This window comes from Pristiophorus japonicus, chromosome 4 (assembly GCF_044704955.1).
Source record: "Pristiophorus japonicus isolate sPriJap1 chromosome 4, sPriJap1.hap1, whole genome shotgun sequence".
NCBI classification, from domain to species: domain Eukaryota; kingdom Metazoa; phylum Chordata; class Chondrichthyes; family Pristiophoridae; genus Pristiophorus; species Pristiophorus japonicus.
In genome coordinates, this window is record NC_091980.1 from 29635728 (window position 1) to 29707816 (window position 72089).

Genomic DNA, 72089 nt, shown 5'->3' on the forward strand with positions numbered 1-72089 from the left:
CCCTCAAAGCCTCCCTGATAAAGTGCGACATCAGCACTGACACCTGGGAGACCCTGACCGAAGACTGCCCTAGGTGGAGAAAGTGCATCGGGGAGGGCATTGAGCTCATCGAATCTCAACGCCGCGAGCGTGAAGAGGTCAGGCGCAGGCAAATCAGCCCCACCTCCCCTTCCCCCGACGAATGTCTGTCCCATCTGTGACAGGGTCTGTGGCTCTTGCATTGGACTGTTCAGCCACCAAAGGACTCACTTTAGGAGTGGAAGCAAGTCTTCCTCGATTCCAAGAGACTGCCTCTGATGATGATGAGGAGGATTACATAGGATATATGACACAGAAACAGGCCATTCGGCCTAACCAGTCCATGCCGGCGTTTACGCTCCACTCGAGCCTACTCCCATCTTTCCTCATCTAACTATCAGCATTCCTCATCTAACCCCAGTCGTCCTGGTTCAACCCTTGCCACTGGATAAAGGCCTAGCTCCGGCGAGCCAGTGTAGTGGCTGATATGCAACAGTCACCACATGTTAAAAAAAATTCACACACAGGAATCTTCCACCCCCTCAATTGGAGTTCAGGACTGGAACATCGGGTCCTTCATTGAAACGTGTGAACTCTTGTGGAAGCAAGTCATCCCCGTTAGAGGGACCGCCTATGATGATCAGCATAACCTTCCCCCTCACATGCTTGTCTAGCCTCCCCTTAAATGCATCTAGTCGCTTCAACCACTCCCTGTGGCAGCGAGTTCCACATTCTCATCACTCTTTGGGTAAAGAAGTTTCTTCTGAATTCCCTATTGGATTCCTTGGTGACTATTCTATACTGATAGCCTCTAGTTATGCTCTTCCCCACAAGTAAAAATGTTCTGTATCCACTCTAGCAAAACCTTTCATAATTTTAAAGACCTCTATTAGGTCACCCCTCAAGTCGTCTTTTTTCAAGAGAAAAGAGACCCAGCCTGTTCATCCTTTCCATTTTATGTAGACCCTCGCATTTCTGGTACCATCTTTGTAAATCGTCTCTGCATCCTCTCCAGTGCCTCTATATTCTTTTTATAATATGGCGAGCAGAACTGTGCGCAGTACTCCATGTGTGGTCTAAACAAGGTTCGATACAGGTTTAGCATAACTTCCCTACTTTTCAATTCTATCCCTCTAGAAGTAAACCCTAGTGCTTGGGTTTGCCTTTTTTTATAGCCTTGCTGTGTCGTTGTATGTGTATTTGTACTCCGAGATCCCTTTGTTCCTCCACCCCACCTAGACTCGTACCCTTCCAGCAATAAGTGACCTTCCTATTCTTCCTACCAAAATATAATATCTCACATTTATCTGTGTTGAACTTCATTTGCTAATCATATGCCCATTTTGCAAGTTTATTAATGTCCTTCTGTAATTTGTTGCAGTCCTCCTCAGTATTGTCTATCCCACCCAAGGGCAAAGTGTCTGAGAGATTATCTTAGAGAGGTGTATGAGAATGCTAAGGGTAGAGAAAAAGTTAACCTGGAATATTAATTTAAATAAAGCTGCAGGTTCAAACTAGCGATGGTCCTTTTAGGACAACACCTTGCATTTATATAGCCTCTTTAAAATGTCCCACCGTGCTTCACAGGAGTGTAATCAGACAAAATTTGCCAACGAACCAAAGAAGGAGGCATTAGACCAGGGTGACCATATTTTCTTGTATTCTGGGAACAGTTCCTGGATGAGGTTTGTCTCCCCGGGTAAACAAGGAAGTGTCCCGGTTCACAAAACTTGTCCCTGAAATGTACCCGTAGGTAGTGAGTGTACCCTCTGAGCTGTGAGTTTGCGGCGTAAGGCTAAATTTATGAACAACTTGTACAATGGCCATGTGTGACTATCGGGTCTTTCTGTACATGTGCCGATTGTTGTTTAGAAACATAGAAAATAGGTGCAGGAGTAGGCCATTCGGCCCTTCTAGCCTGCACCGCCATTCAATGAGTTCATGGCTGAACATGCAACTTCAGTACCCCATTCCTGCTTTCTCGCCATACCCCTTGATCCCCCTAGTAGTAAGGACTTCATCTAACTCCTTTTTGAATATATTTAGTGAATTGGCCTCAACAACTTTCTGTGGTAGAGAATTCCACAGGTTCACCACTCTCTGGGTGAAGAAATTCCTCCTCATCTCGGTCCTAAATGGCTTACCCCATATCCTTAGACTGTATCCCCTGGTTCTGGACTTCCCCAACATTGGGAACATTCTTCCTGCATCTAACCCCGTCAGAATTTTAAACGTTTCTATGAGGTCCCCTCTCATTCTTCTGAACTCCAGTGAATACAAGCCCAGTTGATCCAGTCTTTCTTGATAAGTCCCGCCATCCCGGGAATCAGTCTGGTGAACCTTCGCTGCACTCCCTCAATAGCAAGAATGTCCTTCCTCAGGTTAGGAGACCAAAACTGTACACAATACTCCAGGTGTGGCCTCACCAAGGCCCTGTACAGCTGTGGCAACACCTCCCTGCCCCTGTACTCAAATCCCCTTGCTATGAAGGCCAACATGCCATTTGCTTTATTAACCGCCTGCAGTACCTGCATGCCAACCTTCAATGACTGATGTAACATGACACCCAGGTCTCGTTGTACCTCCCCTTTTCCTAATCTGTCACCATTCAGATAATAGTCTGTCTCTCTTTTTACCACCAAAGTGGATAACCTCACATTTATCCACATTATACTTCATCTGCCATGCATTTGCCCACTCACCTAACCTATCCAAGTCGCTCTGCAGCCTCATAGCATCCTCCTTGCAGCTCACACTGCCACCCAACTTAGTGTCATCCGCAAATTTGGAGATACTACATTTAATCCCCTCGTCTAAATCATTAATGTACAGTGTAAACATCTGAGTTTCTGGCTGGGCTCGAGGTGCTGGACTGTCAGTGGCGGAAGTGCCTGGGAGCACGGCAACCAGAGTGGGTGTGGGAGGGGCCTCGGGGGAGGACTCGGTCACAGTTACCATGGGGAAGGGGACGGGCTAATCCTAGACACTGGGGGGGTGTTCAGGTGTGCCCACTGTCACTGGTTGGGAGGGGTGGGTGGGCAGGTGTAACCGTAGTCACTGGGCAGTTATGACCTCAACTTTGGGGGGGGTTAGGTGTGACCTCAGTCACCAGGGGGGGGGGGGCGAGGGAGGAGGGATTCAGGTGTGATCTCCCATCCACGGTAATTATATGCACATTTGTTTTGCATTTGAAGTGTACATGTGCAACTGTTGTGATATAGGCTGCTAAAAAATGTTGCCTCATTGTACAATCTGCATTTTCCATCCTGATTACTTTGTTGAGCTCTCAAGCTGTGGGTCCCCAGATTCGGTTTAGAAAATATGGTAATCCTACCCAAATGCTTGGGCCAAAGCGTTAGTTTTTAAGGAGCATCTTAAAGGAGAAGAGAAAGCTGTAAATGTACATGTGATGGGTTCATGAATCAATAGGGGGCCTAACATTTTTGCTTTTCGATGACTAAGGTGTAACCCAAATGTAAATATTGAAATTAAAGCCTTGCTTGCTGTTAAAGCATTACATAAACGCAATATTTTCTTTATCACATCTCTTTCAGCAATGTTTCAAAGTGTGCATTTACAGTAGGTTAGTTTGAAGTCTAATAACTGTTATTTAGTCAATTACATTAGCCATTTTGCTTATAGCATGACCCTACAAGGAGCAGTTTGATGAATAGAAAGACTTGGATTTATATTGCACTTTTCATGACCACCAGACGTCTCAAGGTGCTTTACAGCCAATGAAGTACTTTTTGAAGTGTAGTCACTGTTGTAATGGAGGAAACGTGGCAACCAATTTGTGCACAGCAAGCTCTCAAAAACAGCAATGTGATTAAAACTGATGATCGGTTCATGATGATGTTGATTGAGGAATAAATATTGGCCGGCTCTTAAATGATCAGTTAATCTGTTTTTGGTGCTGTTGGTTAACATAGGAATATTGGCCAGGGCCCTGGGAGAACTTTTTGCCCCTCTTTCAACAGTACCACGAGATACTTACTGTCCACCTGAACCAGTACACAAGAACTGAATTTAATGTCTCATCTGAAGGATGGCACATCTGACAATGCAGCTCTGTCCGAGTGCTGCACTCGTGTCGGCCCAGGTTACCTGCTTGAGTGGAGCTTGAACACACGACCTTCTAACTCACAGCGGACGGATTTGTGCCATGCAAGCCTGACTCTGCTCGGTATGTTTCTGAAAGCAGAGAATGATTACAGTTTGCTTTTTATTACAACACAATTGCCTTAGTATGAAGAAAGGCCCATAATTAGGAACAGGAGAAGACCATTCAGCCCCTCGAGCCTATTCTGCCATTCAATTAGATCATGTCTGATCTGTATCTTAATTCCATCTACCTGTCTTAGGAACATAGGAGCTGCTGGACGAAAAAAAACCACGGTCCATCTAGTTCGCCTTCCACCATCCTGGTATTCGGACGATACAATGATAATGGATTGTTGACTAAATCATAGCAATCAATCTCTAACAATTACTCTACAACAGACCCAGAGAATTAAAAAAAAAAGCTGGGTCTATGAAATGGTTAAAGGTGCACCATTGTAAAAATAGAAGCATGTCAGTTTGTACTGACACGACTGACTTTTTCTTTGTATGGTCCGTGTTTATTACACAATTGCTGACCAAGAATTTAAAAAAAAATCACCTTTCATTTTAAAGTGCCCGAGACAATGAAACACATCAACTTTTTGAAAAAAGAAATATTTTTATTTGTTTGTTGTTACCAAAAATCAGATCAATTAATATTCTCACCTGCTGTCAATGTTCCCAGTCAGCTGCGCTTTGTGCTGCACAGCCTGTTTTAGTGCGTGGTCCCTTTAAATTTCTGCAATGCGCGGTGTTTACAATGTAAAAGCCAGTGAGCGGCCTGCACGGGACCCTTCAGATTATTGCGCGGCTGCACGCGTGGGCACATTAGCTGCCGTAAATGCCCAGTATATTCCCATAGCATGATGCTGATTGTACCACGATTCCTGTGGTGGGGACGGGCAGGGGCTTCCATACAAAACATGCTGAATGTACTTCCCTCTTTCTGCTAATCTGCCAAGTAAACTGATCCATGGTCAGTTGCAACATCCCTGAACTTCTTTGGTTTGGGTGGCATTGCCCATATCTAGAAATATTGGGGTTCAAGGGCAGTCAGGCATATTTAAATACTACACAAACCTAAAAGAAATACAGCCACACCAACCAATTCTACTTTATGAATCAATGAACTTTATCATTGATTCTTTTGGCATTCATTTATTTTAAATACATATCAGTGGTAATCAAAATCCAACACAATATTCTCTACAAGGCAATAAAGTGCTATTATTTTACTCATATGTCTGCATCACATAATACTTATTAATTCCAACTCAGCATTTTTCTGATTGCCTGTCATGTTTTTTTTAAAAAACATTCTACGGTTCATTTATTTTACTGAACGGCTGTGTTTATCACAACTCGAGGGTTACATGATCCATATTAAAGTCCTGTTTGAGTATTGTGCATTTCATTTACAGACCCATTTGTACTACCCTGAGTTAGTTTATCGTAAACCTCTTTTGAATGTTTTTGTACGATAGCCAACAGAAATATGCACTTCATAGTTTGCATGGAGATTACATGCTGTCAGTAGTTTCTATGGGGATTGGGAGCCGCCCTCTGTAGTTCCCATGGAGATTGCAAGGATGTCTGTAACTTCCATAGATATCACAGGCCGTCTTCTATAGTTCCCAAGGATACTGCAGGCGGTCTAACTTGTGTGGGATTGTGGGCTGTCCCCTGTAATACCCACGCACAGAGCAGGCGGTCTATAATTACTGTGGACCCTACAAGCTCCAACAGTTTAATTGAAGACACAAGCCATTCTTCATGGAAGCTATGAAAACGACAGGTGACATTTTGCAGTAGCAATTCTCTTTGAACTTCTGAAATTCTGAACTAACTGATCAAAGTGTTAATTGCAGATACAGTTGTAATGTTATGATGTGCATGGACTTATGTTCTGAGGAGATGCAAGAAGAAGTTATCATTTGTAGCTAATGCATCAGGCTTTGGTACAACAGCATATTCTTTGAATTGGATTTTATAAGCCATGACTTGCTTGCAAATAAAATCTTGAGATTAATTCTTATTTTGTATTTATGCATGATGCTAGTTTCCACTTTGTAATGTTTAAGAATTTCACAGTTATTGTACTTCTTGACTATGTAGATAATAAGATAAGCCTTCTATTTTAGCTGACTAGAGGCTTCCTACTGATCATCATTGCTTTCAGACTACTTGGATGAATTGCATGACTGTGTCATGGTCGACATGACTACTGTTGATTGCAAGGATTAACTGGTCTTGGTAACAAACATAAAAAGAATGGCAGTTTGTGTCAAGGAAGACAAATCTCACAAAGTGATGCCATTTTGATAAAACCAAGAATACTTTCAGGTATCGGAAATTGCGAGGAAACAAAACAGCAAATGACCTTTAATAAGATGTCTGAGCTAAGCTCTGCACCACTTTCTTTTGATAAACAGAGTTTCCTAAATGTACAGGATGTGGACCATATATAAACAAGTTCAATTGTCCTCTCATCAAAGTCTGTTGTTGGTTCTACTAATGTTTCATCGAAGAATGGCAACGCTGCGCAATGCACTCTTTCAAGATGCAATGCAGCTTAATTTTAAAGATCAGCTGATGTCCCTAATCAGCTCAGTGCCCAATTCCCCGGAGACAACCAACACCATACATGCTGAGGTAGATGCTTCCAACTTGTCTCAGAGGAGGACAATATCAAGGTTGCCCGTGTTCTACTCACACCAAGTCCCGTTCACCCCTGCGCTCGCTGACCTACAATGGCTCCTGGTTAAGCAACGCCTCAATTTCAAAATTCTCACCCTTGTTTTCAAATCCCTCCATATCTCTGTAATCTCGTCCAGCCTCACAAACCCCCCTCGAGATATCTGCACTCCTCATATCTTCCCTCTTGAGCATCCTTGATTATAATCGCTTAACCATTGGGCCATGTCTTCTGTTGCCGAGGCCCCAAGCTTTGGAATTCCCTGCCTAAACCTCTCCACCTCTCTATCTTCCTATAAGACGCTCCTTAAAACCTACCTCTTTGATCAAGCTTTTGGTCACCTGCCCTAATTTCTCCTTATGTGGCTCGGTGTCAAATTGTTTGTCTCATAATACTCCTATGAAGCGCTTTGGGACGTTTCACTACGTTAAAGGCGCTAAATAAATACAAGTAGTTGTTGTTCCGTTGAGGAGTTCCTGTTCTTCCAATGCTTACTGTCACGTTAATGATATTTCTAATGACTCTGAGTGAAGTGGTCTCCATGAAGTCTCCACGGTAGGTGACACATCTCCATTTTGCAGTTTCCAGACCAGTTCCTCTTTCTCCTGACAAAGTCTTTCCTTCACCATAGCTTCTTTCTCCAAAGTCTGTTGCAGGACCTCGTGCTCAATGGATAATTGCCTGAAGCAAAATGAGATACAATAAGATTAGCACTGAGGCATATTTTATTTAATATGTATTCCACATATTTAGTATGAACTTCATGCACCTGTATTTTTTCCATCCACACAGCTGCATTGACATGAAACACCTTTTTTATTCCTTTTCTTAGTTTCTCCTCTTCTCTCCTCCTCTCCTGGATACGGTTCCACTGGTTCCAGCAGCTCTTTTGTACCTCAACTAACCATTCTACATATCTGATCCTGGACACGGAGTATTGACAGGCCATCAATCGGGAAACATAGAAACATAGAAAATAGGTGCAGGAGTCGACCATTCAGCCCTTCTAGCCTGCACCGCCATTCAATGAGTTCATGGCTGAACATGCAACTTCAGTACCCCATTCCTGCTTTCTCGCCATACCCCTTGATCCCTCGAGTAGTAAGGACTACATCTAACTCCTTTTTGAATATATTTAGTGAATTGGCCTCAACAACTTTCTGTGGTAGAGAATTCCACAGGTTCACCAGTCTCTGGGTGAAGAGGTTTCTCCTCATCTCAGTCCTAAATGGCTTACCCCTTATCCTTAGACTGTGACCCCTGGTTCTGGACTTCCCCAACATTGGGAACATTCTTCCTGCATCTAACCTGTCTAAACCCGTCAGAATTTTAAACGTTTCTATATACAAGCCCAGTTGATCCAGTCTTTCTTGATATGTCAGTCCCGCCATCCCGGGAATCAGTCTGGTGAACCTTCGCTGCACTCCCTTAATAGCAAGAATGTCCTTCCTCAAGTTAGGAGACCAAAACTGTACACAATACTCCAGATGTGGCCTCACCAAGGCCCTGTACAACTGTAGTAACACCTCCCAGCCCCTGTACTCAAATCCCCTCGCTATGAAGGTCAACATGCCATTGCTTTCTTAATCGCCTGCTGTACCTGCATGCCAACCTTCAATGTACCATGACACCCAGGTCTCGTTGCACCTCCCCTTTTCCTAATCTGTCACCATTCAGATAATAGTCTGTCTCTCTGTTTTTACCACCAAAGTGGATAACCTCACATTTATCCACATTATACTTCATCTGCCATGCATTTGCCCACTCAGGAGAAGGGAATGAAACCACAAGAAAGTCTCCTGCTATCCTCATCTGATGCCTGCACACATTCACTTTGCAACAGGAGTCACTGGGTAGTAATCAGGAGTAGGAACTCTTTTCCTATGGGAATCCTAAGGCTGATAATAGTGCCCATCCTGTAACACCATCCGTGATCAGTTAATTCAGTACAGACAACAAGACTGCAATTGCTGCCCACTCCTCCATTACCACCAGAACCTCAACCCAGTTTCCTAGGCCCAGGTTCTTCCTGTATCTATGGTGGGCTCCTGGCAGGATTCCCACCAGCAAGAGTGAGCCTACTAGAGTCTGGCCATGAATTCCTGGATGCTGCAGCACCACAAGGAGTGGTCAGGCAGCAATGGCCAAAGACAATTCATAGAATTACATAGAGCTTTATAGCACTGAAGCAGGCCATTCGGCCCATCAGGTCTATGCCAGGGTTTATGCTCCACACGAACCTCCTACCTTATTTTGTCTCACCTTATCAACATACCCTTCCGTTCCTTTCTCCCTCATGAACTTATCGAGCTTCTTGTTAAATGCATCTACGCTAATTGCCTTGACGTGGTAGCGAGTTCCACATTTCACCACTCAATAAGTAAAGAGGTTTCTCCTGAATTTCTTATTTAATTTATTAGTGACTATCTTATATTTATGGCCTGAATTTTGGACTCCCCACAAGTGGAATCATCTTCTCGATAGCTACCCTGTCGAAATCCCTTCATAATTTTAAAGACCTCTCTCAGGTCACCTCTCAGTCTTCTCTTTTCTAGAGAAAGGAGCCCCAGCCTGTTCAATTATTCCTGATAGCTGTACCCTCTCAGGTCTGGTATCCTGGCAAGTATTTTTTGTACTTTTTTTGCACAATTCTAGCGACATATTACTGGAGCAGCTTCCTAGTCTCCACACAGAAGCAATTAACAACCTAAGTTCATTCATTGCCATTGCAAATTTATCAATGTCCTGGGTACTATCAACTGCATCAAGGCACCCATTCCTGTACTATCTGAGAATTCACATGCTCACTGCAACAGGTACATTATGAAACCATTGGAGCTATGGAAATACCTTGCAAAGGCCTGTTGATTTGTCAGACGAACTTTCAAGTCCTCATTTTCTTGCTGAAGGGTTTTAACCTTTTCCTCAAGTAAGATATTTATTTCAACCTAATGAATAATCAAGGGTTTAAAAAAAGTCTTAGTGTTAGTCACAAAATCAAACATTGCTAAAACAAAAATCAGTTCTGATGTCAAACCGTAGTTCTGTCTGTACTGACAAACAAATGAATGTACCAGATTCTTCATCTGTAACACTTTCTTATCCAGCTGATGGATTCGTTCATTCTTCATCTCCACCACAAAATGTAAACTCTCCAGTTCCTGTTCCCAGAATAGGTTTGGTGGGCGTGAGTCCTGCAGTTTAAAGTACAGAGTTCTAAAGGGTTAGGTGATTATTTTGAGAGCAAAACGAAACAACACATTTTTAGTTATTCAGAGAAAATTGGGTGCACTTATTTTTAGTGAGGACTAAAAGGCCTTAACTGCTCCAGTCTGCCTGTGTCTCCCTATAGCAGTGCTCTGACCATTTGTCTGTCTATGACTATAATAGAAAACACACCAATCCCTCGCTTAAAGACTATTACAGACTTATCAACCAGGGAGCAGGCTACCTTACATCAGGTACTGTGTAATGAGACAGGATTAATAAATGATCTCCTTGTAAAGGATCCTCTAGGAATGAATGACCATAGCATGGTTGAATTTCAAATTCAGTTGGAGGGTGAGAAAGTTGGATCTCAAACTAGTGTCCTAAGCTTAAAGGAGACTACAAAGGTATGAAGGCAGAGTTGGCTAAAGTGGACTGAGAAAATAGATTAAAGGATGGAGGCGGTTGATGAGCAGTGGCAGACATTTAAGGAGCTATTTCATAACTCTCAACAAAACTATATTCCAATGAGAAGGGATAACCATCCGTAGCTAACTAAGGAAATAAGGGATGATATCAAATTGAAAACAAGGGCATGCAAAGTGGCCAAGACGAGTGGGAGGCCAGAGGATTGGGAAACTTTTAAAAGCCAGCAAAGAACGACTAAAAAAATAATAGAGAGAGGGATGATATATCATGAAAGCAAACTAGCACAAAATATAAAAACAGATAAGAGTTTCTACAGGTGTATAAAAAGGAAAAAAAAAAAAGTGGCTAAAGTAAATGTTGGGGTTCCCTAGAGGATGAGACTGGGGAATTAATAATGGGGAACAGGGAAATGGCAGAGAAATTGAACAAATATTTTGTATCGGTCTTCACGGTAGAAGACACTAAAAACATCCCTTTAGTGGATAATTAAGGGGCTATAGGGAGGGAGGACCTTAATACAATCACCATCACTAAAGAAGTAGTACTCGGTAAAATAATGGGACTAAAGGCATACAAGTCCCCTGGACCTGATGGCTTGCATCCTAGGATCGAAAAAGTGGCGGCTGCAGAGATAGCGAATGCATTGGTTGTAATCTACCAAAATTCCCTGGATTCTGGGGCGGTCCCAGCGGATTGGAGAACCGCAAATGTAACGCCCCTATTTAAAAAAGGAGGGAGACAGAAAGCAGGAAACTATAGACCAGTTAGCCTAACATCTGTCATTGGGAAAATGCTGGAGTTCATTATTAAGGAAGCATAATTCAATCAAGCAGAGTCAGCATGGTTTTATTAAAGGGAAATCATGTTTGACAAATTTGCTGGAGCTCTTTGAGTATGTAACGAGCAGGATGGATAAGGGGCAAACAGTGAATGTGGTGTATTTGGATTACCAGAAGGCATTCGATAAAGTTACTGCACACGATAAAAGTTCACGGGATTGAGGGTAATGTATTAGCATGGATAGAGGATTGGCTAACTAACAGAAAACAGAGAGTCGGGATAAATGGGTAATTTTCCGGTTGGCAAAGAGTAACTAGGGATCGGTGCTGGGGCCTCAACTATTTACAATCTATATTGATGATTTGGATGAAATGACCAAGTGTAATGTAGCTAAATTTGCTGATGATACAAAGATGGATGGGAAAGCAAATTGTGAGGAGGACACAAAGAATCTGCAAAGGGATATAGACAAGCTAAGTGAGTGTGCAAACATTTGGCAGATGGAGTATAATGTGGGAAAATGTGAGGTTATCCATTTTGGCAGAAATAATAAAGAAGCAAATTATAATTTAAATGGAGAAAAATTGCAAAGTGCTGCAGTACAGAGGGACCCGAGGGTCCTTGTGCATGAAACACAAAACGTTAATATGCAGGTACAGCAAATAATCAGGAAGGCAAATGGCCTTTATTGCAATGGGGATGGAGTATAAAAGCAGAGAAGTCCTGCTACAACTGTACAGGGTATTGGTGAGGCCACATCTAGAGTACTGCGTACAGTTTTGGTCCCAATATTTAAGGCAGAATATATTTGCATTGGATGCTGTTCAGAGAAAGTTCACTAGGTTGATTCCAGCGATGAGGGGTTGCGTTATGAAGATAGGTTGAGTAGGTTGGGCTTATATTCATTGGAGTTCAGAAGAATGAAATGGTGATCTTATAGAAACATTTAAGATAATGAGAGGGATTGACAAGGTGGATGCAGAGAGGATATTTCCACTCATAGGGAAAACTAAAAAGAGGGGGCATAGTCTCAGAATAAGGGGTACCCATTTAAAACTGAGATGAGGAGCAATTTCATCTCTGAGGGTTGTAAATCTGTGGAATTCTCTGCCCCAGAGAACTGTGGAAGCTGGGTCATTAAATATATTTAAGGCAGAGATAGACAGATTTTTGAGCGATAAAAGAATAACAGGTTACGGGGAGTGGAGCTGAGTCCATGATCAGATCAGCCATGATCTTATTAAATGGTGGAGCAGGCTCGAGGGGTCAAATGGCCTACTCCTGCTCCTATTTCTTATGTTCCTATGTTCTTATGTTATCGCCAAACCGGTGCTTCCTTTGAGCAGGACTCCCCACGGACATCATGGAATTAGTGAATTTACGTATGTATTTGCAACAGTGATAGCAACATAGAGATGCAGGATTAGCTAGACAAACAGAGACCAAGGTCCATCTCGTTCACCTTCGACCATCCTGGGGGTATTCACATGATACAATTATTACGGAGTTGTTTACTAATCATGCCAATCAATCCCCATCAATTAGTCTGCAACAGATCCAGGCACGAGGCAAAGAAAACCCTGAGAGATGGAAGTATTTGTGGACTATAGGTCCAAGCTCACCTGATCCTCCCAAACATGCTACATTTACTACATGTAAATTATATTACTCATATGCTGTGTTTGAAAGAAAATTTATCAAATTTTCAATTGAATGAATCCATACCAAAAAGACCTGCATTTATATAGCGCCTTTCACGACCAACAAGTCTCAAAGCACTTTACAGCCAATGAAGTACTTTTGGAGTGTAGTTACTCTTATGACTGCTAACTGCTTTCTGCTAATACTAACTGCTTTCACTGTCTCCTTAGGAAACCTGTTCTATAGATTGACCACTCGCTCACTGAAATAATGGCCTTTATTTTGCCGTGGTAATGACGGCAAAACTGTCAGCATGCGTCGTCATTACCCCTCTGAAACAGACTGATTAAGGTAGAAGTTCTACTTTTTATATTTGTGGAATGTCAAATCTTCCATTCATATGATTAAGAATTACAAGTTTTTAAATATAATTAAAAAATGTCTATGATATTTCATCTTCTATCTTAATCTTACATGTATGTCCCAATCTTTATTCACTCTCTGTAAAAAATGTATTAAAAGTCAATTATAAGCTGTGCATTTTTGCTGTCTGAGAATTCTTCAATGTGATTGACTGCATAGTCAGCTTGTCATCAACACTGTTGTTGGACACAGCTGATTTGGCCCCAGATTCAAACTAATGTCGGGCGAGCTGAAATTGACACCATAGAGATGGCTAGATCTTTGAGAGCAGCTTTCTTCCAAGTCAGCAGCGATCGCCACTAATTCTGGGCTATTATTGTTTTGGTAGATTAGTTTTGAATTTACCCCCTTTCAACCATGCCCTCTGGTTCTACTGTTCTGGACAAAGTGATATGGTCGACATTATCTACTCCCTTTAAAATTCTGAAAACAGTGATCATATCACCTCTCAACGTTCTCTTTTCCAGTGAGACCATGCTGAAGGAGCATTCTCAATGTACGGCAGCCATACAGTTAAAATAAGATTACTGTCTGACAATATGGTTTGCTGATCAGAGACTTTACCCTGTGATGTACGTCAGATTTGTTGAATTCACATGCTTAATTACCTGATTGTCTCTTCTGCGATCTCTTAATATTGCATCCTCAATTTTCTTTGTTTTCGTTTGAAATGAGTTGACTTGAGTGGTAAGCTCTTCTATTCTTTCCTTTATTGGAACATTAATAGTGAACCGCATCAGAATTATGTCATTATTGAGACCAAAGAACTAGAGTCAGACTATTTAAGCTGTTCGGACTCGAATGAACGGAATACTTCGTATACATCTTTTTTCAGATTTTAAAGAAATCCTGCTCAGATGTATCTCCCTGATCTGACTGCTTGCTTGTTCTCACCCAATAGGAACCCAACTCGAGATCACCCACTTACGGTCCAGCCAACTTATCCAGTGCATAGCTGAACCATTCAAACCAGGAAGAGTCCCGGTTTGATCCCCAGTCTGTGCTGAGTTAGCGGATTTCAGCTGACCAGTGGTCAGGGTGTTACAATTGCCCTTAAAGCCCTTGTATTGAGGTGGCAAATATCTCTACTCCTGATCGCTACCAGTGATTCCTTGTGTGCTTACGTGCATGGATGGTGAGTGAGGACAGGATCTGCCTTACTTTTGATCCCTCCATGAACACAGGGAGGGGGCAGGGGAGAAAAATGATGAGAGGATAGATACACAAAAAAAATAAACTTACCTGAAGGCACAAGTTAGTTTTCCCGAAAGATTCGGTCAATGATTTCTGCTCTTGTTTGTGTAGTTTTATGAGCCCTAGTAAAATCAAGAATAAGCCCTTAGATTATAGAACAGCAGCAGTGCAAATATAATTCTGAACTTTAAACATAATTGAATCAAACATGATTGATTCCTATAAATGTAACTTTTTTGATCAACATCTAAATCACCAACAATTTCTGGACTGGAGCACAGTGAGTTATAATGCTGGATTTTTGGCTCAAATCCAGAACACATCAAGGGGATGCCAACTAGATCTCCATCACCTCCGTGTCGTTTCAAATTGAACCCATGTCCCAGATCTTGCCGGTCAGTGTAGAGTATGCTCCATCCTCCAATCTCCCATAGAGGGTGAAGAACTTCATTTTATTTAAGTACAAAAGTAATAGCCCATGGGATCCAGGGCAAAGTGGCAAGTTGGATCCAAAATTGGCTCAGAGGCAGGAAGCAAAAGGTAATGGTTGATGGGTGTTTTTGCGACTGGAAGGCTATATCCAGCAGGGTTCCGCAGGGCTCAGTGCTGGGTCCCTTGATTTTTGTGATATATATTAATGACCTGGACTGGAATGTTGGGGCTGATTAAGAAATTTGCAGATGACACTAAAATAGACTGTGTGGTTGATAATGAAGAAGAAAGCTGCAGACTGCAGGAAGCTATCGATGTACTGGTTCGGTGGGCAGAGCAGTGGCAAATGGCATTCAATCCGGATAAGTGTGAGGTAATGCATTTGGGGAGATCGAACAAGGTAATGGAATACACATTAAATGGTACGACACTGTACAACGGTGTAGAGGAACAAAGGAACCTTGGCGTGCAGGTCCACAGATCCCTGAAGGTAGCAGGCCAGGTAGATAAGGTGGTTAAGGCAGTATACGGAATACTTGCCTTTATTAGTCGAGACATGGAATACAAGAGCAAGGAGGTTATGCTTGAATTGTATAAAACACTGGTTAGGCTGCAGCTGGAGTATTGTGTGCAGTTCTGGTCACCACATTACAGGAAAGATGTGATTGCACTGGAAGGGGTGCAGAGTAGGTTTACAAGAATGTTGCCTGGTCTGGAAATTTTGGCTATGAGAAAAGATTGGAGCTGCTGGGTCTGTTTTCTTTGGAACAGAGGAGGCTGAGGAGAGACATGATTGAGGTGTTTAAAATTATGAGGGGCCTGGATAAAGTGGATAGGAAGGACCTGTTTCCCTTGGCAGAGGGTCAACAACCAGGGGCATAGATTTAAAGTAATTGGGGAGAGGTTTAGAGGAGATATGAGGGGAATTTTCTTCACCCAGAGGATGGTGGGGGTCTGGAACTCACTGTCTGAAATGGTGGTAGAGGCAGAAACCCTCACTACATTTAAAAAATATTTAGATGTGCACTTAAAGTACCGTAGCCTACAGGGCTATGGACCAAGAGCTGGAAAGTGGGATTAGGCTGGATCATCATCACCATAGGCAATCGCTTGGAGTCGAGGATGACTTGCTTCCACTCTAAAAGTGAGTTCTTAGGTGACTGAAGAGTCCAATGCAGGATCTACAGTCTCTGTCACAGGTGGGACAGACAGTAGTTGAAGGAACGGATGAGTGGAGAGCCTGAGTTGACGCATGCTCCTTCCGCTGTCTACACTTTGTTTCTGCTTGTTCTCGGCGATGGGACTCGAGGTGCCTCTTTCCATACTGTAAATTTCTATGATTTAGGTGGGATAGGTTCAGATTCAGAACAGAGCACAATGTACCACCTAAGTTCCAGTACAGGGGAGTGATCTTCATGCCTTCCATTGGAGATAAATTGACATCCAGGTTCAAGAGGTGACAGAGGGTGTGCTTCGGTAGTTTACTGAAAATAAAGTACTGAGTGGAGTCAGCTACTTAATAGGTGCACTGCAGGGCAGCCTCATCATGGGGTGTTGGAGCAGGAGGGGTGGTGGAGGGAGGCAGTTATGGTTTAAGTGATTCCGATTGATGATTTAATCATCGGAATTGGTAGCCAAAAAGTGTACAGCACCTAATTCAGCACACCAGGGTCCTGCCTCCTCTGAATGTCCCTGGAGAACGCTCGCGGCCTTCTGCGAGAGGTGGGCACAGGAGGGACTGGAGTGCATCATCACCCCCGGCAATCAAATTTTAATTTGAATCATTATTGTTAAAAAAGTTAATTTGTTTTAGTGCCCCTTTAATAAGGGGGCATTTGATTTACAGGTACAACCAAAATAGTTGTCCCTGGAGAATGCTCGTGGCCTTCCGCAAGAGGTGGGTGCTGGAGGGTCTGGAGTGCATCATTTCAACTGGGAACAGAATTTTAATTGTACTGCTTCTTTAATAATGGACTCCAACATTTTCCCAGCCACAGATGTTAGGCTAACTGGTCTATAGTTTCCTGCTTTTTGTCTGCCTCCTTTTTTAAATAGGGGCGTTACATTTGCAGTTTTCCAATGTGCATCCACAATCCCTGCCGCCACTTCTCTTAAGACCCTAGGATGCAAGCCATCAGGTCCAGGGGATTTATCTGCCTTTAGTCCCATTATGTTACTGAGTACCACCTCCTTAGTGATTGTGAGTTGAGCTGTAGCTCGCCAGGCAGCTAATGGGCCTCTGAGCCTCTGGGGAAACTCCTTTCAATTATCATTTTGATTGCAGTGAGTGTTGCTTTTAAGCTACAGGTTGAACGTCCCTTATTCAGAACCCTCGGGACCTGGCCTATTCTGGATAAGGGATTTTTCCGGACAAGGGGTGTTCACGTTAAATTGGATGGTACAGGTACTGAGCAAGGGGATATCGGGGCTGGCTGGCTTGGGGCTGGGAGGGCGGCAGAGGCATCATGAGGAGGGGCGGTGGATCGCGGGGTCAGGCCAGCGATTGCGGGAGTCGGCAGCGAGGAAGGACTTCAATTTGTTCATGTCAGAGTTCTGCACATTTGCCACCCAGTGGCCGGGAATGGCTCTGGACGAGGGGTGGTTCCAGATAAGGGAGTTCTGGATAAGGGAGGTTCAACCTGTATTATTATTTGTGATGGACTAAGGCAATCAAGAAAACAGGTGTCAACCTTTGCTCAGAAGTAGCACTGCTGCCTCGGAGTCAGAAGGTCATGGGCTCAAACCCCAATCTGGAGATTTGTACAAATGCTTCATGCTGACACTGCAGTGCAGTATGGAGGGAGTGCTGCACTGTCAGAGGTGCCGCCTTTCAGATGAGGCAATGGCCCGGAATTTGCGGTCAGCTGAGAAGCAAAGGTGATCTCTGCTGGCCACGAGGTGTCGAGAGGCTCGGGTTTTCCAACGCATAATTCAAATGAACGTAATATAATGGGAATCCCATAGTGCGAGTTGCTGTGACGTCAACAGGCTGTGCAAGCAGCCAATCAAAATGCAGAATTCTCAGACAGCGAACCAGGACGTGGGCACGCTCTTAAAATTCTAACATTTTAAACATGTTACAGAGAGCAAAAGAAAGATGGAGGCTCTCACATGGGGAGAAGGCAAACCTGAAATAAAGATGAACAAACTTATTAAAAAAATTTTTTTTTTAATTTCTTAATTATTATTAAAATTGGTAATTTGACCTCGCATAAATTTTTTCAGGGCCATAACCATTGTTTAGCAGTCAGGACAAAGTTTTTGCCAGTTTCCATGATTGAGAGATTTGCCAGCTCTGTGGGGTGAGCGGGGGGTCGGGGGGGACACAATGCAACCCGTGGGGGAGCAGTGAATGACAGACCGCAACTTCAGGATTTCCACATTAGGCTGCGCACACGCGAAATCCTGAAGTTACAGTCAGTTGCAAAGGTGAAACAATGCCAGTTCGCCATCATCAGGACCGCAAATTCTGGTCCATTAAACCGTAGCTCTGATTGCCCTCTCAGGTGTCCATATAAATCTAAGCTGAGACTTCCGTGCAGTGCTGAGGGAATGCTGCACTGTTGGAGGTGCCATCCTTCGGATGAGATGTTAAACCGAGGCCCCATCTGCTCTTTTAGGTGGATGTAAAAGATCCCATGCCACTATTTTGAAGAAGAGCAGAGAAGTTATCCTTGGTGTCCTGGCCAATATTTATCCCTCAAACAACAGAACAAAAAAACAGTTTATCTGGTCATTATCACATTGCTGTTTGAGAGAGTTCGCTGTGTGCAAATTGGCTGCCGCGTTTCTCACATCACAGTACACCAGTGACTACATTCCAAAAGTACTTCATTAGCTGTGAAGCGCTGTGAGACATGCAGTGGTCTTTCTTTCTTCATAAAATATCACTTGGCATATTTGAAGAAGAGCAGGAGAGTTGTCCTGGGCAATGTTTATCCCTCAACCAATATAATTAAAACAGATTTTCTGGTCATTTTTTTCATTGCTGTTTGTGGAATTTTGCTGTGTGCAAATTGTCGGTCATGTTTTCTACATACATCAGCGATTACAATTCAAAAGTACTTCACTGGCTGTAAAGCATTTTGGGACATCCTCAGGCTGTGAAAGGTGATATACAAATGTAAGTTCCTTTGTTATAAATTGTCTTTTGCTGAATGTAACTTGTTCTAGTGTCTGAAGTTACATTCTATAGATCTTTGTGCTCACTCATTTATACAATTTACTTTGAGATTTCACTTTCATTTAGTACTAAGTTCTTGCAGACTGAGAAGTTTTTATCTTTTGATTGAACGGATTTCATTTTTTTTGTATTATTGCGACAAGATCTTTAGCATCTACCAAAGCAGGTAGACAGGGCCTCAGTTTAACAGCTCATCCGAAGGATTGGACCTCTATCAATGCTGCACTCCATCCATAGTGCACTGGAATGTTACCCTAAATTAGGTGTTGAAGTCTTGGAGTGAGGATATAACATAGCGCATTGTGACCCAGAGGAAAGATTGAAAGAACTTGCATTTATATAGGGCCTTTCGTGACCTCAGGACATCCCAAAGCGCGTTATAGCCAATTAAGTACTTTTGAGAACTGTAGTCGCTGTTGTAGCGTAGGAAAATCAGCAGCAAATTTGCATACAGAAAAGTCCCACAAACAGCAGTTACCAGATTATCTTTTTCAGGTGATGGTCGAGGGTTAAATGTTGGTCAGGATACAGAGATAATTCACTTGCTCTTCAAATAGTACCATGGGATTCACGTTCACCCGAGAGGGTCTTGATTTAACACCTCATTCGAGAAACAGCAGCACTCCCTCAGTACTGCTCTGATGCGACAGCCTAGATTATGCTCTCAACTTTTTGGAGTGGGCTTGAACCCACAACCTTCTGACTCAGAGATTGATAACCATTGAGACCAGCTGGACACATAATTTGCCACCAACTGATGCAAAATTACCCCTAGGGAGTCACCTTGCAAGGATGTCCTTCCCAGCACAGAGCGGCAAGTACGAGTCGGAAAACCAGGGCTGCAATGTCGTAGCCCCATCACCGCTGCTATGCATGATGCTAGTGAGGTTCCATTGCGGAGCAAAGTCTCTCAAAATTAACCCCAACCAGGGCTTACTGTCTGTGTTTAGGAGTTTGGATATTTATAATAAAAATAGAAAGTAATTTCTGGCACAGACATGATGGGTCGATTGGCCTCCTTCTGTGCCATACATTTCTATGATTCTAATACTGTGTGATTCATAGTTGTGTTTATTACATATGCTGTTACTGGCTCTCCAGATTTCTGTTCTGTTGCAAAAGCTCTTTTGATTATACAAGTATCTGTTGGCTTTGTGCCTGTTCTTGTTTTGGTGTGTCTATTTCAAGCGCTTGTGTCCATTTTCATCTCTATTTAAAGGGTGGGCCATACCTCGCATTCCAAGATCTAATTTAGCCACATTGTGTGAGTGACGCTTGTGGATTATGGTGTCCCAGTTGTTCTGTTTTGTACAATTTGTCTGTGATTCCCTCTGAACATTTTTGACAGTGTTCGCTTGTGTCAATTTACCATCGGTTTTAGTTGTCCTTGTTTCCATTCGATTCTGCCAGTTTTGTAAAGGGGATCTGTACCCAGTGGAGTCATTTTCACCTTTACCGTTTGGGTGGCGGAGTGGATCGCTTGCTCATTATAGAACGCATCCAATTTTTCATTGGAAAATTAGCCCCAGTGGTAGTTATAAAGTGGTAGATGTCATTGATGCTTTGCATATTTGACCATACTGCACGAGTTCAAATTAAGCTCTATCTCACTCTTTTACTGACTGAAAAATCTTTGTTATAATTATGTTCAACTCACTGGGGTACAGGGGGGATGGGTATTCCTTCTTAGTGCTTGGGTGTAAAGCATTGTCTGGGTGGAGAACGTATAGGAAATTAGAGTATGGAGAATGGCACTTCCTCAATGCAGCCCACCCAATTTTTCTATCTATTTAAATTAATGGATGGGAAAATCGATGGACTGAATTACAGGGTTGCAATTATCCCAGACTAATTTTCCTCTATACACTCCACCCCGCAATGATTTATTCCAAATGTTGAAGAGGAAAATCAACCCTATAATGTGTACTGGATTAATGCCTTCGTTAGTTGTGCAGTGGTCAATGAGGAGTTATTTGGGCCTTCCTTTTGGTATTTTAGGGTTAGGGTTAGGGATAGGCTCTTATTAAGAAAATTGCCTGCAAATTGATGTTCTAATGTGGAAATGAGCCATAGACCAGAAAGTTCCCAGGTACAATCCTTGATCTGCAGTGAATTCATTTTATGCAGAGGGTGAGGTAGAGGTGCTACTATTTGCCTCAGTGCCTTTAAGCTATGGACGGGAAGAATTGGGTCGGGTTCTTGCCTGTGATTGCTATTTGCTGACCCCTGCTGGAAAGTGTTTGTGTGTGCAGACATTGAGAAGAGGATTGTGATGCCTGGGATGCTTAATTAACCTGTTGATTCTCACTATAGACTTGCATATGAAGAATATCTATTAGGGTGAGGTACTGGAGGATGTCGGATTCCCATGGATCTGTACCCCAGTCAATGTCTTTGGTGGGGAGAAAAATTGAGGAATTTAAAAAAAAATTAAAAACAAAAGAATATTGCATCTCATCCGGCAAAAATTGTTGGTATGTTTTGGCTGACCGATGTTAACTGTTCTGATCCTGCTGTACTGTGTGGTGTAATAGCTTATTCCTTCTCGGTAATATATGTTTAGAATCTTCATGTGTACATCAGCGATAATTTGTGTTGGTGTTCATATGACACATTTGGCATCTCCACCAATCATGACGGTAATTCACAGTTCTGAGTGAAATTAATTTGCAGTGATAAAGCTCTTTTAGTGGTCGTGATGAGCATTTAAAATAGCACAAATCTGGCTCAAAAGGAATCCACCAGTCTTTAGTGGATAGGACCGAAAATGTAGCGAGTAGCATTCTGAATGGAGCGGAAATTTGGAGTTTGGAGTTAAGGTAAGCTACTAGGAGAAAGGAATCGGAATCTTTTTACACCTTATCCACATTACCCTGCAGCAGACTTAGTCAAACACCATGCCTACCTTTTCTTTACGTTGCCACGGGTGTTTAAGCGCAGACCAGCCTCTCACTGAACAGGGAACGCAATATCTCGATTGGATAATAGGGGGGCAGCAGTCAATTTGTTCCTAAGATGTTTTAGCCAATCAGAAGGGGCTGGCTATAGTGTGGGATTTTTTTAGCTGTAGGGTTCAGACTCTACATTCAGGATTCAAATGACCCCGGGTGCCTGACTACACTTATTCCGTGGAGAAACAAGAAGTTAGATTTTCAACTTGCCACCCAGTTGTAAAACTGGCATAACTGAAGCTGCCCTATTTTCATTTGCATTGATTTCAATGAAAATTGGGCAGTTTCCATAATGAGTGGCCAAGATCTCATAAAATTTAAGGTTTTACAATACAGTACACAGTCACAGACTGCTTCTTGTAGTCAATAGCTGCAAATTGAGAAAGTATTTCCTTTATGGAGCATTATGGTTTTTTGTGTAGAATGGAGGAGGGCACATGACCTCAATGTACCAGCAATTAAGGCCTCTTAGAAAAACTGAAAATAATTACTGAAGTGGGATAACTCGGTTCTTCACAACTTTCTTTGAAGTATTAGAAACAGTAATTAGAGAGATAAGTATTGCATTTGGTTCTGTTCAAATGGACTCTGGTACATCTACATCATATAAAGAGCTATACAGGTTTCTGGACTGGAAACACTTTTGTTATGAAGACAGACTTGAACAACTAATTCTATTTATGTTAAAGGAAAGGCTAACGGGAAAGATTGTCAGTAGGAATGTGAAGAGAGTTGATAATGTTGAGGTGCAGATTATTTTAATTCAACTCTGGAAACATGCAAGAATGTCACAATTTTTACAATGGGAAAGCCATGCACAAAGCTTGGGGTAAGAAAGGACTATCTTGTACCTTAGCCATGAAAGGGGGACTCGTGTGATCGAATGAGTGTGTGGGGCAAGGGATCAGGGTGGATGAGTGCCAAACCAGAACAGGCAGCGAGGACAAGAGAATATTGGTCCATACTATGAATAGGCAGTAAACATGACAATGTGCCAATCTAGTCCAGAGTAGTTAACTTTCTTCAAAATAAAACTGCGTACGGGTGTGCCCTGTTTCAGATAAGGTTGAATAGTGAAGGGTAAACTCGGATATTATGGACTAATAGATTACGATTGCTATGGAAACTGTTGCTAAAGCAGCTTTTATTAGTCAGGATTATATCAATAGGATCTCCTCTTTCCACAGCTAGTATTCAGATATCACTTTTCGGTTTATTCCACATGCAACATGCATTTTTTTTCAACGGCCATTAGGTATAGTTTTCTTGTTTTTCTTGTGATTTTTTTTTGTTTGTTTGACTTATTTGCAATCAAAAGTGCAAATATTTACCTTGGATTTCAAATGTGTTCTTTTTGCATGGATAGAGGCCAACTAAGAGAAACATTGATATGCAGAATGAACCTCGCCTTGCCCTCACTCAGAGGAACATGAATGCCTCGCTGATGGAATCATTACCTGCTAATGCAGCCTCACATTCCTCCCGGAGGACCTTGACATAGTCAGAGTGACTGGTTTTCAGTTCCACTATTCTGGAGGCTGACTGCTCTGCTTCTTCCTAAGAATATAGAAAACAATTTGTTAATCATCAACTTTTCAACAAATACTTTCTCGTTGCTAAGGTGCAAATATGGCATAAGCGCTGACCAACTAAAGGGTTGACGGATCAAGACCCGGACTTCGAGGTGATCTTTGGACACCTCTTTGTGAACGAGTTGCAATGCTGAATCTAAATCCAGCATCCAAATGCTCGAACTGTGGACCACCACTTTTGGGGGAGGGGGGCTTTTCCTCATCCCCCAAGATTTTTATCATTAGTGAAACTTTTCTATGACAAAGTTCTAATGAAGGATTTCTACCCAAAATATTTTTTGATTGATCGGTGTAGTTCCAGCATTTACTGTCCCTACTTCGAGTTCCTGCATTTGCAGGTTATTTCTTTATCTCCTGCGAATAAAATTTAGTCCAACAAATCAGTAAAATCGACATTGTGAGCCCCAAAGAGAATTCATGTGGATGCCGCTGGAACACAAACACGTGGCATCATGGGCAAGTATTAGTGTGACCATGATCAGGGTGCATTATCCTTCTTTGGTCCTCCTCGACTTTATTGCAGCCTTTGACACAATCAACTACACCATCCTCCTCCATTACCTTTCTTCCATTATCTAGGTCACTGGGGATTGGTCTCTCTTAGTTATCGGATCAAAGCCAAAGTATCTCTAGAAATGACTTCTCACTGCTCCAATATGGCTATACCCAAGTCCCCATTGGACCTGTCCTTGGCTCCTCATTTACAATGATATTAAACAGAGATTCTTTCTGCCTTCTCAGGTGGATGTAACAGATCATATGGCTTTATGATGAAGAATCAGGGGAGATCTCCCCAGTGTCCTGGCCAACATTTACCTCTCAACCAACATCACTGAAAACAGATTATCTAGTCATTATCACATTGCTATTTATGGCATCTTGCTTTTTGCAAATTGGCTGACGCATTTCCTACATTACAACAGTGACTACACTTTCAAAAACTATTTCAAATGGCTGTAAAGCATTTTGGAATGTCCCGAAGTCGTGACAGGCACTATATAAATGCAAGTTTTATTTTTGTGCCTTGGCGACATTGGCCCTCGCCTGTGGACAGCTTCTAGCTCTACCTCTAAACCTCCTCTCTTGACCTCTCTATTGTCAGATCATTTGTCTGATAGCCAGTCTTGGATGAGCTACAGTTTCCTCCAGTTTTGGGAGAACTGACTATAGAAGTCAGCATGCTCGATTTGCACTGCACCCAATTTCCTGCTCATTATACAGGAGCAGGAACGGGAGGATCGAGAGGCCTATAAAAAGGGCGCGGCCGTCGGAGGAGCCACAGGAGCAGGGACAAAAAGTTTTTTTTAAAAATCAAAATCGAAGTGTGACATCACAGCCAAACGGGTAAGTGATTGGCTGGTGGATTGGCGAGTATTTTTCTTTTTCCTTTCAGTAGGAAACCTTTGGTATTGCTATAAGTAGCATCTGCCAGTAAATATATGTGATCTTTATTATCTAAAGAGAGCCAGTTAATTAAATCAGCTGTTTACTGAGTAGCGGGTGGGTGTGTTGTGCTAAGGTTTAGAATTTAGTTTTACTCGATAGTTGAGAGTGTGACTAGAGGAATGGCAGGGCAGCTCAGTCCCGTGGATTGCACATCCTGTGGCATGTGGGACGTCCCGGGTGCTTGGCATAACCGGGGCGACCAGGTGTGCAGGAGGTGTCACCAGCTGCACCAACTCGAGCTCCGTGTTTTGGAGCTTGAGCAGCAGCTGGGGTCACTGCAGTGCATCCGTGGGACTGAGAGTTACCTGGATAGCACTTTTCTAGAGGCGGTCATCCCACAAGCTTAAGAGTGTGCAGGCAGAGAGGGAGTGGGTGACCGCCAGGCAGAAGAGGAGGACTAGGCAGGTAGTGCAGGAGTCCCCCGAGTCCATCTCATTCTCCAACCAGTACTCTGTTCTGAGTACCGGTGGGGGCGATGGTGGCTCTGGGGAGTGCAGCCAGAGCCAAGTCCATGGCACCACAGGTGACTCAGCTGCACAGGGGGCAAGTGCGGGGGTGGGGGGAGGAAAAAGAATGGAAGAGCAATAGTGGTAGGGGTTTCGTTAGTCAGGGGAGCAGACAGGCGTTTCTGTGGCCGCAGACGTGACTCCAGGATGGTATGTTGCCTCCCTGATGACAGGGTCAAGGAGGTCACTGAGCGGCTGCAGGGCATTCTGGGGGGGGAGAGGGTGAACAGCCAGAGGTCGTGGTCCACATCGGTACCAATGACATAGGTAGGAAGAGGGATGAGGTCCTGCAGGCAGAGTTCATGGAGCTAGGAGATTAAAAAGCAGGACATCAAAAAGGTAGTAATCTCTGGATTACTCCCAGTGCCACGAACTAGTAAGTACAGAAATAGGAAGATAGAGCAGATGAATACGTGGCTGGAGAGATGGTGCAGGTGGGAGGGCTTTAGTTTCCTGAGGCATTGGGACCACCTCTCGGGGAGGTGGGACCTGTACAAGCCGTACGGGTTGCACCTCAGCAGAGCCGGGACCAATATCCTCGCGGTGGGGGGTTTGCTAGTGCTGTTGGGGAGGGTTTAAACTAGCTTGGCAGGGGGATGGGAATCTGAAAATAGATTCAGTAGGGAGGGGAGTAAAGCTGGAATTAGAAAGCAAAAATAAAGAAAGTGAGTTTGAAGGAGAGAGAAAACAAGCCGGAAAAAAGGGTAAAAAAAGACAAATTTAAAGGCACTTTGTCTAAATGCATGTAGCATTTGTAACAAAATAGATGAGTTGAGGCACAAATTGAGATAAATGGGTATGATCTGATAGCCATTACAGAGATGTGGTTGCAAGGTGACCAGGACTGGGAATTAAATATTCAGAGGTACTTGACAATCCAGAAGGACAGACAGAAAGGAAAAGGAGGTGGGGTAGCTCTATTGATAAAGGATGGAATCACTGCAATAGTAAGAAACGATATTGGCTCAAATGATAAGGGTGTTGAAACAGTTTGGATGGAGATAAGGAACTTTAAGGGGAAAAAGTCACTAGTGGGTGTAGTCTATAGGTCCCCTAACAGTAGCAACTCGGTTGGTTGGAGCATAAACCAGGAAATAGTGGGGGCTTGTAAAAAAGGAACAGCAATAATCATGGGTGATTTTAACCTCCATATTGATTGGGCAAATCAAATTGGTCAGGGTAGCCTTGAGGAAGAGTTCATAGAGTGCATAAGGGACGAGTTCCTTGAGCAGTATGTAACGGAACCAACCAGGGGGCAGGCTACCTTAGATTTGGTAGTGTGTAATGAGACAGGATTAATAAACAATCTCCTAATGAAGGATCCCCTCGGAATGAGTGATCATAGCATGATTGAATTTGAAATTCAATGGAGGGTGAGAAAGTTGGATCTCTAACCAGTTGGATCTCTAATCTCTAAGCTTAAATAAAGGAGACTATGAAGGTATGAGGGCAGAGTTGGGTAAAGTGGACTGGGAAAATAGATTAAAGTGTAGAACGGTTGATGAACAGCGGTGTTCATTTAAGGAGATATTTCACAACTTTCAAGAAAAATATATTCCAGTGAGGAGGAAACAGTGTGAGAAAAAAGATAGCCATTTGTGGCTAACTAAGGAAATTAAGGATGGTATCCAATTAAAAACAAGGGCATACAAAGTGGCCAAAACTAGTGGGAGGACAGAAGAATGGGAAGCTTTTAAAAGCCAGTAAAGAACGACTTTAAAAAATGATTATGAAAGTCGATCTTCCCTATGAAAGTAAACTAGCACAAAATATAAAAACAGATAGCAAGAGTTTCTATAGGTATATAAAAAGGAAAAAAAAAAAAAGAGTGGCTAAAGTAAATGCTGGTCCCTTAGAGGACAAGACCGAGGAATTAGTAATGGGGAACATGGAGATGGCAGAAACTCTGAACAAATATTTTGTATCAGTCTTTATGGTAGAGGACACTAACAATATTCTAACAGTGGTCAGTCAAGCGGCTAAAGCGGGGGAGGAACTTAACACAATCACAATCACTAAGGAGGCAGTGCTCAGTAAGCTAATGGGACAAAAGGTGGATAAATCCCCTGGACCTGATGGCTTGCATCCTCGGGTCTTAAGAGAAGTAGCAGCAGGGATTGTGGATGCATTAGTTGTAATTTACTAAAATTCCATGGATTCTGGGGAGGTCCCAGCAGATTGGAAAACTGCAAATGTAACGCCCCTATTTAAAAAAGGAGGCAGACAAAAAGCAGGAAACTATAGACCAGTTAGCCTAACATCTGTGGTTGGGAAAACGTTGGAGTCCATAATTTAAGTAGTAGTAGCAGGACATTTGGAAAAGCAAAATTCAGTCAGGCAGAGTCAGCATGGATTTATGAAGGGGAAGTCATGTTTGACAAATTTGCTAGAACTCTTTGAGGATGTAATGAACAGGGTGGATAAAGGGGAACCAGTGGATGTGGTATATTTGGACTTCCAGAAGGCATTTGACAAGGTTACTGCACAAGATCAAAGTTCATGGGGTTGGGGGTAATATATTAGCATGGATAGAGGATTGGCTAACTAATAGAGAACAGAGAGTCGGGATAAATGCTTAATTCTTTGGTTGGCAACCAGTAACTAGTGGGGTGCCGCAGGGATCGGTGCTGGGACCCCAACTATTTACAATATATATTAACGACTTGGAAGAAGGGACTAAGTGTAACATAGCCAAGTTTGCTGATGATACAAAGATGGGAGGAAAAGCAATGTGTGAGGAGGACACAAAAAATCTGCAAAAGGAGTGGGAAAAAAATTGGCAGAAGGAGGATAATGTTGGAAAGTGGGGTCATGCACTTCGGCAGAAAAAATCAAGAACAAGTTATTATTTAAATGGAGAAAGATTGCAAAGTGACACAGTACTAGGGACCTGGGGGTACTTGTGCATGAAACACAAAAGGATAGTATGCAGGTGCAACAAGTGATCAGGAAGGCCAATGGTATCTTGACCTTTATTGCAAAGGGGATGGAGTATAAAAGCGGGGAAGTCTTGCTACAGCTATATAAGGTATTCGTGAGGCCACACCTGGAATACTGCATGCAGTTTTGGTTTCCAGATTTACGAAAAGATATACTTGCTTTGGAGGCAGTTCAGAGAAGGGTCACTAGGTTGATTCCGGGGATGAGGGGGTTGAATTATGAGGAAAGGTTGAGTAGGTTGGACCTCTACTCATTGGAATTCAGAAAAATGAGGTGATCTTATCGAAACGTACAAGATTATGAGGGGGCTTGACAAGGTGGATGCAGAGAGGATGTTTCCACTGATGGGGGAGACTAGAACTAAGGGGCATAATCTTAGAATAAAGGGGCTGCCCATTTAAAACTGAGATGAGGAGGAATTTCTTCTCATAAAGGTTTGTAAATCTGTGGAATTCGCTGCCTGAGAGAGCTGTGGAAGCTGGGACATTGAATAAATTTAAGACAGAAATAGACAGTTTCTTAAATGACAAGGGGATAAGGGGTTATGGGGAGCGGGCGGGGAAGTGGACCTGAGTCCATGATCGGAACAGCCATAATCGTATTGAATGACAGAGCAGGCTCGAGGGGCCGTATGGCCTACTCCTGTTCCTATTTCTTATATTTACCCTATAATTTATCCTCTTCGACTGTACAATTGGGCAGAGGCTACATACTTTCATGTCATTCACAATCTACTGGTAGAACAAACAAACTATTTGCCAGTGTTTTGCCTTTATTTATAATTCAAACCTTTTGCAGTTCCTGTTTCAGTTTCTCGGTGTCCTCTGCATATAGATACTGAAGTTGTTGTTTTTCTGCACTATGGGTTGAACATAGGTCTTCCTGGAGTTGTGCAAGTTCCCTCTCGTGCTCCTCTCTGATCTCCTGCAGCTCTTTCTTGTGTCTCTCCAGAAGGGCTGCTTCTGCCTTCTGCAGCTGATCAGAAACATTTCCAGGTAAATCTGTTGGGAGAGAAAAGACATGATTATTAAATGTTGAAGGGTATTGGAGTGAAGCTTTTAATGAATGGCCAATCATGGGCAGTGGGCTTGCCATTTCCCAGCACTTAGAGACTTGAGCATAATAAATCTAAGATGACGCTCCAGTGCAATCAGAGGTGTCATTTTTTTGGATGAGACATTAATCTGAGGCCCCGTCTGCTCTCTCAGGTGGACATGAACGATCCCACGGCACTATTTTGAAGAAGAGCAGGGGAATTAATATTTATCCCTCAATCAACATCACTAAAACAGATTATCTGGTCATTATCACATTGCAATTTGGGGGAAGCTTGCTGTGCGCAAAGTGGCCGCTGTGTTTCCTATATTACACTTCAAAAGTACTTAATTGGCTGTAAAGCGCTTTGGGACATCCCAAGATCGTGAAAGGCTCTATATAAATGCAAGCCTTTCCCTCACGCACTCCTCCACTCGTGGGGTGTCCAAGCAGAATATTTCCCCTTGCATGTCAAGTGATGAGTATGATTGCAGACCTTTCTGTTGAGCAGAAGATAAATTCATCAGTCATAAGTAATAACTAGAATCAACTGTTAAATATTCAGCACAATTTGCCTGGTACCAGTCAGAGCTAGAAGATTGAGGTTTTCTGGATTATGTGATCCCTGTATGTGTTAGTGTGAGCAAACTCTCAATGCCAGCCACTTCCTTCTTTCTGTGGGAGTAGGAGGGGGCGATTTTGACCAACTCTTCCATTGGGAAACGGACGGGATTGGGTGCAGCACCCCTTTTGCACCCGGCCCGATTTTAGTTTCCATGGGCGGGGTGTAAAACTGACATTCCATTCAAATCCGTGGGATTCCTGACCAATAAGTTAGGTTAAAATTACCCCCCCCCCCCCTCCTCCCCGAGTCTCAGTTACTGATGGTGAGGACTGCAGAAATTGCTCCAGTTTAGAATAGGCTCGCCAATGCATTTTCAATTAGGCCATGCTCTTTGTTCAGTGAGAAATGCCCAATGCTCTTTCTGGGACTGGAACACAGAATCAGGAATGTAAACAGGGAAGTTGAGCCTCCACACTTTGGTTTTCCAGTGCTGATGGTGCTGCTGCGCTGAATGTAGCTGTTGCACTGAATGTAGCTGTATTAAATGTAGCAGAGATTTGAGTGTGAATTACTGTAAAGTCAGAGGAAGTTCGTATATCTTGTACACTTGTGCCTTTACGAGGAAGATTATTAATTATCTATAGTCTTGCTGTTGTTCAGCCCATAATTTTCAATAATCCAAATAGGGAAGTACAGAAGTTAAGATGCTGATTGACGATGAGATGCGCCTGTTAGCAATTGAGCAGAAAGCCTTAGGCCATGTTGATAGGAATGTGAATTTTGTAATATAGACAAAAGGCTTCAGTCATGTGCCAGTATGATGGGGATCAATTCTTGGCCACGGACTGAAACACTTGCCATTTATTAAAGTTGTTATGTGCCCACGACCAACACTGAGATTACAAAGGATGCTTTACCGCAGAAGATGCACACGTTGCAGTTGGGTGAGCTCAACCCTCCAGATGTCTCAGTTCTTCACCTCCCAAGCTAAGGCTACGATTTTGCCCTATTCAGATTGGTTCTAGCTGTCCTGCTCCACAGGGAACTGCATTCCGTAAATCCTTTCCCCAATTTCACTACCAGTCCCCATCATTATGTCCCCAGGCCTGCTAAATGTGTTTGGGTTAGCGAGGCATAAAGAGAGAACTGAGTCTCCAGTTGTTGTGATAAAACAAGTCTAAATGTAAACATGTGTCAGCTGGTCCAGAAAGCTGGCTGCACACGACCTCTGTACACATTTTCAGCCTTTTGGCAATGTTTCAATTTTAATGTTTTTTTTCTTTCAAAACGATGCAAATAATCTAAAAATGGAATATAGTATAGAATACCGTACAAGTAATTATTTTGTGTAAAGTGGATTTCTTGACTATTTCTCAATCTTAATCTCTGACGCTGAGAGGGAGACAATTGGGAGCGAAGTGTTTGGGAATCTATAACTGACAGCAGCAGAGTCAAAGCTAGAGACTAGAGCTGGAGGTTGAAGGTGTGCCTTCAGGGAGTTAAGGAGGAAGAAGTAGAAAGAGGATAATAAGGAAATAGAAAGAAGCTTTTATACTAGAATACCGACGAGATTTCAAATTGGGAAGTGAAAACTGAATGAATACAGTCATGAAATAGGGACTCGAAGCAGCACAGAAGCAAGAGAAGTCAAAATTGTTCAGAAAAATGAGTAAATACGCAGAGGCAAAAACATTAAAGAAGCTATATGCCACAAGTGAAATCATTGCCCGAACAAAGTTTTAACATGTCAAATAACTAACCGACGTTAAGAAAAATACATTTGACTTACAGCTCTTTTATATATTAAAAAAAATGTATTTTACTGACCTGAACATTTCCTGAAGTTTTAGGATTCCAACTAGCTAGATTATCTGGTCAGTCATTTAATACAGAACTACAGTAAGAAAATACTTGATTTATAAAATAGGATAAGCATTCACATGATTCAAATAGGAGCCTTGGTGCATGTGGCTTCTTGAAAGAGCAACATTTTTTACATCTATTCATCCAGAAGGAGACAAGATCATGACAATTAAAAGACGGCAGAAAGACTGAGCTGAAGGGAATCGATACTTAAAGGAACAATCTCTTAAGCACCCAAGAGACAATGAGGGCCAACATTGAAAACTGCAGGGAATCCGTTAAAGCTAATTGAGACAATTTAGCAAATTGTTTTTTTTCAGCGATGTTGTAAAATTGTATTGCCTGTGAATATCTGTATTCTCTTTTGTGAACCAGTGACATCAAACTCCAGTGAGAGTGAAGAGTTTCGAGGATGCTTCTAGTGAACAAAACCATTTAAAATTAAATTTTGGTTGTTTATATAATTTAATGGTGCAATGACCATAATAAACTCCTACTAAACCCAGGTAAAATCAATATTCTGAATGTTGCATTTTGGAAACACCACTCCCTTCCAATCACTATTACAACGAAGCTCTCAAAGACTACTCCTTTCCACCAGCTGTCACACGTATATTGGGTAACTGACGGGTCGTATAAAGTGTTGTCAACTTCCAAGATTTCATCAGCAATTTAATGGTTTTACACTTTTTTTTAAAAACACTACTCACAGCTCAGAAGTTTGAGGGGAGAGAAAGATAGCAATTTTTCTTTCTATTTAATTGAGTGAAGCTTTAAAACAATGGTGCAAAATCAATAAATGAATTGAGAAATAAAGAGAGGGAAAAGAGGGTGAATTAGAGTGGGTGAATTCAATGTCAAAAAAAGATGAAAAGAAAGAATGGATTAAGAGAGAGAGAAAAAGAGAAACAGACATTTTTTTTAAATTAACGTTTTTGAAATCGCCAACAGTTCACTACCTGAAGAAATGAGCCTCTATGCTTTTAATTGTTCACTTTCTGGGCCAAAGCAACTGATTGACAGTCATTAGCAATTATCACGTTGTTAAAAGGGTACTTGCGCTATTCATTAATAATAGACTTAATTTTCTGTGGCGAGTTTAATGGGTAATTAATGTGCAAATGCAGCAACTTCATGAAACTCACGGAGAGGCTAAGGCCGAGAGGCTGTTTCCATGAAGCTAACAGTGGAGCGGTGGCAATTATCCAGCAACTTGTGGTGATTCGCAATTCACAGGGTATCTCTCCCTCGCCACTCATTGCTGGCTGATTTTCACAATGATGCCATGCATCAAATCACATGCCATTGCATCTTTCAGCAAATTCAGGCCCATTGTGACTCAATAAAACATTTAATGCGGGATTTATCATTTTTTGTATTGACTAATGATGATGTCTCAGCTTCAACGTTAATTAGAAACTGTAGCTACAGACAGGTATTGAAAGCCGTATTCTGCCACCTCAGTGACATTTTGTTGCGTCACTTCTGATGCTGTGTGGAGGGTATTTAAGAAGGTGAAGCCATACCAATAAGAAAAACAGAAATATCACAGTTAATAGTTGGCACAGAAAGATTTCACTATTAGCATAACGGCAGTAAACCAGTGGAACGGGCCCAAAGATGTAATGCACACAATTAATTCATACAGACCAAGTAAAAGCTTGCATTCTGTCACACAATAGTACGTGTACTTAAACATTAACACACTTGTGCAACACACTATCACAGTACTGCATCACTGATGAAGAAACAGATTTCAATAAACACACAAACAATTACCTTCCCGGTAGCTGCTGTTTAGTCAAAGTTGATTATTTTTCTCTGCCGCTGCACACCTCTGCCTAAGTTTTCTCACCTTGCTTTAGGCTTTGCACTAACTGAGTCTACGACCCTGGAGAGTGTGACCTTGAATGCCATTGTTGACCGGCGGGCAGAGTGGTGAAGATTTTCCATTCGTCCATTCCATTTACAGTGAGTTACCGAGCAGCTGCTCAGCATCACCCCACAATTGCAATGGTGAGTGAGGGGCTCAGTGGAACAGATACTCAAGCCGACATTGGTTCATTCCACTATTGCTGTCAAACCTACCGCCCTGAATCCCTTCATTCCACTCTCTCCATCAAAACACTGCCAACATTCACTCCTGTACCAACATCAAACTTGCATCCATCACTTTACTCCACTCGTTATCAAACCTGCCAACATTCACTCCACTCTCATGCCACAACTGTTGAGATTATTTCTAATATTCATTCAAGTTCACATTTAAAAGTCAATTTTAAGCTGATTGCTGCAACTTGACTTGTGGCTTTTTTTTGTCACTTAGTTGAAAGTGACCGCTTTGTGTGTTAATAACTGGAAACATTAGTGCAATTTACATATGCTGTTAATTTGGAGAGGTGTAGCTGTCCTCTGTGGTAGGGAGATAAAATAAACAATTACACTAATACAAAGGGTCACAGATTTCATGTATGTGTTTGACTACAAGCTGAATGTTAGCCACCCGCATCCAAGTATCACTTGCTGCTGCAGTCACTCAGCCATTAAACGTTTCAGTTTGAATAGGTCAATGAGTGACTCACCATCAATCTGAGCTGCTCTGCCTATCTGTTAATAATTATTCTCGTAAAAGTCCGATGCTTTTTTACCTGCTCTTTCATTTGTTTTGTTATATATAACAGATAATTCAACTTCACAATATTTTATCTACAACTCCGGCATTATCCCCTGTACTGTGCAATGGGGGGAGGGGGTCTGTCCCACTGTACTGTGCAATGGGGGGAGGGGGTCTGTCCCACTGTACTGTGCAATGGGGGGGGGGGGAAAGTCTGTCCCTCTGTACTGTGCAATGGGAGGGGGGGGGAAAGTCTGTCCCTCTGTACTTTCCATTGGGGGGGGGGGGGGAGAAGGTGGGAGTCCTGTCCTCCTGTACTGTACAATGGGGGGCGGGGGGAGGGGGGAATCCTGTCCTCCTGTACTGTGCAATGGGGGGGGGGCTCCTGTCCTCCTGTACTGTGCAATGGGGGGGGGGCGTCTGTCCCCCTGTACTGTGCCAGTGAGGGGGTCTGTACAGTAACAAGGATTGGCCAGGATTTTTAGACTGCAAGGTGGAATGGCCAGAGCTCCTTTACTGTATCAAGGAATACTCAGGGCTCCTGTAGCACATGTAATCCAAAACTACAGGAGAGAGAGCGCGTCTGTAATCCAGCACTAGGGGTAGTGCAGAAAGATGCAATTGAACACTGCAGGATGAAGAGCAGACATCTTGATAGGACCCATGAGTATGGGGATGTTATGTATGTAAACATTTAATTACCACGTCTAACCACCAGAGGGCTTATCCCCTGGAGTCCCAAGGGATCCCACAATCTGTAATAAAGGACTACGGTCACACTTACTTTGAGCTTGCAGTATCTGGTCTGACTCTTTATCCAAGATATAACAACTGGCGACGAGATACAGATAACGAACCCCAACGCAACAATGCAGAGAACTGCGGGCATCCTGGAGAAATTTTCGGAGGGAGATGATTGGGAAATCTTCGTGGAGCGACTTGACCAATACTTCGTGGCCAACGAGCTGGAAGGAGAAGCGAATACTGCCAAACGAAGGGCGATCCTCCTCACCACTTGCGGGGCATCAACGTGTGGCCTCATGAAAAACCTGCTCGCTCCAGCAAAACCCACAGACAAGTTGCACGATGAGTTGTGCACACTGGTCCAAGAGCATCTAAACCCGAAGGAAAGCATTCTGATGGCGAGGTATCGGTTGTAGACGTACAAGAGGTCTGAAGGCCAGGAAGTGGCGAGCTACGTCGCTGAGCTAAGGCGCCTTGCAAATTTGAAGGACACTTGGAGCACATGCTCAGGGACTTCTTTGTACTTGGCATTGGCCATGAAGTAATACTTCGCAAACTTTTGACTGTAGAGACCCCAACCTTGAGTAAAGCCATAATGATAGCCAAGGCATTTATCTCCACCAGTGACAACACCAAACAAATTTCCCAGCACACTAGTGCTGCTGCAAGTACTGTGAACAAAGTAACGTTGTTTTCGAATCGAAATATACATGGCAGGACTTACACGCCTGTAGCTGCATGTCCGCAGATGACTCAGAGTCCGCCATCAAGGGTGGTGAATACAAGACAATTAACACCTTGTTGGCACTGTGGGGGTGATCATCGATTCCATTCATGCCGCTTCAAAGGATATGTTTGCAAGGGCTGTGGAACAATGAGACACCTCCAACATATGTGCAGGCGAGCTGCAAACCCTGCAAACCACCATGTTGCAGAGGAGAATAGATCTATGGTGGATCATGAGGAGGCAGAGATATATGGTATTGTGTTCCTAACACAGATGAGGCTGCACACAAGGAGGTTAAAGTAACAGTGACCTCAGTCTTTAATAAGATACTCCAGAGTGAGGAACAGGCCTTAGGGGCCTGCTTTTATACAGTGCTCCCAAGGGATGCTGGGATCCCTTGGGACTTCAGAGGATGAGCTCCCTGGTGGCGGAACATGGGAGTGCTTGCTTTACAGATACACAACATATGGTGTGCACACATTTACCACAAAAAGTGTCCCCCGATAATGCTGAAAGTTGAATTAAATGAACTCCCGGTGTCCATGGAGCTGGACACAGGCGCAAGCCAGTCCATAATGAGTAAAAAGACTTTCGATAAGTTGTGGTGCAACAAGGCTTCAAGGCCAGTCCTGACTCCCATTTGTACCAAACTTAGAACGTACGCAAAGGAACTGATTTCCATAATTGGCAGTGCTACCGTAAAGGTCTTCTACGATGGAAAGGTGCACGATTTACCATTCTGGGTGGTACCGGGCAATGGCCCCACGCTATTTGGCAGGAGCTGGCTGAGAAAGATATGCTGGAATTGGGACGACAGCTGAGCGCTTTCGTCCGTCGACGACACCTCATGTGCCCAGGTCCTAAGCAAGTTCCTCTCGCTGTTCGAACCAGGCATCGGGAGGTTCCAAGGAGCAAAAGTGCAGATCCATTTGATTCCGGGGGCATGACTCATCCATCACAAGACGAGAGCAGTACCTTACATGATGAGAGGGTGGAGATCGAGCTGGACAGGCTGCAACAAGAGGTCATCATTTCACCGATCGAATTCAATGAGTGGGCCAATCCGATTGTTCCAGTCCGCAAGGGGGACGGCACCGTCAAAATCTGTGGTGATTACAAAGTAACTATCAATCGTTTCTCGCTGCAGGATCAATACCCGCTACCAAAGGCAGACCTATTTGCGACACTGACGGTAGGCAAAACGTTCACGAAGCTGGACTTGACCTTGGCCTACATGACGCAGGAGCTGGAGGAATCTTTGAAAGGCCTCATCTGCATCAACACACACAAAGGTCTTTTCGTTTACAACAGATGCCCGTTTGGAATTCGATCGGTCGCGGCGATATTCCAGAGTAACATGGAAAGCTTGCTGATGTCAGTCCCGCGCACTGTGGTCTTCCAGGACGACATCTTGATTACAGGTCGGGACACTGTCGAGCACCTGCAGAACCTGGAGGAGGTTCTTAGTCGGCTTAATCGTGTGGGGCTCAGGCTAAAACGCTCGAAGTGTGTTTTCCTGGCGCCTGAAGTGGAGTTTCTGGGGAGAAGAATCGCGGCGGACGGCATCAGGCCCACCGATTCGAAAATGGAGGCAATCAAGAACGCACCAAGACCACAGAACGTGATGGAACTGCGATCGTTTCGAGGACTCCTGAACTATTTTGGGAACTTCTTACCGGGTATTAGCACATTGTTAGAACCCTTGCACTCTTTACTGCATAAGGGAGATGAATGGGTATGGGGTAGAAGCCAAGAAAATGCCTTTGAGAAAGCTAGGAAGCTGTTATGTTCAAACAAATTGCTTGTGTTGTACGATCCATGTAAACATTTGGTACTAGCATGTGATGCGTCGTCGTACGGGGTCGGGTGTGTATTGCAAGCTAATGAATTTAGGAAATTGCAACCGGTTTGCTTTCACATCCAGAAGTCTGTCTAAGACTGAGAGGTCCTACAATATGATCTAAAAAGAAGCGTTAGGGTGTGTTTACGGGGTAAAGAAAATGCATCAATATCTCTTCGGGCTCAAATTTGAATTGGAAACCAACCATAAGCCACTTATATCCCTCTTTTCTGAAAATAAGGGGATAAATACGAATGTATCGGCCCGCATCCAGAGCTGGCTGCTCACATTGACCGCATACAACTACGCCATCCGCCACAGGCCAGGCACAGAAAACTGTGCCGAAGCTCTCAGTAGGCTACCATTGCCCACCACCGGGGTGGAGATGGCACAGCCTGCAGATTTAGTTATGGTAATGGAAGCATTCGAGAGTGAGCAATCACCTGTTACCACCCATCAGATTAGAACCTGGACGAGCCAGGATCCCTTACTGTCCTTAGTAAAAAACTGTGCTCTCCACGGGAGTTGGTCTAGTGTTCCGTTAGAGATGCAATAAGAAATAAAGCCGTACCAGCGGCGCAAAGATTAAATGTTTATACAGGCAGACTGCCTCCTATGGGGTAATTGGGTAGTTGTGCCAAGAAAGGGCAGGGACACTTTCATTAGTGATCTCCACAGTACCCACCCAGGCACTGTAATGATGAAAGCGATAGCCAGATCCCATGTGTGGTGGCCCGGTATCGATGCAGACCTAGAGTCCTGAGTGCACAAATGTAATACATGTTCCCAGTTAAGCAATGCACCCAGGGAAGTGCCACTAAGTTTATGGTCTTGGCCCTCCAAACTGTGGTCTGGGGTTCATGTCGACTATGCAGGCCCATTCTTGGGAAAAATGTTTTTAGTGGTTGTAGATGCGTACTCCAAGTGGATTGAATGTGTGATAATGTCGGCAAGCACATCCACTGCCACCATTGAAAGCCTACGGGCCATGTTTGCCACGCACGGCCTGCCTGATGTTCTTGTAAGTGACAATGGGCCGTGCTTTACCAGTGCCGAATTCAAGGAATTCATGACCCGCAATGGGGTCAAACATGTCACGCCTGCCCCATTTAAACCAGTGTCCAATGGTCAGGCAGAACGAGCAGTTCAAACAATCAAGCAGAGCTTGAAAAGGGTAACTGAAGGCTCCCTTCAGACTCGCTTATCCAGAGTCCTGATTATTTACCGCACAAGACCCCACTTGCTCACTGGGGTCCCTCCCACTGCACTGCGCATGAAAAGGGCACTTAAGACAAGGCTCTCGTTAGTCCACCCTGATCTACACGAACAGGTAGAGAGCAGGCGACTTCAACAGAATACATATCATAATCGCGCAAACGTGTCACGCGAAATTGAAGTAAATAATCCTGTATTTGTGTTGAATAATGGACAAGGTCCCAAGTGGATTGCAGCCACTGTTTCGCCAAAGAGGGGAGTAGGGCGTTTGTGGTCAAACTCGCAAATGGACTCACCTGCAGAAAACACTCGGACCAAACCAAACTCAGGAACTAAATAAAGGAAAGATAGATTGCGCAAAACATAAAAACAGATAGTAAAAGCTTTTACAGATATATAAAATGGAAAAGAATGACTAAAGTAAATGTTGGTCCCTTAGAAGATGAGAAGGGGGATTTAATAATGGGAAATGGCTGAGACCTTAAACAATTATTTTGCTTCGGTCTTCACAGTGGAAGACACAAAAACCATGCCAAAAATTGCTGGTCACAGGAATGTGAGAAGGGAGGACCTTGAGACAATCACTATCACTAGGGGGATAGTGCTGGACAGGCTAATGGGACTCAAGGTAGACAAGTCCCCTGGTCCTGATGAAATGCATCCCAGGGTATTAAAAGAGATGGCGGAAGTTATAGCAGATGCATTCGTTATAATCTACCAAAATTCTCTGGACTCTGGGGAGGTACCAGTGGATTAGAAAGCAGCTAATGTAACGCCTCTGTTTAAAAAAGGGGGCAGACAAAAAGCAGGTAACTATAGGCTGGTTAGTTTAACATCTGTAGTGGGGAAAATGCTTGAAACTATCATTAAGGAAGAAATAGCGGGACATCTAGATAGGTATAGTGCAATCAAGCAGATGCAGCATGGATTCATGAAGGGGAAATCATGTTTAACTAATTTACTGGAATTCTTTGAGGATATAACGAGCATGGTGGAAAGAGGTGTACCGATGGATGTGGTGTATTTAGATTTCCAAAAGGCATTCGATAAGGTGCCACACAAAAGGTTACTGCAGAAGATAAAGGTACGCGGAGTCAGAGGAAATGTATTAGCATGGATAGAGAATTGGCTGGCGAACAGAAAGCAGAGAGTCGGAATAAATGGGTCCTTTTCGGGTTGGAAATCGGTGGTTAGTGGTGTGCCACAGGGATCGGTGCTGGGACCACAACTGTTTACAATATACATAGATGACCTGGAAGAGGGGACAGAGTGTAGTGTAACAAAATTTTCAGATGACACAAAGATTAGTGGGAAAGCGGGTTGTGTAGAGGACACAGAGAGGCTGCAAAGAGATTTGGATAGGTTAAGCGAATGGGCTAAGGTTTGGCAGATGGAATACAATGTCGGAAAGTGTGAGGTCATCCACCTTGGGAAAAAAACAGTAAAAGGGAATATTATTTGAATGGGGAGAAATTACAACATGCTGAGGTGCAGAAGGACCTGGGGGTCCTTGTGCATGAATCCCAAAAAGTTAGTTTGCAGGTGCAGCAGGTAATCAGGAAGGCGAATGGAATGTTGGCCTTCATTGCGAGAGGGATGGAGTACAAAAGCAGGGAGGTCCTGCTGCCACTGTATAGGGTATTGGTAAGGCCGCACCTGGAGTACTGCATGCAGTTTTGGTCACCTTACTTAAGGAAGGATATACTGGCTTTGGAGGGGGTACAGAGACGATTCACTCGGCTGATTCCGGAGATGAGGGGGTTACCTTATGATGATAGATTGAGTAGACTGGGTCTTTACTCGTTGGAGTTCAGAAGGATGAGGGGTGATCTTATAGAAACATTTAAAATCATGAAAGGGATAGACAGGATAGAGGTAGAGAGGTTGTTTCCACTGGTAGGGGAGACTAGAACTAGGGGGCACAGCCTCAAAATACGGGGGGAGCCAATTGAAAACCGAGTTGAGAAGGAATTTCTTCTCCCAGAGGGTTGTGAATCTGTGGAATTCTCTGCCCAAGGAAGCAGTTGAGGGTAGCTCATTGAATGTATTCAAGTCACAGATAGATAGATTTTTAACCAATAAGGGAATTAAGGGTTACGGGGAGAGGGCGGGTAAGTGGAGCTGAGTCCACGGTCAGATCAGCCATGATCTTATTGAATGGCGGAGCATACTCGAGGGGCTAGATGGCCTACTCCTGTTCCTAATTCTTATGTTCTTATGTTTATGGACTATCCAGAACAACCCACAATAAACTCTACCTTTTTTGATCCCCCAACACACACACACGTGGCAACTGACCCAGCGGTTGACCACAAAGCAGAACCCATTACCTGCAGCAGCCTAGCAAGACTCACCACCAGCTGCGCAGCAGCCCAGCGAAGGCCTAACAAACGACTCACCAATACCAGCATTTGCACCGAGACGATCAACCAGGGAACAGAAGGCCCACATTGTAAATAGTTACACTATTGACTTTGGAGGAGGGGGGGGGGGGGGGGGAGGAAAAGAGAGTGTTGTTACGTATGTAAACCTGTAATTACCATGTCTAACCACCATGTCTTATCCCCAGGAGTCCCAAGCGATCCCACACTCTGTAATAAAGGACTACGGTCACACTTACTTTGAGCTTGCAGTATCTGGTCTGACTCTTTATCCAAGTACAACAGGGGAGGTAACATAATTCAGCAGCATTGGAGCGGGGCAAATCTAATCTCGAATCATATAACAAAGGTCAATAGTAATCCAACAGTACTGGGGATGAGCAAATGGAATGCAACAAAAGATGGCCAGTTCCATCCAGTCCTATCCCATCTCAGTGGGCAGTATTTTATTGATAACATCACATCTTAAAAATATCATAATTGTATCAATTTTAAACAGAAATCACAAGGTGGAACAAAGTACAGAGTTATCAGAACATTATTATTTGAAGGTAGCAGGACAGGTAGATAAGGTAGTTAAGGCGGCATACAGGATACCTTCCTTTATTAGCTAAGGCATAGAATACAAGAGCAGGGATGTTATGCTAGAACTGTATAATACACTAATTAGACCACTACTAGAGTATTGTGTGCAGTTCTGGTCATTACAGGAAAAATCTAATCTCAGTAGAGAGTCTACAGAGGAGATTTACAAAGATGTTGCCAAGAATTTTAGCTATGAGGAAAGATTGGATAAGGCTGGGGTTGTTTTCTTTGGAGCAAAGGAAGCTGAGGGGAGATTTAATTGAGGTGTATAAAATTATGAGGAGCCTAGATAGAGTTGTTAGGAAGGACCTATTTCCCTTAGCAAAAAGGTTAATAACTAGGGGGCATAGGTTGAAATTAATTGGTAGCAGGATTAGAGGGGAGTTGCGGTTTTTCACCCAGAGGTGGTGAGGGTCTGGAACTCACTGCCTTAAAAGGGTGGTAGAGGCAGAATCACATTTAAAAAGTTATTGGATATACACTTGAAGTGCTGTAACCTACAGGGCTACGGACCAAGAGCTGTAAAGTGGGATTAGGCTGGATAGCTTTTTTTCGGCCGGCGTACACATTGGGCCGATTGCGCCCCTTCTGTGCTGTAAATTTCTATGATTCTATGAGCCCCACTTGAAAGCATTTGTACCAACTAACCTCAAATCTGCTTAAACACCAAGTAGCACCTTATCAAATAGAACGTTCAGAAGGTTAATAACACTAGAAGTTGCATGATCAGAACAAGGCCGCTTGGCCCATCAAACCTATCGCTCCACACTGGACCAATATAGCCCCGAGTTAAATTGCTGCCAGTTTCTTACCACCATCTCCGTGAAGTGCTGCTAATTCTTGAGAAAATTCCTTGTGCAGTTTTGATGGAGCTTCTTTCTGTTCAAATCAAAAATGATTTGTTTATTCATCCCATGTACATTGCAAGCTGTAAGCAGAATACTGACAAGAGTAATTCACTCAGAATTATTCGCAACAGATTGCAAGATTCAGCAATGAACATCAAATATGTTTCCCTCTCATTTGTAACTACAATCTACCTTATACATGTTATCTTGCGTTTGTCATACATGTCGCACTCACTGTTCTCGGATTTAACATGCACAATCCCTCTGTATGCCTGCCTGCATGGGTGGAACTCCAGCACAATGTCAGAGTGTCACAGAAGCTTTAGCAGGGAGGGCGCAAACATCCATATGGCCTTGCCGAAAAACCCAACCCTACTACCAGAAGGTGCAGCATAACAGCCAAAGAAACACATCAGCAATCTCATTGAAACAGACTCAGTGCCATGTCTCCTGGGTCTTCCCGTTGAGACCACCCCATGGACCCCATGGGCATTTCCAAAAGTTGAGCCAGGTGAAATGCTCTGAAATCGGGACCTGTTTCTTGGCCCATTGCCAAAGGCCAGCGCACGCTACGCACCATACAACTGCAGTGTGCTCCATCCAAACAGGGTTACTAAGTCTAATTAAAACCATTCATATACTAACACTGTGAGCAAGCCTAACACTGCCACAACTAGGAATCCGACCCCCCTGGTCATCCACAACCGCAGTAAAATTTACTCATGAACTCCACACTTTGAATGCAATGTATTCGATTTTAACCATTACTGGCCCAACAGAAACTAGGAAGGGGGACAGTTAAAAATAAGCAGGTTACTTGATAATTTGGAACTCGACCCTTTCCGATCTTAATCAGCAGGGTCCTGCAGATGGATGAGGCACTCACCTGAAGCTGATGAATTTATGCTCCCCAGGATCTTGTTACATCAAAAGTACCCCAATGGTATTTTCAACAGGGCCGGTGGTTTTCCTACCAGGCTGAAGTAGGCTGGCAGCTGGTGGGTAATCTGAAGAGGACCTCCACGCACATCAAAGCCAATTCCTTTATGGGGCCCAAAGAAGAAAGTAGGCTCCTCCAGGCCCCTCAAGGAACATTGAGGCATCCTTTGTTACCAGCCGTACCCCCCACCCCCTTCGTTCTGCGATTCCTCAGGATCTTTGGCTGCCAGCAGCCACTCTGCACCCTCCACCCATTCATTCCATCTGTTTCTAGCAATGTTGGTGGAGGGATAAATGTTGCCCACGACACCTTTGAATAGTGCCCTGGAATCTTTTATGTCTGCCTGAGAGGGCAGACATCTGAACGAGGGCAGCTCTGACAGTGCAGCACTCCCTCAGTACTGCACTGAAGTGTCAGCCTGGATTATGCGCTCAAGTCCTTGGAGTAGCAATTGAACCCACAACCTTCTGACTGGGAGGCGAGAGTGATTGCACCGAGCCAAGTCTGACGCATGATGTACCCCAAACCTGTCCTATAATCTCTGTGATATACGATATATCCAAAACCCTATTTATAAACTCTAAACTGCCCAAAACTATAACCGCTCTCAAATATTCAGAGCACTCCTATAAACTCTCTAATATATCCACACATTTGCTGCAAGCAGTTTTAGTGCATAGAATATTTGTATGCTTTCATATCATTGCCCGAGACAAATGTCTGCGGACCTGGGGAGAGAATGGTCTTGCATGGGACAATAAAAAAAGCACACCAATTTCACTCAGCATGGCAGAGCAGCAGAAAGGAATGCTTTGAATGGCACTAATGCTTTTTGGAATAACGGAGCCCCTTAGCCAACATTTATAGTTGAGTCAGTTATATTATGGAACATGATAACGACAACTTTTATTTATATAGTGCCTTTAACGTAGTAAAACATCTCAAGGCGCTTCACAGCAGTGTTACAAGATAAAACAGATAAATTTGACACTGATCCACATAAGAAGAAATTATGGCAGATGACCAAAAGCTTGGTTAACGAGGTAGGTTTTAAGCAGCATTTTAAAGGAGGAAAGAGAGATAAAGAGGCGGAGAGGTTTAGGGAGGGAGTTCCAGAGCTTGGGGCCTAGGCAACAGAATGCACGGCCACCAATAGTTGAATAGTTATAATCAGGGATGTTCCAGAGGGCAGAATTTGAGGAGCGCAGACATCTTGGGAGGTTGTGTGGCTGGAGGAGATTACAAAGATAGGGAGGGGCGAGGCCATGGAGGAATTTGTAAACAAGGCTGACAATTTTGAAAATCGCGCCGTTGCTTAACCAGGAGCCAATATAGGTCAGCGAGCACAGGGGTGATGGATGATCGGGATTGGTGCGAGTTAGGACACGGGCTGCCGAGTTTTGGATGAACTCAAGTTTATGTAGTGTAGAATGTGGGAGGCCAGTCAGGTGTGCTGATGGATGAAGTAAGCTTGCTACCTAAAACCCGGGTGCATTTGGACTGCTTTGCACCAGTGCTAAATTTGTAGCGTAAACTTACTCTTTGTCTGATGCTAGTCAGCAGTAACCCAGATGCCACAGTAACGTTGCCCAGCCCCTCCTTCACCATGTGCTACGAACTTCACATGCAGGTCATTAAAAACCTGCTGCACCTCAAAATGAAGGGCAGAGAAAATAGAATTCTTCCCATCACGTAACAACAACAGCTGCATGTACAGGTGCGATGTACTTTGGGGGTATATGTGGGCAAGGTATTGGTCCGGAATTTGCAGTCAACAGCGAAGCAAAGCTGATCGCTACTGGCCCTGAAGTAAGCTTTGTACAAAGATCTCGCGATTTCGGTGTCGAGAAGTTCGGCTTTTCCAACGTGTATTTCAAATCAATGTAGTTTAATGGGAATCCCATCGCGCGAGCTACTGTGATGTCAAGAAGCTATCTAAGCAGCCAATCAAAACTCAGAATTCTCACAGGCAGCGAACAAGTGGGTCAGCTCTTAAAATTCTAACTTTTTAAAAATGTTAGAGAATGCTAAACAAAGATTGGGGCTCTCATGGGGGAAAGACAACCCTGAATTTTTATTTCAATGAATAAATTTGACACTGCACAAAATTTAAAATACATTTTCAGGTGCAGAAACTTTGTTTAGCAGTCAATACGGTGTTAAAACCCCAGTTACACCGAATCCCTTTGACTCCAACGTTTAGGGGGGGAATTTAACAGCGTACTTACTGCAGAAGAGCCGAATTTTTCGTGATTTGAGAGATTTCACTGATTGCCAGCATTTGGGGGGGGGGGGGGGCACAATGCAGCCGATGGAGGTGCAGTGAATGACAGACCCCCAACTTCAGCATTTCCGCATTAGGCTGCGCACACGTTAAATCCTGAAGCTGCGGTCAGTTTCCAAAGCGAAATGACGGCGAATGCTGCCAGTTCGCTGTCATCAGGACCGCAAATTCTGGGCCCCAAGGTAGCCTCGGTTTCACCTGTGTACAAGGAGCTGTATTATGAGCTTTTACACGTTAACAATATATTACGGAGGCTTATTTGTACTGTTGATGCTCAGGGGACATCAAGCAGAAAATTTCAATTGCGCCTGGACAAGCTGAAAATCAAAAGCAATTGCAGTGCCACTGGAGTCAGCGATTTGTCAGTGTTGCACTGTCCCAGTCTTCCTTTATTGGCAGTGACGCCTGAACATTAAATGTGGAACGTAAACAAAAGATTCTCAGTTTTGAGATTTTCTGCTTCTGGAAGGTATTAGCCGATTTTCCAATTTCCAACAACATCTGTGCCATAAATGACACATAGCTCAGTGTGTTGGGGGCTGCCAAGCTGGTCCACAGCATTCGGAGCGGACTGCGTACAATTCCAGGTTGTCGGACCATTTGAATAGTTTGCTTAAGCTCCCAGTGCAGCGTTGGCCCTGAGCCAACGGTCAGGCTAATGAGAAGGTGGGATTCTTACCATCAGCTGGACTGTGAAGGGACCTGGCTGCTTATGGGGGCAAATATTCAGGTCAATGTTGTGATTAAGGTTAAGATTAGGCTGTTCATCCTAGTTTCTGGCATCAAACCAGCCAATGGCTGACCGCCTGCAATTTCTGCTACTTCATTAGAATAATTATTCGAAGCTGGCTGCTCACCTTTGACTTCGCGCAGGGAGCTAGCTTAATGGGAGGTGTACCCAATCTGGCCAAAGCTCGAATTTAAAGAGATGTCTACACTTAAAAAGGTAAGTGGCTATATGTGGGGACAAAGATTGTTTCAGCATTTATAGAGATTCCAAACAATTTTAAATGTGTGCCAAGCTTTACCAATACAAAAATCAGCCTTAAGCAACAAAAATTAATTCAGCAATAAAAATGCAAATAAAGCAATATAATCAAAAATAAAAACTCTCCTGCCAAGCAAAAAATTGAGATATTCACGTTTAACAAGCCTACTCCTGTAGGCCAGACCATTGCACACTGCTGCACAAGTTTAAAATGGGCAATAGGATGCTGCTGGTGAGAAGGAGTGAGAAAACTACAAGATCCAGACAAGGATCAATTTACATGAAATCTACAGGTATAAAAATGTGTGCACTCTTTGCCCCAGCACCTGTTTTTACAGTCACTAATACCGTCTCCAAAACCCAGGCATTCGTCTTCATAAAATATGACACTGTAAATTTCCGACCCTTTCTTGGCTCTATCGCCAGATTGGTGAACCGTACTTGCCCCCAGCAAGTCCCTGCGCGACCTGATTTTGTGAACTGTTACTTGCCCCCAACAAGGCTCTGTACTGCCAGAAGTAGCCTCCCAAAATCAGTCGTGTATAAGCAAATTGCAGCAATCGTGGAATGAGGAGATCAATAGCAGACCAAAATATAGAAACAAGGCTGGTTGACAGAACTGAGCTACAATGCTATGGCCACAGAGAGATTGCGTATACACCCAATGGAAACTTGCATCAGTGGCATTAAAATCCTTGGACTCAATTTGTTGCTTGTATTATCAAAGACACAACTAACAGGAGACAGCTGAAACTGCAGTTCATACAGGAGAAGTGTGGTGTTGGGCTATCATGAGGCCTCCAGGTCAATGGTTTTGAACCAAAGATAGGAAGAGATGCTGACATTAATTACGTACATCCTTTACATGTGCACAATTTGCCATGTTCATGGTTTTACACATATACAAGATGATATATGTAGGGCCATTACATTCCTAGCATGCCTTCTGTGGCAGCGTGGATGTGTAGGAGGTATGTGTTTATTTGTGTAACTTTATAAGTTTGTTACACTCGTGTACAAGATGCTAGGCACTTGTTTGTAGGGATGTATAAGACACTCTGCATGTGATAGCACAGGTGTATATGAACCTCGATTTTCACAATTGGTTCAATTTGGAATAGGTACACCCTTGGTGTTAATGCAGACACACTGGTAGCACTGGATAGGAGAATAGGCTGTGGTGAATTTTACAATCTAGGACCCTCCCCTTTAGTTGCCTAGGCTGCCAAATATTCAGCTCTACCACCAGAATAGGGGTGGCAGTCGTCACGGAGACAGTGGCGGAAGGCCCAAGGATGTCCCTTCTGGAGAGTGACAGTCCAGTAGTGGCCACTCCTCAGGCCCCACGAAGGTGCCAGATTAAAGCCTCAACTTAGATATCTGATCTTTAGGGCATTCTCTTCCTCTTTAATATCAGCCTCCTCTCTTCTGGTATCCTGCACCCACAACTTCCTCTTCAGCTCCCTTTTGGTGCCGGGGATTGCGCCAGGAGCCTGTTCTGCAAAGATGATTACTTCTGATCCAGGAAAATGAACCGGAGTCACAGTGAAGTTAGGTCAGTGGGCAGAAGTCCTGCTCCGGCCCTCCTTTGGTGAGGGGAGGGAAATCCAGACCAGTTTCTCCCTGGCAATACCAAGGCGCCAATTTCCACCTATAAGAACATAAGAAATAGGAGCAGGAGTAGGCCACCTGGCCCCTCGAGCCTGCTCTGCCATTTAATAAGATCGTGACTGATCCTATCATGGACTCAGCTCCACTTCCCTGCCCACTCCCCATAACCCTTTACTCCCTTATTGCTCAAAAATCTGTCTGTCTTCACCTTAAATATATTCAATGATCCAACCTCCACAGCTCTCTGGGGCAGAGAATTTCACAGATTTACAACCCTCAGGAGAAGAAATTTCTCCTCATCTCAGTTTTAAATGGGCGGCCCCTTATTCTGAGGCTATGCCCTATAGTTTTAGTTTCCCCTATGTAAGACCATTTTCTCTCTGGCTCTCTCAACATAATTCCAATGCAATGACACAATTGCATAGCAGAAATGTGCACAAACATGATATCAACTCAATAGAGGCAACTGAAAACTCATTGCCTGGGAACAAAAAAATATTTACACATGCGGTTACATGGAGTGTGGTGCTGCTTCATGTGCACGTTTAGTACAACTCTAGATTTAAAACATTTGTGGTGCCAAATTATTTTCTCCAATCTTCACCACATTTGCTGTAAAATGCACTGTATTCGCTGAATTATTTCTAAAATGTAAATTCTAAGGTAATGCTGCTATAAGCTGGCTTTTCTACTGACTCTGCATAGTTTCTTTACCGCTGTTGTAAATTGTTTAGGAAACTCGGGATATAAAATTGCCAAACTAAAATTTAGCCAAGTAACAAGGGAACATTGCGAGGATGGTGTCATTCATTTCAGCTTTTCATCACCTTCAATTGTAGTGAATTTTACGAGTTAGCGCTCGTGTGTGTGTGTGTTGTCTCTTTCGATGGGAGGGCAAATCAGACAATCTGGCACAGATATCAGTGGCTCAGTTCATGGCCCTTCCAGTTTTCCTGTCCTTTAAAACTGATGACAGAAGATTTAAGACAGGGAGGCAGTGACCTGCATTCCTGATTAAACAACTGATCACAGATCAGCCATGATTGAGCCTGTTCCTCCCTTCAATTCAAAGGGCTGAATGGCCTACCCCTGTTCCTACAATTGAGTAAGGCTCTGCTGTGGGAATGCTAACTCACAAAATTAGCCACATGTTTTTAGTGTGAACAGGCAAGCCGGCTGTCTGTTGGAAATTTGTTAATAATAAAATGCACCCATCATTCGAAAACAAATACATTTGACACTGAGCCGCAGAAGAAGGAATTATGGCAGATGACCAAAAGCTTGGTCAAAGAGGTAGGTTTTAGGGAGCGTCTTAAAGGAGGAAAGAGAAGGAGAGAGAGGCAGAGAGGTTTAGAGAGGAAGTCCCCGAGCTTGGGGCCTAGGCAGCTGAAGGCACGGTCACCAATGATTCAGCGGTTATAATCAGGGATGCTCAAGAGGGCAGAATTTGAGGAGTGCAGACATTTCGGGGGTTGTGATGCTGAAAGAGATTATAGAGATAGGGAGGGGCGAGGCCACGGAGGGATTTGTAAACAAGGATGAGAATTTTGAAATGGACACATTGCTTAAATGGGAGCCAATGTACGTCAGCGAGCACAGGGGTGATGAGTGAGTGGGACTTGGTGCGAGTTAGGACACGGGCTGCCGATTTGTGGATGAGCTCAAGTTTACGTAGGATAGAATGTGGGAGGCCAGCCAGGAGTGCATTGGAGTAGTCTAGAGGTAACAAAGGCATGGATGAGGGTTTCAGCAGCAGATGAGCTGAGGCAAGGGCGGAGACAGGAAATATTATGAAGGTGGAAATAGGTGGTTTTAGTTATGCCATGGATATGTGGCTGGAAGCTTATTTCAGGGTCAAATATGACACCTAGGTTGCGAACAGTCTAGTTCAGCCTCAGACAGATGCAAGGGAGAGGGATGGAGTCGGTGGCTAGGGAACGCAGTTTGTGGTGGGGACCAAAGACAATGGCTTCGGTCTTCCCAATATTTAATTGGAGAAAATTTCTGCTCATCCAGTACTGGATGTTGGACAAGCAGTCTGACAATTGAGAGACTGTGGAGGGGTCGAGAGAAGTGTAAGGTGAGGTAGAGCTAGGTCTCGTCAGCAGTCATGTGGAAATTGACGACATGTTTTCGGATGATGTCGTCAAAGAGAAGTATATTGATGAGAAAGAGGAGGGGGCCAAGGATAGATCCTTGGGTGACACCAGAGGTAACGATGTAGTAGTGGGGTTTTCTGGCTATGATTATATAGATAAGAATGGAACCAGGTGAGTGCAGTCCCACCCAGCACTGTGGCGGAGAGGCGTGGAGGAGGATGGAGTGGTCAGCCATGTCAAAGGCTGCAGACAGGTCGAGATGGATGAGGAGGGATAGTTTACCTTTGTCACAGTCATGAAGGATGTCATTTGTGACTTTGATGGGAGCAGTTTTGGTACTGTGGCAGGGGTAGAGACCAGATTGAAGGGATTCAAACATGGAATGCCGGGAAAGATGGTTACGGATTTGGGAGGCGACAACACGTTCAAGGACTTGAGAGGAAAGGGAGGTAGCTTGCAAATATTGTGGGGTCAAGGGTTGTGTTTTTGAGGAGGGGGTGAATACGGCAGATTTGAAGGAGATGGGGACAGTACCTGAGGAGAGAGAACCATTAACAATGTCGGCTAACATGGGAACCAGAAAAGAAAGTTGGGTGGTCAGCAGTTTAGTGGGAATAGGGTCAAGGGAGCAGGAAGTGGGTCTCATGGACAAGATGAGCGTGGAGAGGTCAAGAGGGGAGATCAGGGAGAACTGGAGAGTGATACAAGTTCAGGGCTAAAGCAGTGGGGAACCTCGGAGGTAGTTTGGCCTGGTGGGCTAGGGGAAGGAAGGGAACTCGCAGAGGCAGCTGATCGGATGGTCTCAATCTTTGAGACAAAAAAGTCCATGGGCTCCTCACACTTGTTGTTGGAGGTGATTGTGGTGGAGACAGGGGAGAGGGGTTTAAGGAGACGGTTAGCAGTCGAGAATAGCAGCCAAGTAATCAATCATTTTCTTTTTGATTGAAGTTACGCTGTTTATTTTGTAAAATCCAAGCATTAGTACAAGGTGTAATTCTGTGACCAGGGTCTTTTAGTGGAGGGGGCAACACAGGCAGATCAACACCACGAGATGTGGGGTAAAACTTCCTGAAAGTGTTGCTCCTCACCGAGAGCGCCTCTACAGGTGTCAGAATCACCTGTACAGTGTCGATGAACAGGTGCTGTAGTATTCGAATACGGTGTCAAATTCTCCACCTGCTTCCCCAGGCAAAATTCTACTTGTAACAAGAAAATGGAACATTTTTCTCCATAATTAATGACACTCAAAAAAAAAAAATCACAGGAGGATTATCAAACAAAATTTGACACTGAGCCACATAAGGAGATATTAGGACAGGTGACAAAAAGCTTGGTCAAAGAGGTAGGTTTTAAAGATTTTTTTCCCCAAATGAACGAGAGAGAGATAGAGAGGTGGAGAGGATTAGGGAGGGAGTTCCAGAGCTTAGGGCCCAGGCAGCTGAAGGCTCGGCCACCCGTGGTGGAGTGATGAAAATCAGGGATGTGCGAGGGGCCAGAATTGGAGGAGGAACGCAGAGATCGCGGAGGTTTTAGAACTGGAGGAGGTAACAGAGGCAGGGTGTGGCGAGGCCACGGAGGGATTTGAAAAGGATGTAAATTTTGAAATCAAGGCCTTGTCAGCTGATGTAGGTCAGCGAGCACTGGGTGATGGGTGAACAAGACTTGGTGCGAGTTAGGACATGGGCAGAGACGTTTGGATGTGCTGAAGTTTACAGAGGGTGCAAGGTGGAAGGCTGGCCAAGAGAACATTGGTGTAGTCTATAACTCTGTTTTTCTCTCCACAGAAGCTGTCTGACCTGCTGAGTGTTTCCAGCATTGGATTTGAACAGTTTCATACCTTTTGGAGTAGGCAGGGAAGGAGCAAGTCTCTTAGGCAGCCACCTAATGGGTAGTGCGGTATTGACAAAGGTGTGAGGGGCAGCTGGAGATGGTTCATGGGGCTGGAGAGTCTAAGAGGAGAAAATAATGAATACCACCCCATGAAGTAATTTCATTAACAGCTCAATCCTTCAGAGAGAGCTAGTTACTTACAAGGAAATGCCAGATTTTTATTTGAAACAAATTGTAATGTTATAGAATTTATTACAAGGAAGAATTTGTCCAAACTTGGTGTTATAAATACAGAATTCCTGCTCCCATCTTTGCCCATTTCCCTGTGATTACCAAATACAGCTCCCACTCGTCATTGCTTCCCAATTGATTCAAACTCAGCATCACCTCTTCTTCCATTTTTATAAGTCCAACTGCTTCCTTCTCCCTTGTCACAAACATACTTGACTTAGCTGCAATCTGGTGTCAGCCGTGACTCAGTTGTAGCACTTTTGCCTTTGGATCAGAAGGTTGTGGGCTCAAGACCCACTCCAGAGACTTGGACACAAAAATCTAGGCTGATGCTCCAGTGCAGGATGTGCTGCACTGTCAGAGGTGCCGTCTTTCAGATGAAATGTTAAACCGAGGTCCCATCTGCTCTCTCAGGTGGATGTAAAAGATTCCATGGCACTATTTCAAAGAGCAGGGACATATCCCTGGTGTCCTAGCCAATATTTATCCCTCAATCAACATCAACATGAGAGATTATCTGTTTATTATCACATTTCTGTTTTTGGAACTTGCACTTGCTGTGTGCAAATTGGCTGCCGGGTTTCTTACATTACAGCAGTGATTGCACTTCTAAAGTACTTAATTGGCTGAAAAACAAGCTCTGGAACTCCCTGCCTAAACCTCGCTACCTCTCTATCCTCCTTCAAGACACTCCTTAAAACATTCTATTGGCGAGAAAGCAGGAATGGGGTACTGAAGTTGCATGTTCAACCATGAACTCATTGAATAGCGGTGCAGGCTCGAAGGGCCGAATGGCCTATTCCTGCACCTATGTTTCTATGTTTCTATACCTCTTTGACCAAGCTTTTGGTCACCTGCGCTAATTTCTACTTATGCAGCTTGGTGTCAAGTTATCATCACATATCGCCTTGGGACGTTTCATTACATTAAAGACGCTAGATAAATAAAATTTGTTGTAAAGCGCTTTGGGACGTTGTGAAAGGCGCTTTATAAATGCAAGTCTTTCTTTCTAATACTTAGTTTAATGAAACTCCTCCCCGGTCACCATTTACTAACTGGTTCCCAGCCCCTCTTGCCAGAATCTGTTTAAATGATCTGGTTAAATATGCAATGACTTAATTTGGCCCCTCTGTTTATCTGCACTCAGGGAGCTCAGTTTGCCATCTTTACTCTTAAACATAGCTACAATCAGGAAACTTTCACAACCAAGTTAAATTCCCTAAAATGTCAGCCACCATTTCAAGAGTCACTGAAACAGAAAATGGATATTTGTATTACAAAAAAAATTGCCTTATGAATGAAAATCATGTCAAATTTATATTACTGTCTCTGATGCACCTTGTAGTGTTCGGCTTGCTCACTATCAAAAAAAACACGTGAAATATTGCAGCCAGCACATTCCTTCCTGTTGTGTATGGCTCCCGAAAGTACTGCGGAGGATCTATATATTTAGACCGACAGTTAACAGCCAGATCCGTGAACAGTTAAAACAACAGTTGCCATAGGGGTTCCCACTCGGTGGTCACTGAAATCAGAGAAGTGCAGCGAGGTGCACGCAGCTGAACAACAACACGCTTGCTTGCTCGTCCCGCTTCCTCAATTGAAAGAAAGTTCCCGGAATAAAGGGCGCTGAAGCTTACCTTCTTTCTCGATTTATTGCAGCACAACTTGCTGCTGCTGCTGCCCATTCTCCAGCCTGGCTGCCAGATATCTGCCCGTGGAAAGCTGCCGACTGTAAGGCTGGCGACGAAAGATTAAACCTTCAGCACTTAGTAACCCAATTGGTTTGAACTGAACCCGGGTCTGCCGCTTGAACTTGTGGTGAGCAGTTCGGGTTACCGTATTTCCTGTACACCACACACCTCCAGAAAGCCAGAACACTCCCGACGTCCCATTTCTATGGCTTTCAGCTGACCAGCAGCTTTTAACGAAACAAATAAGAGACACAAAAGTGAAATGTGCATTTAGTCCTTTTGGGAGCAGAAATTTTTCGAATTAAATTTTAAAATTGTGGTTTTTTTTGCACGACACCAGTTGCAGGAAATGAGTGGGAGATGCCTTTCAGTTCTCAGAAGGCGTCTGTTGCTGAAGATGAACTTTAATGAACAATAGGAAGGATGTTGTGGACTGTGCTGCACTTTTACTATTAAGAATATGTAGTCAACGTCAATTCATACAGACCCAGAGGCTTAGCAAGGATTAGGCATTTACTGGTTAATATCGGATCAACAAAGATGCAACATGTATAATAATGTGACTTCTCCTGTTTCTGGAAACGTACATAAGCCAACAGTGGCCATGGAAAGGTTAAAGTTCAGGTGAGCTGGGCCAAGATTTAGCGGGGCACCTAAGCAGAGAAAGATTGTTGTTGACTGGTGATGAGAAGAAAGAGAATAGTAGAAGGATTTCAGGTAGATCCGTAACATCGCCCGTCTCCACCCCTGCCTCAGCTAATCTGCTGCTGAAACCCTCATCCATGCCTTTGTTACCTCCAGATTTGCCGATTCCACAAACTCCTGGCTGGCCTCCCACATTCTACCCTACGTAAACTAGATGTGATCCAAAACTCGGCTATCCGTATCCTAACTCGCACCAAGTCCCGCTCACCCATCACCCCTGTGCTCACTGGGCTACATTGGCTTCCAATTAAGCAATGCCTCGATTTTCAAAATTCTCATCCTTATTTTCAAATCCCTCCATGGCCCTCGCCCCTCCCTATCTCCGTAATCTCCTCCAGCCCCACAACCCCCCGAGATGTCTGCGCTCCTCTAATTCTGCCTTCTTGAGCATCCCTGATTATAATCGCTCAACCATTGGTGGCCGTGCCTTCTGTTGCCTAGGTCCCAAGCTCTGGAACTCCCTGCCTAAATCTCTCTGCCTCTCTACTTCTCTTTCCTCCTTCAAGATGCTCCTTAAAACCTACCTCTTTGACCAAGCTTTTGGACACCTGCGCTAATTTCTACTTATGCAGCTCGGTGCCAAATTTATCCATTTTGTCTGATAACACTGCTGTGAAGCGCCATGGGACATTTTAGTACGTTAAAGGCGCTATATAAAAAAACGGTAGTGTTGTTCCACTCCATTAAAGGGACTATAGAAATACAAGTTGTTGTTGTGGGTGAAAGTTGTTGGAATTGGACTCTCGGGAGAAACAATGAAGGTGCATGAGATAGGGAGAATGAGGTTGATGAGAAGAAAGCAGTGACCCAAAAGGAGATCTCTGCGCACAAACTGCAAGTGAGAGGGGAATGAGTCTGATGAAAGGAAAGCTGCAGGTGAAAGCTGTTATGTATATAACTATGTAATACTTGCCACCAGAGGGTGCGATTCTTGGAGTCCTAATGGTCACCTGCACACACGTGCAGGGCCAGTATAAAAGGTTGCCTGCCATGTTGTTTAGGCACTCTGGAATTGTAATAAAGAAGACTAAAGTCACACTAAGTTTAGCTCACAGGACTCAGCCTCGTGGAGTTCTTCTATACACAACAATTGGCAATGAGTAACAGAATACGAACCTTCACGCAACCATGGCTGCCGTTGGAATATTAGAGAGATTCGTTGAGGGTGATGATTGGGAAGCCTTCGTCGAGCGTCTCGACCAGTACTTCGTGGCCAATGAGCTAGAAGGAGACACTAATGCGGCCAAGTGCAGGGCGGTTCTCCTCACCGTCTGCGGGCCTAAAATATACGGCCTCATTAAGAATCTGCTCGCACCGATAAAACCAACGGAGAAGGAATATACAGAGTTGTGCACAATGGTTCGGGACCACCTCAAGCTGAAGGAGAGTATCCTCATGGCCAGATATCGTTTTTACATGCACCATCGCTCCGGGGGCCAGGACGTGGTGGATGATGTCGCCGACCTGAGACGCCTTGGGGGACCTTGTGATTTTGGAGCTGCGTTGGGGCAAATGCTGCAGGACTTTATCGTGTTGGGCATCAGCCATGAGGTAATTCTTCGAAAGCTGCTGACTGCCGAGACCTGAGCAGGGCCATCACGATCACCCAGCCATGCATGGCCACGGACAATAAAATCAAACAGATATCTTCTCAACATCGAAGCTCACCGGCACGTACTGCGCATAAAATGACGTTGCTAGCAGGCCAAACTGCATATGGCAGGGCCTATACGTCTGCAGCTGCAAGACCTATGATGACTCAGAGTCCGCCATCGGGGGTGAATGTGAATCCATTAGCAATGTGTAGGCGCTGCGGGGGTAATCACGGGCCCATCCAATGTCGATTCAAGCACTACGTGTGCAAAGGCTGCGCAACAATGGGGCACCTCCAGCGAATGTGCAAAATGTACTGCGACATACAACATGGAAGAGGATGATCGATCCAGCGCAGATCACACAGCACAGGCAACTCAACCCAAGGAAGAAGTGTATGGGGTACATACCTTCACCACCAAGAGCCCTCCTATAATGCTGAAAGTGAAATTAAATGGAGTTCCAGTATCCATGGAGTTGGACACGTGTGCGAGTCAGTCAATAACGAGCCAGAAGGCTTTTGAGAAACTGTGGGGCAATAAAGCACAAAGGCCCAAATTGACCCCGAATAATGCAAAGCTGTGTAGCTACACCAAAAGAGCTCATACCAGTCATTGGAGGTGCGGCAGTGAAGGTATCATATGATGGAGCTGTGCATGACCTATCATTGTGGATTGTTCCAGGCAATGGCCCAATGCTGTTCGGCAGAAGCTGGCTAGAAAAGATTAGATGGAATTGGAACGACATCAAAGCACTATCTTCAGTGGATGACGTCTCGTGTGCTCAAGTGCTGAACAAGTTTCCCTTGCTATTCGAACCAGGCATTGGCAACTTCACAGGCGCCAAGGTACAGACCCATCTAGGCCCCGATGCACGGCCTGTCCATCACAAGGCTCGGGTGGTTCCGTACATGATGAGGGAGAAAGTCGAGATCGAACTGGACAGACTCCAATGCGAAGGAATCATATCGTCAGTCAAGTTCAACGAGTGGGCCAGTCCAGTTGTTCCGGTGTTGAAAAGCGATGGCACGGTCAGAATCTGCGGAGACTACAAGATAACGATTAACCGAGTCTCACTACAGGACCAGTACCCGCTGCCCAAGGCAGATGACCTGTTCGCAACGTTGGACCTAACCTCCGCTTACCTGACACAGGAGCTTGCTGAATCTTCGAAAAGACTGATATGCATCAACACACACAAAGGGCTGTTTATATACCACAGGTGCCCTTTCGGGATTCGCTTGGCTGCAGCCATTTTCCAGAGAAACATGGAGAGTTTGCTGAAATCTGTTCCGCGCACCGTTGTGTTTCAAGATGACATCCTGATCACTGGTCGTGACACCATCGAACATCTACACAACCTGGAAGAGGTTCAAATTCGCTGAGACAGAATGGGAGTCAGGCTGAAACGCTCCAAGTGTGTTTTCCTGACGCCAGAAGTCGAATTTTTGGGGAGAAAGATTGCAGCAGACGGCATCAGGCCCACGGATTCAAAGACAGAGGCCATCAAGAATGCACCCAGACCACAGAATGTGATGGAGCTGTGTTCGTTCCTGGGACTCCTCAACTATTTCGGTAACTTTCTATCCGGGTTGAGCACGTTGCGAGAGCCTTTGCACATGTTGCTATGTAAGGGTGACGATTGGGTTTGGGCAAATCTCAAGACACAGCCTTTGAGAAGGCCAGGAACCTGCTTTGTTCAAATAAGTTACTTGTACATTATGGCCCATGTAAACGTTTAATGCTAGTTTGTGACGCCTCATCATACGGGGTCGGCTGTGTGTTACAGCAAGCCAATGTATCGGGCAACCTCCAACCGATTGCATATGCATCTAGAAGTCTGTCTAAGGCTGAGAGAGCCTATAGTATGGTCGAGAAAGAGGCGTTAGCATGTGTTTATGGGGTTAAGAAAGTGCACCAATACCTATTTGGACTTCGGTTTGAGCTTGAAACTGACCACAAGCCGCTCATTTCGCTGTTTTCAGAGAGCAAAGGTATAAACACCAATGCTTCGTCCCGCATCAAAAGATGGGCACTAACATTATCCGCTTATGACTATGTTATCCACCACAGATCAGGCGCTGAAAACTGCCGATGCTCTCAACCGGCTACCATTACCCACCACTGGGGTTGAAATGGCGCAGTCCATAGACTTGCTACTGATCATGGATGCTTTTGAGAGCGAGGGGTCACCCGTCACAGCTCACCAGATCAGGACCTGGACCAGCCAGGATCTTGTGCAATCATTAGTAAAGAGTTGCGTCCTAAATGGGAACTGGTCGGCCGTTTCCGGGGAAATGCAAGATGAAATTAAGCCGTTTCACCGACGCAAAGATGAAATGTCCATCCAGTCGGATTGTCTCTTATGGGGTAATCACGTGGTTTTGACTAAAAAAGGCAGGGAAATGTTTATACGTGACCTACACAGTACCCATCCAGGCATTGTCATGATAAAGGCAATTGCCAGGTCGCATGTTTGGTGGCCCGGCATTGACTCGGACTTAGAGTCATGCGTGCATCAGTGCAACACTTGCTCGCAACTGAGCAATGCACCAAGGGAGGCTCCACTGAATCTGTGGTCATGGCCCTCCAAACTGTGGTCCAGGATCCACGGAGATTTTGCCGACACCTTTCTAGGAAAGATGTTTTTAGTAGTTGTGGACGCTTACTCCAAATGGATTGAATGCATAATCATGTCATCCAGCACGTCCACAGCCAGCATTGAAAGCCTCCGGGCCATGTTCGCCACCCACGGCTTGTCCGACGTCCTTGTCAGCGGCAATGGCCAATGTTTCACCAGTTTGCAATTCAACAATTTTATGACCCACAATGGCATCAAACATGTCAGGTCTGCTCCGTTTAAGCCCGTGTCTAACAGTCAAGTGGAGCGGGCAGTCCAAACAATCAAGCAGAGCATGAAACGCGTGCCGGACGGCTCCCTGTAGACCCGCTTGTCTCGCATTCTGCTCAGTTACCGGACATGACCCCACTCACTCACCAGGGTTCCCTTAAAACCAGGTTCTCCCTAGTCCACCCAGATCTCAATGATCACATTGGCAGAACATGTATCATGATCGCGCGGCTGTTTCACGTGACATTGATGTTAACGACCCTGTGTTTGTCCTGAATTACGGTCATGGTCCCAAGTGGGTTGCTGGCACTGTTTTGGCCAAGGAAGGGAATAGAGTGTTTATAATCAAACTGTTAAATGGCCAAACGTGCAGAAAGCATTTAGGTCAGACCAAATTGCGATTTACTGACAACCAGTAACAACTTGAAGAGGACATCACCATCGACGATCCACCAACACACCCCCAACCAGCAATCGACCTCGCTGTCAATCACGAGGATGAACCCACCGTTCCTGACAGTCCGGTCAGACCACACGGTGCAGTGCAGCAATGGTCCGGCCAACTCACACGCGCCAGGGTTTGAACTTAGACGATCAACCAGGGAGCGAAGGGCTCTGGATCACCTCAACTTGTAAAAACTTGTACCGAAGACTTTGGGGGGAAGTGATGTTATGGATGTAACTATGTAATATTTGCCACCAGAGGGCGTGACTCTTGGAGTCCTAATGGTCACCTGCACACATGTGCAGGGCCAGTATAAAAGGTCGGCTGCCATATTGTTTTGGCACTCTGGAATTGTAATAAAGAAGACTAAGGTCACGCTAAGTTTAGCTCACAGGACTCAGCCTCGTGGAGTTCTTCTATACACAACAAAAGCGAACTGGTGCAAGAAACGTTACGGAAGTGGGAGGTGAAGGGGAGAAAAGGGACTTCCTGTGGCAGGAAGTAGACGTCCGAAAGGGCTGGGGTCCCATCACAAATATCGTGGAAAGTGAGAAAGTTTAGTCCAAATAGAGATAAGAAATAACCAAATCAAGTTAACAGTCATATAAAATGTTAGCTATTGGTAAGCAGCAGCTCAGTTACTGGTGGGAAGGGGATCCAAGCACGATATTCACCTCCTCAGACCACTAGAGCTGATGGTTACCATGGCGATGCTGGGATTTTTCCATGTTGTTGGAGTGGTGGGCTAAATACATTTTAAATAATACATATGCACAATTATTCCCATCATTACAAAATATACCACTATTTCAATGCACAGGTAGTTTAAAATGCCAAATATGAACTCCAGCATGTGACTGCTATTTGGCACGACTGTGGTTTACAAATGATTGGTTTTATGAAGGCCCCTTTGATGAAGGAAATCGCATGAATAAAATGTTTCCTTGGGGGAGGGGGGCATGGCCTCATCTGAACCATTGAAAAAGCACAAGAACACTGAGGCACATTGAACATCATGAAAAACATTCTTAAGAAAGCTTCCATGATTTTGATCACTCTGAAGGAGATCTCCTTCATGCACCTCAAAAGTTATATAAAATATGTATCGTGTTCAGTGTACTCTATATGCTAGCCCTACTAAAGCCATACAGATATTTTGAAGGAGAAAATGTTTCTTTATAGTGTGTAATTGAGGCCTGTAATGCAATAAGATAGAACTCGAGGCAAATCGGGGAGTGATGTTGAAGTGTTATTAAACTTAGGTTTTAAAGCCGGTAGGTTTCCAGAGAAATTGAAGTTCTGCTTTTAGAAGAATGAGCAATGAATCTTGATTTCAATACAATGAGGATGTTGGGAGGAAGAAGAGCATGCCCGAAAATCTTCAGCTACTCCATCAATGACTTATCCTTAATGATAAGGTCAGGAGTGAGGTTGTTTGTTGATGATTCTACAGTGTTCATCTCTATTCCCAATTTCTCAAATAATGAAACATCCTGTGTCAGCCAACAGCAAAACTTGGACAACATCCAAGCTTGGGCTGAAAAGCAGCAGGTAACATTTGAGCCAAATAAGTGCCAGGCAATGGTCATCTCACATTAGAATAGGCCCAACCACCTCCCTCTGACATTAACCAGAAGATTAACTGGACCAGCTACGTCAACAACAAATCTACATGATCAGGGAAGAGGCATGAGTGGCTCACCTGATCCTTTAAGGCCTTTCCACCATCTACAAGGCTCGGGTTAGGAGTGTAATGGAATCATCTCCACTCATCTCGTTGGATTAACACTCAAGAAGCTTGATTCTATCTAGGACAGAGCAGTCTGCCTAATCGTTTCCCCTGCTACATTCAATTCCTTCATCACTGGTGCACTGTGGATGCAGTGTGTATTATTTTACAAAGTATTACAAAGTATTTACAGCACAGAAATAGGCCATTCGATGCAACATGTCCATGCCAGTGCTTATGCTCCGTATGAGCCTTTACAGACACTGTGGCAACCAGAGAGCCCTTGTCTTATCTTTGTGGCCTTAACTGCTCAACTATTGTCTGCAGATTTTTAAGGTGCCATCTGTCTGGTATCAATGTAGAAAACACTATCTATTCCCAGCTCTGTAGCATTTCCCGTCTCCACCCCTGCCTCAGCTCATCTGCTGCTGAAACCCTTATCCATGCCTTTGTTACCTCTAGACTTGACTACTCCAACGCACTCCTGGCTGGCCTCCCACATACTACCCTACTTAAACTTGAGGTCATCCAAAACTTGGCAGCCCATGTCCTAAGTCCCACTCACCCATCACCCCTAAGCTCGCTGACCTACATTGGCTTCCGGTTAAGCAATGCATCGATTTCAAAATCCTCATCTTTGTTTACAAATCCCTCCATGGCCTCGTCCCTCCCTATCTCTGTAATCTCCTTCAGCCCTACAACCCCCTGAGATATCTGCGCTCCTCAAATTCTGCCCACTTGAGCATTCCTGATTATAATTGCTCAGCCGTTGGTTGCCTTGCCTTCAGCTGCCTAGGCCCTAAGCTCTGGAACTCCCCCCCTAAATCTCTCTGCCTCTCTAGCTCTCTTTCCTCCTTTAAGACGCTCCTTAAAACCTACCTCTTTGGTCATCTGCCATAATATCTTCTTATGTGGCTCAATGTCAAATTTATTTGTTTTGTCTTATAACACTCCTGTGAAGTGCCTTGGGACATTTTACTATTTTAAAGGCACTATATAAATACAAGTTGTTGTTGTTATTGTTACAATTTGTGCCATCTCTCAACAACATATAGGCCACTTTCTCCTTTTAACCTACCCCATGTAGTGACTAGGATGAAGTATGCATCAGATATGACAATCTACAGGGCGTTGCATCAGAAATAGTCCAGAATATCTCCACATATATCTCTCTGGTTGATTGAAAAGCATCAAACCGACCGACCATGTATTTCAAGGGTGTGCTTTGAATTCTTTATTGCCAGAAAGAAACTTACAGAGAAGCAAAATAAACCAGCAGATAATGTAAGATAAGTATGGTACTAGAAACATAGAAACATAGAAAATAGATGCAGGATTAGGCCATTCGGCCCTTCGAGCCTGCACCACCATTCAATAAGATCATGACTGATCATTCACCTCAGTACCCCTTTCCTGCTTTCTCTCCATACTCCTTGATCCCTTTAGCCGTAAAGACCATATCTAACTCCCTCTTGAATATATCCAATGAACTGGCACAAACGACTCTCTGCGGTAGGGAATTCCACAGGTTAACAACTCTGAGTGAAGAAGTTTCTCCTCATCTCAGTCCTAAATGGCTTACCCCTTACCCTTAGACTGTGTCCTCTGGTTCTGGACTTCCCCAACATCGGGAACATTCTTCCTGCATCTAACCTGTCCAGTCCCGTCAGAATTTTATATGTTTCTATGAGATCCCCTCTCATCCTTCTAAACGCCAGTGAATACAAGCCCAGTCGATCCAGTCTCTCCTCATATGTCACTCCTGCCAGCCCGGGAATCAGTCTGGTGAACCTTCGCTGCACTCCCTCAATAACAAGAACGTTGTTCCCCAGTTTAGGAGGCCAAAACTGAACACAATATTCCAGGTGAGGCCTCACCAAGGCCCTATACAACTGCAGTAAGACCTCCCTGCTCCTATACTCAAATCCCCTCGCGATGAAGGCCAACATACCATTTGCCTTCTTCACCACCTGCTGTACCTGCATGCCAACTTTCAATGACTGATGTACCATGACACCCAGGTCTCGTTGCACCTCCCCTTTTCCTAATCTGCCGCCATTCAGATAATATTCTGCCTTCGTGTTTTTGTCACCAAAGTGGATAACCTCACATTTGTCTACATTATACTGCATCTGTCATGCATTTGCCCATTCACCTAACCTGTTCAAGTCACCTTCCTAGCACCCACCTCACAGCTCACACCGCCACTCAGCTTAGTGTCATCTGCAAACTTGGAGATATTACACTCAATTCCTTCATCTAAATTATTAATGTATATTGTAAATAGCTGGGGTCCCAGCACTGAGCCCTGCGGCACTCCACTAGTCACTGCCTGCCATTCTGAAAAGGACCCGTTTATCCCGACTCTCTGCTTCCTGTCTGCCAACCAGTTCTCTATCCACGTCAGTACATTACCCCCAATACCATGTGCTTTAATTTTGCACACCAACTCTTGTGTCTCTTAATTTGTTTCAAAAGGGCTCCATTTTCCCCAAAACTGTTTTTTTGGCGTATTGCTAGAGTTATGCCCGTTTTTCTGGGCCCCAACTACTCCAAAAATAAATGTGGCAAGTTTTCCCATTCTATTTTTTGAAATTGGCACTGCGCAGCCTGTTTTGTATCCTCAGGGGGTGGAGCCCATGTCTGCGCAGAAAAAATGATGCTGCAACTTCTGCGCACGCACGGAAAAAAAATGACGTTTTTGACATGATTCTTATGGGTGCGCATGTCCAGTACAGTTCCCGGTCTGCAATTGGCCATTTTTAAAGAGCCAGTTGTGTGTGTGAGAACTTTGAGAGCTGTGTGAGAACTTTAATTATCATTGGAAAAATCGGAGCTGCAATACAAGATGCAACGTGGCGCATAGACCAAGAATTTCTCACAGGATGAAGTGGGGGCACTAGTTACTGTGATTGAGGGCAAATGGCACGAGCTGGACACCAGCAGAGGTCACATAAAAGTTTCACCAAAAGAAATGAAGAAACACTGGAACCAACTTGCAGAAGATTACTGTGCAATGGTGACCATCCCGAGGTTTGGAGACCAGCGCAAAAAGAAGTGGCAGGACCTTTGTCAAATAGTTAGTGTAAGTAATATTTTCATTTATTCAATGGAATTGCAATTGTAAATGTCACCAGCTGTATATGGCTCACCCAGCAGAAAGACACCCTCTATAAAAAGTTATATTTTCATCTTTGCAGAAGAAAGTGGCACACAACAATGAACTCGACCAGGAAGAGGCCCGGCAAATGTGCACCCACTGACACCCTTGGAAGAGAGGGTCGCTGCTTTGATGGGTCCTGCCTGGAGAAAAACAACCACCACTGCACAAGCTGGGCCCACACTCGAGGGAGAGGGTAAGTCCTGCAAATTCCACAGTCTGGCTTTGCTAAATTTTAAGTACTGCGCGGGCTAGCCATGCTTCGGTTCATGGGGATGTCTCCATCAGCTACGCTTCAGTTGATGCAATGTGCTATCATTCATCGTGCTCCTTCAAATGAGCCTGCTGCCTGCGCTGTGTGTCCCTACTCATGCCATCCACCCTGCCCCCTCCTCTGTTGCTGACCATTTGTCTGTGTTCTATTATATTTTGCAGAATTTGAGGCCAACGCTGACGATGCAGAAGAAGATTCAGACGAGGACGAGCCTGAAGAGGAGAACATCTTCCAAACCCACCTTCCAGACCAAGAGCATGGGGGTGAGGGGGAGGGGTGAATCCCCCACTGTTGTACTCACTTTGGACGAGGTGCAGGTACCGCCCATTGAGGTGCTAGCCCCTTCTCTGACTAGTGGTTAGAGTGTTGGTGGGACATTCCATGGTTTCCCACCGTCTGAGGCTGTGGATTCCAGTGGGGTGCAGCGAGGCACACCCAGAACCCCACTGTCCCAGGCTGCAGGTCCCAGTGGGATGCAGCAAGGCACACTTAGGGCCCCACTGTCCCAGGCTGCAGGTCCCAGTGGGATGCAGCAAGGCACACTTAGGGCCCCACTGTCCCAGGCTGCGGGTCCCAGTGGGATGCAGTGAGGCACACCCAGGGCCCCACCGTACATGGCTGCAGGTCCCATGGAATGCTGCAAGCCACACCCAGGGTGAGGAGAGGAAGGAGAGCTCGACCGCACTCTCCTGAGGTACAGGATCTAACAGATGTGGTTCAGATGACGGCAATGAGTGCAGCGAGCATTGATCTTACCCGATCACTCCTGGACACCAAAGTATCGGGACTGTCGGGAGAAGTAACAACACTCTCACGAGAAGTGGGAACACTGTCCGGGAACATGAGGAGGGAATATCTCAGTCAGCTGAAACAATGTTGGTGTACATGAGAGAGGGGATGTCACAGGTAGCTGATGCGCTGTCAGTGAACACGAGGGAGGGAATGTTGCAGGTCGTTGAGACACTGTCAGGGCACATGAGGGAGGGAAGGTCGGAGTTAGCTGCTGCAATAAGGGAACACGCCCAGACCCTGCACCCATTGACAGAACCAACTCCCACTCCCACTCCAATCCCCAGACCAGCCTCTGAAGCGGCCCCAGCCGAGCCTTCCACATTACCGGCAGTCCCTCCCCTCCATCAAGAAGTGCACATTACCCGAGATGTGCGAAAGAATAAGCTTGGTACCAACCCGAGAAACACTACGCCAGCGCCTGCGGGCAGGGGTGGTGGAATAACCAAGACCAAGCGCAGTGGGCAGTCTTAGAATAAGGTGGAGAAGAGATGGGTGCAGCCTTTCTTTGTTGCTGCTGCTGTTGTTATTATTATTATTGGTGCTGAAATTCCGATGTCCCGAGTTCGTACGAAGTTTCTATGGACTCGGGAAGGCGTCGGAAAAGCCGGTTTTCAGTGCGCAATGTGCATGTGCTGAAAACTGGCTTTTCCGATCTGTCAAGTTTCTGGCTTGACAGATCTCGCGCATATCGGGAGCGAGGACAGTTGCAGGGCAAGATTTCCGATATTTATGCATATCTTGCCCAGCAAATGTCCTCAAAAATCTTGCGCCTGAAAAAGCAGGCGTATAGCCTACTTTCACAGGCGCAAGTGTTTAAAAATACGCAAAAACATTTTTAAATAAAGTTATAAAAACATTTTATTGTTTAAAACCCTCCCCATGGTGGTAAGTTTATTTTAAGGCATAATTTAAAAAACTTTTTAAAAAGTTGGGAAAATATATTTTTTTATAACAACTTTAATTTATGACTCTTAAATATGTAGTGTATTTTTCTATTTTTTATAGTGTTTTGTGTGTTTGGGGGGGCGGGTTTTCTCATTCATAATAATGGGAACTCCAACTTACGGAGTTCCCATTATTATGAATGAGAAAATACTGTACCTTGATTGGCTGCCCAGAGCCATGTGACTCCAGCTCCAGGCCTGCGCATGTCCCGATGTGCACGCGCTCTGATGCATAGGAATGAAGGCCTCATGCGGGCGCAGCAGGAACAAGTAAGTGCACATCTTTTTTAACTTTTTCAGTCGTTTGCCAGCGAGAAGACCTCAATCGGAATTTCAGGCCCTTTAAATTGTTGTTACTATTGTAACTGTTCTCAAATTAAAAGTTTTTTGTAAGTTATGTAAATTTACAAGCTTAAAAGTTAGTAAGTGATCTTAAAGTTTTCAAGTGATCTTAGAATTTATAAGTGATCTTAAAGTTTGGAAGTGATCTTAAGTGAAAACTTTAAAGTTTGATACAAGAACATTTTTATTAAAGTTAAGTTAAGTACAAACAAATGTTTGTTAAATGTTTGAATCAAATATATTTTAAATTGTAACTGAATCATTTCCATTATTTGTTCCATTATTAACGTAACTTTTTGAAGTAAACAAGAATCATTTCCATCATTTGTTCCATTAACACAAAACAACATTACGGAACCGGTCCAAACAGTAAACATGGTCCATATGGAATAGTTGCCGCTGAGCCTTCAGGCAGCAAAGCGTTTATGGATGAGCTGCTGGCGCAAGGCTTGAGCAATGGTTAAAGGGGCATGACAGCCCGCCCTCCTCCGCCGTCGTGCTCCAGGTTCAGGTAGTTACATGGCTTCCTCGTCCTCGTCGTCTTCCTTCTCCTCGGCATCTGCTTCTTCCTCATCATGACCATCAGCCACTCTCACCGCAGGTGGGTCTTCTACTACCAGCTGATGCTGTCTCATGATGGCTAAGTTATGCAACATGCAGCACACAACAGTGAACTGACCGACAATTTCAGGGGAGTATTGCAAGTAGCCTCCAGAATGGTCCAGGCATCGGAAACGCTGTTTCAAGATGCCAATGGTTCTCTCTATTATGCTGCGCTTCGCAATGTGCGACATATTGTATTACCGGTTAGCTTCCGTCCGGGTTACGCGTAGGGACGTCATGAGCCAGGTGGCGAGGCCGTACCCTTTGTCTCCCAGTAGCCAACTGTGCCCTTCTGGCTGCTGCTGAAACATGGCAGATATAATGCTCTTGCAAAGGATGAACGCATCATGGGTGTTCCTAGGGTATCTTGCATGAACTGACATGATACAATGCATGTCGTCACACATGAGCTGCACATTAATGGAGTGGAAGTGTTTTCGGTTCCTGTACATCTTGGAATCCTCCAAAGGTGCGCACCAGGCAATGTGGGTACAATCAATGCAGCCCTGTACCTTTGGGCAGCCAGCAATCCTGGAGAAGCCCAAAGCCCTGTCACGCATTGCCTGGCCGGTCATGGGGAACTTCATGTTGTCATTCCTCCGGGCATATAGTGCAGCAGTCACCTGCCAAATGCAGATATGTGTTGCATATTGAGAAATGGTGCACACATTTCCAGTTGTAGCTTGGAACGATCCAGATGCATAGAATGAAAGTGCAGCTGTAACCTTCACTTCAACTGACAAAGCAGTCCTCCTGATGCTTCTCGGTTGCAGGTCTGCTTTTACTAACTCACAAATCTCAGTTACAACTTATTTGCAGAAACACAGCATTCTAACACAGTCTGCATGACTCAGGTGCAGGTATGAAAGCCTGTCTCGATATACCCAATGTGGGTAAGATCTCCTGCCCATCATCCTACGTGCTCTGAGGTTCCTCATGCGATGACATTGAATCAATCGTCTCCTCCGCAGCACCATCATGCAGAAGGCTTGCACAAGGTAGGGCATTGTCAGTATTGCCCCCATGATTAAATTTTACCTTTGCAAGAAGCTCAAAGTGGCAGGCAGGCAGGACAAGGTTCTTTGTTCTCTCTCTCCACAAGGTCTGTATGGACCACAGCCAGGTCTGAGCAGGCGCAGTGAATGGGAACCCTCCATCCCCCGGGGCTTCATTTGATGGGTAGTGCAGGCTTCTGATGCCTTCCGTATGCCTCGCACAGCCCCCCACCGTGCCCCCGGGTTTCTTTTGAAGCCAAGCCCCGAGCCCCTGTGTCCGGGCGAGTATCAGATTCTGCCAGCCGACGCTCAGACCCTCGAGTCCTGTTTGCAGACGTTGGGTGGTAGCGTGTCAGCTTTAAAAAAATGAAAATTGCATGGAACTTCCATTTCCTGCATTTTAAGGTAAGAAAATTGAAGCTTTATTATGCATATTTAAGTGTTCTTCACTCCCTCCAAAACTTTGCATAAAAACAATGGCACCTTGCGCGCCGATTTTTCAATGTGCGCTGGTTTTTCTAAAGTCACCAGAAGGTTTATCGGGAGTGGTCACATACGCCGACCTAGGAGAAATTTAAATTGGCCAAACTTACATAATTGAGAAAAACTGGCGCAGACATCAGCAAAAAAAAAAACTAACCTAAAAAAATCGTAGCTAACTGAGTTTCGCTGGCGCTGGGGAAACTTGTATTTTTTAAACTTAGGCCAAAAAAAGCGGCACATCCCCCAAAAACGGCGCAAATCACTGGGGAAAGTTGAGCCCAAAGTCTTAGCACTAACTTATGAACACAGGTCTGCGAGCAAAGCTTTGATTTGATGAGCTGAATGGCCTCCTACTGCGCTGCCTCATTTTATGATTCTCATGGTGTGTGTATTAGCCCCAGTATTTATTGGACACCACAAAATAGGAAGCTGAAGAACACTGGATTCCTGCCTTGGTTATTTTTTTCTCTCCTTTCTTTGATGTCCAAGCTGACATAATGGAGGATAATATTAATCAAAACTGCCCATCTTGAATTACTTCCTGCAGTAACAGATTAGAGGCTAAAGGAACTTGCAGATTTCAATAACTTCAACAAAACAATGAGCCTATCCAAACAACACTTGGTGTAATTAGATTCAGATCCCAGGCAGTTGTTTTTGGTAGTCTCCCCTTTTTATTCAGAAACCAGTTACTTCTTTCAAAAAAATCTAGCTCGCTGACACATAGCGCTATTTAACTTCCTAATGCCTTAGCCTAACTTAAAACAATATGAACAGATGAAGTTACAGCGATATTTTATGATTCGATTCAGGGCGGAGGTTTGTGTCTGTCACAGCCCCAAGTTTCCAGAAAAACATCAGCTGATCACATCCTTATTTTCCAAAGAGGATCCATCTGGAGCACAGAGCACAACCTTTGTTTCCCGTTTGCTATCCCTATGCGCTGAGCTTGTCAGAGTCCGTCACTGGCAACCACAGTGAGAGGATTTTTCCCTGCAGATCCAACTCATGAAGAAGCATGCATCAACACAGCTCACAAACCTTTACCTAAAATCTGTGTGAGGGCAATTGTAAATAATTTCATAATATATTCTGCTGAAGTATCATCTGCAATAGACTGCACTCGCTGCACGCATTGATCCATTGCAAGATTTGTATACCTACTTCAATTCATCTCCTGTTGCTTAGCAACACTTGTCTGGGAGAATATGGCACTGTTCTCCTTCTGTGCTATATCGCTCATCCTCGACTGGCATCTTGTACCTGTTTATCCTTCATTTAGGGTTCAATACCTTCAGTGAATAAAGTGTACTCATGATGTGATGGTGAAAGTGGTGTTGGCTGAGCGGATGTACATTTTACTGGCGCAGCCTCCGTCTACTAGTCCATGCCATTTTACAGAGTCCTGCAGCTCCAGGAGTAGTGGATAATATTCTTGTGAGAGTAGTAATGGTACTTGAACCCCCGTGAAGAAAAAATATGAAGTTTTTCAGTCGATATGTGCAGGCTCATTAATTTGCTACATTTAAATTTCTTTGCGAAACATCAATATAAACCATTTAATGTTTGAAAAAACAAATCTTCCCTTTCTTTCCTTTTGTCTTACAGGCACTGATTCTTTCTGTCTCCACACATCTCTCTAACAGGTCTCTTGTGCCTTGTTCAAGTTGAAATTCTTCATGTGTGAACCCAGATAAGGTGTTGGCGGACTAATTTGACAGTTGGAAGTATCTCAGTCAAATCCAATCCTGTCTTTACCCAATGTCCATGCATATGTGTCACTGGAAAGGGATCAGGAAGGCCGACTGAATTACCCCAGGGGTACTGAGGCTAATTCATAGATCATAGAAATTTAGAGCACGGAAGGAGGCCATCTCGACCTATCGTGTCCGCGCCAGCCAACAAAGTGCTATCCAGCATAATCCCATTTTCCAGCTCTTGGTCCATAGCCCTGTAGGTTACGGCACTTCAAGTGCATTTCCAAATCCTCTTTAAATGTGATGAGGGTTTCTGCCTCAACCACCCTTTCAGACAGTGAGTTCCAGACTCCCACCACCCTCTGAGTTCTACTGCTCTTATTACTGCCCCAGCTGTGAGCTGCTAAGTCAGCACAACTCAGGGATTGAACCTGCAGATTTCCTGGTGCGTATGGCTCAGCACCAATTATCCATTTACCCAACAAACTATTGAGAAGTGTTTGAAAATATTTAATGCGCTTTATAAACTACAACTATCAGAAGGTGTGCTATCCTTGCACTCGCAGGATTCCAGGGGTGGAAAAATCTGCCACCAGTGACACCTCTGATCTGATGAGGAACACTCTTTTTCTTCAATTCTTCACATCATTAAACATCCGGCAACTATCCTTTCAACCCTGAACATATTACTCAATCTCCTTGTAAAGTTCAATGACAAAGAAAGCTGGAAATATGAGAATAGAAAATTGCTGAAAATGCAAAATGGGTCAGTCAGTATCTGTAAAAAGAAAAAATCCTCGTGGTACTGACAAGATAATCTGTTTTAGTGATGTTGGTTGAGC

At 44.3% G+C, this 72089-nt stretch overlaps 1 protein-coding gene across 1 annotated transcript; it reads right to left on the bottom strand.

The window, feature by feature from the left end:
• Positions 1-4709: 4709 nt before the first annotated feature.
• Positions 4710-54763, bottom strand: LOC139262858 (coiled-coil domain-containing protein 69-like). The gene is made up of 9 exons (XM_070878067.1): positions 54582-54763; positions 42923-42989; positions 29331-29542; positions 23515-23614; positions 14540-14613; positions 13906-14004; positions 9892-10011; positions 9668-9765; positions 4710-7498 (listed from the first exon to the last, which is right to left on the bottom strand). Exons 1-9 carry the CDS (start codon positions 54627-54629, stop codon positions 7315-7317), a joined length of 1002 nt encoding a protein of 333 aa, XP_070734168.1. The 5' UTR covers positions 54630-54763; the 3' UTR covers positions 4710-7314.
• Between the last annotated feature and the right edge of the window lie 17326 nt (positions 54764-72089).

Coding starts and splice junctions, on each gene's coding strand:
- LOC139262858 (XM_070878067.1), bottom strand. CDS start 54,629: ATGGGCAGCAGCAGCAGCAAGTTGTGCTGCAATAAATCGAGAAAGAAG. Junction 14,614..23,514: donor ATGTGAGGCTGCATTAGCAG/GTAATGATTCCA, acceptor TGATTTTACTAG/GGCTCATAAAACTACACAAA. Junction 14,005..14,539: donor AAACTAACTTGTGCCTTCAG/GTAAGTTTATTT, acceptor GTTCCAATAAAG/GAAAGAATAGAAGAGCTTAC.